The sequence below is a fragment of the Oncorhynchus keta genome, chromosome 6 (genome assembly GCF_023373465.1).
Source record: "Oncorhynchus keta strain PuntledgeMale-10-30-2019 chromosome 6, Oket_V2, whole genome shotgun sequence".
In the NCBI taxonomy this organism is placed as follows: domain Eukaryota; kingdom Metazoa; phylum Chordata; class Actinopteri; order Salmoniformes; family Salmonidae; genus Oncorhynchus; species Oncorhynchus keta.
Genome location: NC_068426.1, coordinates 11,058,917 through 11,131,005, shown reverse-complemented (window position 1 = coordinate 11,131,005; position 72,089 = coordinate 11,058,917). Strand labels below are relative to the sequence as shown.

Here is a 72,089-nt window from a genome sequence, read left to right as displayed (position 1 = left end):
GTTGGGGTACATCCACAGCATTCTGTTGTTGGGGTACATCCACAGCATTCTGTTGTTGGGGTACATCCACAGCATTCTGTTGTTGGGGTACATCCACAGCATTCTGTTGTTGGGGTACATCCACAGCATTCTGTTGTTGGGGTACATCCACAGCATTCTGTTGTTGGGGTACATCCACAGCATTCTGTTGTTGGGGTACATCCACAGCATTCTGTTGTTGGGGTACATCCACACCATTCTGTTGTTGGGGTACATCCACAGCATTCTGTTGTTGTGGTACATCCACAGCATTCTGTTGTTGGGGTACATCCACAGCATTCTGTTGTTGTGGGTACATCCACAGCATTCTGTTGTTGTGGTACATCCACAGCATTCTGTTGTTGGGGTACATCCACAGCATTCTGTTGTTGGGGTACATCCACAGCATTCTGTTGTTGGGGTACATCCACAGCATTCTGTTGTTGGGGTACATCCACAGCATTCTGTTGTTGGGGTACAACAACAGCATTCTGTTGTTGGGGTACATCCACAGCATTCTGTTGTTGGGGTACATCCACAGCATTCTGTTGTTGGGGTACATCCACAGCATTCTGTTGTTGGGGTACATCCACAGCATTCTGTTGTTGGGGTACATCCACAGCATTCTGTTGTTGGGGTACATCCACAGCATTCTGTTGTTGGGGTACATCCACAGCATTCTGTTGTTGGGGTACATCCACAGCATTCTGTTGTTGGGGTACATCCACAGCATTCTGTTGTTGGGGTACATCCACAGCATTCTGTTGTTGGGGTACATCCACAGCATTCTGTTGTTGGGGTACATCCACAGCATTCTGTTGTTGGGGTACATCCACACCATTCTGTTGTTGGGGTACATCCACAGCATTCTGTTGTTGGGGTACATCCACAGCATTCTGTTGTTGGGGTACATCCACACCAATCCAGCACAGAAAAGCTGCTTTTTAACATACTTCATAAAAACATTTTTGGAAGGAAAGCTATTTAACCCATATTGTAATTAATTATAGGTTATATTTCATATAAATATTGGACAGTTTGAAATACTGTATGACCAACACCCAGGAAACTCAGATACCACAAACTATTTACAAGCTGTGTGTTGTTCAGTGTATTGATTTCATGTTTTGGTGTATACTATTGCGTCTGCATGAATGAGAATAATATTGCTTCAGACAAGGCGGCAAAAGGGGACATAGGTTTGTGTTCAGTGCACACGCATCAGCTTGTGGTCTTGTTGCTATGGCAACACTTCCTGGCCATGTTTCAATCGGTGCAAAGCAAGTATGTTCAGATAAGAACACTACCGGAACCCTTCTTCAGTGATCTATCAATGTCTCTCAGAATCTTTCAATGAACTGAAGCAATAGGGCAATGTTCCTAGTATTGGAATACGCAATATATGTGCAGTAAATTGGATTTATCAGTGTGTTTATGATTTATGATGTTTTTTTCTGTCTGTCTGTCTGTCTGTCTGTCTGTCTGTCTGTCTGTCTGTCTGTCTGTCTGTCTGTCTGCCTGTCTGTCTGTCTCTCGCTCTCTTTGTCTGCCTGTCTCTGTCTATTTCTCTCTGTGTCTGTCTATCTCACAGTCTCAGCTCTAAGTCTGCTAAAGATCACAGGATTTATGCCCCCTCCCCCAAAATGGTACGTCATATATTAAATCATTGTGTTTCTGATTGTTGTTTCCCTAATCCAAAGCAGATGTATTCACTGGTTTATGTTTGTGCTTACTGGGTCTGCCAGTATCTGATGGAGGTGAGCTGAAACATGGAGACATACAGAACAAGGCAAAAATTTGGACACACTCTTCCATGCCATTCCTAGGAGGGTTGCGTCACTTGAGTGGGTTGAGTCACTGATGTGATCTTCCTGTCTGGTTTGGCGCTCCCCCTTGGGTTGTGCTGTGGCGGAGATCTTTGTGGGCTATACTCGGCCTTGTCTCAGGATGGTAAGTTGGTGGTCGAAGGTATCCCTCTAGTGGTGTGGGGGCTGTGCTTTGGAAAAGTGGGTGGGGTTATATCCTGCCTGTTTGGCCCTGTCCCGGGGGTATCGTTGGATGAGGCCACAGTGTGTCCCGACCCCTCCTGTCTCAGCCTCCAGTATTTATGCTGCAGTAGTTTATGTGTCGGGGGGCTAGGGTCAGTCTGTTATATCTGGAGTATTTCTCCTGTCTTATCCGGTGTCCTGTGTGAATTTAAGTATGCTCTCTCTAATTCTCTCTCTCTCTCTCTTCTCTCTTTCTTTCTTTCTTTCTTTCTTTCTTTCTTTCTTTCTTTCTTTCTTTCTTTCTTTCTTTCTTTCTCTCTTTGTCTCTCTCGGAGGACCTGAGCCCTAGGATCATGCCTCAGGACTACCTGGCCTGATGACTCCTTGCTGTCCCCGGTCCACCTAGCTGTGCTGCTGCTCCAGTTTCAGCTGTTGTGCCCGCGGCTATGGAACCCTGACCTGTTCACCAGACGTACTACCTGTCCCAGACCTGCTGTTTTCAACTCTCTAGAGACAGCAGGAGCGGTAGAGATACTCTGAATGATCGGCTATGAAAAGCCAACTGACATTTTCTCCTGAGGTGCTGACCTGTGGCACCCTCGACAACCACTGTGATTATTATTATTTGACCCTGCTGATCATCTATGAACGTTTCAACATCTTGGCCATGTTCTGTTATAATCTCCACCCGGCACTGCCAGAAGAGGACTGGCCACCCCTCATAGCCTGGTTCCTCTCCAGGTTTCTTCCTAGGTTCTGGCCTTTCTAGGGAGTTTTTCCTAGCCACCGTACTTCTACACCTGCATGTCTTGCTGTTTGGGGTTTTAGGCTGGGTTTCTGTACAGCACTTTGAGATATTAGCTGATGTAAGAAGGGCTTTATAAATACATTTGATTTGATAGATTTGACACACCTACACTTACATTGTAGAATAATAGTGAAGACAACAAAACTATGAAATAACACATTTTTATGTTAGATAGCCCTAACCAAATAGGGCTATCTTCTGGATACCACCCCTACCTTGTCACAACACAACTGATTGGCTCAAACACATTAAGAAGGAAAGCATTTTCACAAATGTACTTTTAACAAGGCCTTTCTGTCTTTGAGGTTCAGGGGTTACCACAATGACTTCCTCCTCGAAAGCTGACAGCTGTATGTGAGAGAAAGTCACTTGAAGGAGTTTCTCAGGACTTTTTCTCTTGTTACATACATCTTTTAAATGTCCTATACATTTTCACAATTCTTCAATTTAGACAGTAATAACAATCAAATGTTCTCTATTCAAAACCACACATTTCAAAGTGAAGCATACATTGTAGTTTCTGTATTACATCCAATACAGCCCTGTTGTTAATGTCTCCAGAGTTGAATGGGGTGTCAGAGGTGCAAGGGGCCAGTGTTGGCCTGTGTTCCAGCAGTAACTCCAATCTCCCCACAGTGCCCAGTGAGGAAGTCAGTGGTGTGGGGAAGTTGACCAGCTGGGCTGTCAGCTTCGAGAGGCTCCTGCAGTGTCCTATACTTCACGGTGAGGGCTCAAGCTGACCGTATACAATCTTTCAAGCCTATGTCGTGATGATCTGTTGTATACAGAGTTTTTGTGCTAGTCTGTTTATTGGTCTCGTGTGTTTGTTTCAAGGAGGGCCCATTGTTTTGAAGCGATAAATGAAGTAATTTAGAACAATTACATTGTCAGCCCAACCGTTTAGTTTACACCACTTTAGATGACAAATTGTTATCTGAAGTGATGGCTCCTATTTTAAAGCATTTTACTGACTAGGACACAAAACAAAGCTCCGCTACAAGGGTTGATTGTCAAATTGCCCAAGAAATTAGAATGAGAACGAGGCCCACGCATGAGTCACTTAAATGGTACGAACCATGTGGGTGTCCGATTTTCTCCTTTGGGCTGGAGGACTTATGGGAAAAGAGATGAGATTCACCAGTCTGGATTATGAGGCATGTGGAGAATAGAGGGATGTGCGTGTGCTTGACAGAAATATCAGTGTCAACAATATAAGTCAAATATAAAGTCATGCTAAGGACTAATAATAGTTCTCAGACAGCGTCAAATCAGGCTGATAATGTATTGTGGATGCTGGCTAGAAACTGGTGACAGAAATGGTTTTCTGTTTAGACCGACTTCCTGAAGTCGGAGGTCAGCGCTGAGAACATCTTATTTTGGAAGGCATGTGAGAAGATCCTAGCCAATTAGAAAGAGAAGGTACTTCACAGATGAAAAGGGATTTGGAAAGTTTGATAGTCTAAGAGGGTCTATGAGTCAGGGTCTGACCATGTTTCTGCCCTGTCCAGTTAAACCAGGAGTCTCGCTCCATCTACAACACCTACCTCTCAGGCAGTGCTTCCCATCCCATCAACATTGATGAGGAGCGGGACGTGAGAAACCCTCACCTTGACATGTATCACAAGACCCCAAAACAGGTACACCACCATGGACACATTATTATGTTATTTGATTATTTATTATTATAAAGTATATTAAAATACAATTCCATTTAGCAGATTATCTAAAGTGACTTACAGTGATGCGTGCATACAGTTTTTACATATGGGTGGCCCTGGGAAGAGAACCCACAATCCTGGTGTTGCAAGGGCCTTACTCTACCAACTGAGTCATTCAGGACAATATAATCTACTGTACCAAGGCTCACTAGAAAATCATGAAATAGTCCTCTATTCCCCATACAGTAGCATGCCCATGTATTGCTGTGGGAAACACAGTCATACAAATAAGAAATGTAATGGAAAACTGAGTTTAGTAAAGATGGTTGTGCTGCCTGACTTGACGAGGCTTTTCCTCTGTCTCTCTCTCACTTCAGGTCTTCAAGCTGATGAAGTTTGACAGCTACACGCGCTTTGTTCGCTCCCAGCCCTACCAGAGCTGCATGTCTGCCAATGTGGAGGGCAGGCCTCTACCTGACCTGGGACCCTGCTCGAAGAGCACAGCAACCAGGAAAACTGCTGGGACTGACAGCGCCTCACTCAGTGACAGGCACAAGGCTGACCAGAAACCACAAAAGGTACTGTACAGTATTGTGAAGCTTGGCTATAATGTTTGTGCATAAACCAACTCATGCCTGAGTATTGTTCTTAGAAACCAAAGGTCAAACCAAGAAATGATCTTCCTTTGGATGTGGATGAGGGAGCAGAGAAGAAGATGAAAGCTCTACAGAACAAGTTGACCAGAGACAAACTTCAGGAAAAGAGGTGCTGGTGGGGAGGTACAATATAATACAATGGGGATAGCATTGGTTCAGAGTTTATGGTACAGTATATGACGTTTCTGGTACGGTGACCGACTGTACATTATTTGAAAAAAGGGTTATTCGGCCCTTCCCACAGGAGAACTCTTTTTGGTTCTAGGTAGAACCCTCCGTGGAAAGGGTTCTACATGGAATCCAAAAGTGTTTGACCTGGAACCCAAAATAGTTCTTCAAAGGGTTCTCCTATGGGGACAGCTGAAAAACCCCTTTAGCTTTCAAATAGCTCCTTTTTTTCTAAGGGTGTACCTGCAGCTGAATATAATGCACCCCATTCCCTTAGAAGAGCTTGCTGACCATGCTGCAGTCTTACAGAGCAGTGCCAGGCCGGGGTCTCTCCTCGATGCAGTAGAGGTAAGCACACCACACACCAAGCTCTAACTATATTGTAAAATATGTTCCGACAACATTTCCCTTTGAATTAACTTGTGACTTTTGCCCCCTTCCCCCACAGCAGTTGGAGAGAGAGCGTTGGCGTGCGGGCCAGGCTGAGAACTGCTGTGTGTTCCTACCTGACGGTACTGCCTCCCTGGCTCCAGCCCGTGCTGGACATTCCATCCACACCATGCTGACTGGGCTCTATGACAAGAAAGGCTTCCCCCTCTTGGATGTCATCATCTACCTGCAGGGCAAGGACAAGTTGAGCCTCAGTCAGAGTTGGCTCCTACATGCAGGGCAAGGACAAGTTGAGCCTCAGTCAGAGTTGGCTCCTACATGCAGGGCAAGGACAAGTTGAGCCTCAGTCAGAGTTGGCTCCTACATGCAGGGCAAGGACAAGTTGAGCCTCAGTCAGAGTTGGCTCCTACATGCAGGGCAAGGACAAGTTGAGCCTCAGTCAGAGTTGGCTCCTACATGCAGGGCAAGGACAAGTTGAGCCTCAGTCAGAGTTGCCTCCTACATGCAGGGCAAGGACAAGTTGAGCCTCAGTCAGAGTTGGCTCCTACATGCAGGGCAGAGGCCAACTGTGTAATAAGCATGTACCTCCCAAGCAGATTTTTAAAAAATTGATTTAACCTTTATTTACCAGGCAAGTCAGTTAAGAACAAATTCTTATTTACAATGACGGCCTAAGAATCAGAATCACGTTTATTGCCCTACAAGAGGAAGATCTTGGCATAGCTCACACATGACATACACATGACATACACATGAACGTTACATGGAATTGTTCATAATAGCTCCTGGAATGAAACGATTGGTTTAACCCAAAATGGTGTCTGTCTGTCACTTAGCAACATCTTAGGTGGAAAAGAGTTTCTATTGTTGATGTACCTTTCCTGTTTGTTCTCTTTCTGTTCTCTGGTCCCTCCACAGAAACACCTCTCTCTGGACCAGGACAGCTCAGTTCTGAAGGAACAGCAGGTTTTTCTGGAGCTCAGCGTGTCTTTTGCATGGGTGACCACATCCTGATATTCCATGACTTTTATTTATCCTTGAAAAGAAAAAGGCTCCATTCTTGCTCAACATTAAAGAACGTGTCACTATTAAAAGCTGGACATTTTGGGCCTTCATCAATGGCCTTCATCAATTAGAAAAATGACACAGAGGGAGTATATAGCTCATAAGGCATGTCATTAGGGAAGACCATTTTATTATCCTGTAATTAAATAAATAATACAGCCAGACAGCCAGTATTTCTCAGGGTGGAGATGGTGTCCACAGGGAAGACAGTGGGTGTTGTGATGACATGACGTCCAATGGAACTCTACAGGAAGCAATGACCCCGGTGCTCCAGAAGCAACGTCTGCTACCACAGCACGTCATAGTCACCATGCTAAGTCATTCTGGGGGACTGTGACGTTGTATAACCTGTTTACCCTCTGATGCTTTCTCTCCATGCTCCATTTGATTTCAGAGTAGGAGCATAGAGTCACTGAGCATGAGCAAGGCCTTAACCTCACTGGACAAGAAAAAGCTAACCACTGGACCGAGTAAAAGGCTAGTATGCAGCAAAGTTGTGTTTTTTTGTGTGTATTTATGTTTAGGAGAGAGACTTAGACAGTGAGATTGCTTGTGCTCAAAAGTAACACTAACGCTGAATCAACCAAGCTTATGCATTTATTTCCCAAATGAGTTTGTGCAATATTTTGCAATACACTTTTTCCTATTATGCCAAAACACGATGATTTCCCATGACAATATTCTGTGAGGCTTGATCCTTTACGGTGCTCAATCAGCTAGTGTTTTGTTGTGGTAATCGGTTCTTCGTTGTAATTAGCTGTGAGTCTTTATGGGTGAATCTGTAAGAGCTTTGCTCAATGTTTGCACATTATTCTTTAAAAAATTATTCAAGCTTTGTCAAGTTGGTTGTTGATCATTGCTAGACTGCCATAGATTTTCAAGCTGATTTAAGCCAAAACTGTAAATATACCACTCAAGAACATTCAATGTCATCTCAGTAAGCAACTGCAGTATATATTTGGCTTTTTGATTTAGGTTATGTCCTGCTGAAAGGTGCATTTGTCTTCCAGTGTCTGTTGGAAAGCAGACTGAACCAGGTTTTCCTCTAGGATTTTGTCTGTGCTTAACTCTAATCCATTAATTTTTTTCATAAAAAACTCCCTCGCTTGTTATTCAGGACATAAAGTTAATTTCTTTCCCCATTTTATGCAGTTTTACTTGAGTACCTTCTTGCAAACAGGATGCAATTTGTGGAATATTTTTCTTCTGTTCAGGCTCCCTTCTTTTCACTCTTTCCTTTAGTTTGTGTTGTAAAGTAACTACAATGTTGTTGGTCCATCCTCAGTCTTCTCCTATCACAGCCATTAAACTCTGTAACTATTTTAAAGTAATCATTGACCTCTTGGTGAAATCCCTGAGTGGTTTCTTTCCTCTTCCGGAAACTTACAGTATTTAGGAAGGACTCATGTATCTTTGTAGTGACTGAGTGTATTGATACACCATGCAAAGTGTAATTTACTTCACCATGCTCAAAGGGATATTCAGTGTCTCTTTTTTTAATATATTTATTCACATCGACCAATCGGTGCCCTTCTTTGCGAGGCATTGGAAAACCTCCCTGGTGTTTGTGGTTGAATATGTGTGAAATATATGTGAAATTCACTACTTGACTGATGGACCTTACCGATAATGGTATGTGTGTGGTACAGAGATGAGGTAGTCTTTAAAAAAATAATGTTAAACACTATTATTGCACAGAGAGTCCAACGTATTATGTGACTTGTTAAGCTATTTTTTACTGCATGACTTATTTAGGCTTGCCATAACAATGGGCTTAAATACTTCTTGACTCAAGACATTTTAGCTTTAAATGTTTGATTAATTAGTAAGCATTTCTATAAACATACAGTACCAGTCAAAAGTTTGGACACACATACCCATTCAAGGGTTTTACTGATTTTTTTTACTATTTCTACATTGTTGAATAATAGTGAAGACATCAAAATTATGAAAGTAACCAAACAAGTGTTAAACAAATCAAAATATATTTTCTATTTGAGATTCTTCAAAGTAGCCACCCTTGATAGCAGCTTTGCACAAACTTTGTATTCTCTCAACCAGCTTTATGAGGTAGTCACCTGGAATGCATTTCAATTAACAGGTTCAAAGCTAATTTATGGAATTTATTTCCTTCTTAATGTGTTTGAGTCAATCAGTTGTGTTGTGACAAGGTAGGGGTTGTATACAGAAGATAGCCCTATTTGGTAAAAGAACAAGTCCATATCATGACAAGAACAGCTCAACTAATCAAGGAGAAATGACAGTCCATCATTACTTTAAGGCATGAAGGTCAGTCAATACGGAACATTTCAAGAAATTTGAGCGTTTCATCAAGTGCAGTGGCAAAAACCATAAATGATGAAACTGTCTCTCATGAGGATCGCCACAGGATAGGAAGACCCAGAGTTCAAACCAAATCAAACGTTATTTGTCACATGCACCAAATACAACAGACTTTCCGTGAAATGCTTACTTACAAGCCCTTAACCAACAGTGTGTCACGCCCTGGCCTTAGTTATCTTTGTTTTCTTTATTATGTTGGTTAGGTCAGGGTGTGACATTTGGGATTTATGTGTTTTGTTTGGTCTAGGGGTTTTGTATGTTTATGGGGTGTTTTCTAGTCTAGGTGTTTAGGTCTAGGTGTTTTCTAGTCTATGGTTGCCTAGATTGGTTCTCAATTAGAGGCAGGTGTTTACCGTTGTCTCTAATTGGGAACCATATTTAGGCAGCCATGTTCCTTAGGTATTTTGTGGGTGATTGTTTCCTGTGTCTGTTTGTGCGTCACCGGACTGTTTCGTTGTCAATTCACTTTGTTATTTTGTATTTGTGTTCATGTTCGGTTTTCCCTATTAAAACATGGACACCTACCACGCTGCATATTGGTCCGATCCTTGTTTCACCTCTTCAGAGGAAGAGGAGGAAATCTGCCGTGACACAGTGCAGTTCAAGAAGAGTTAAGGAAATATTTAGTAGACTAAAATAAAAAGTTATAATAAAAAAGTAACACAATAAGAATAACGATAATGAGGTTATATACAGGGGTACCGGTACCGAGTCAGTGTTCGGGGATACAGGTCAGTTGAGGTAATTTGTACATGTGGGTGGGGGTGAAGTGACGATGCATAGATAATAAACAGCGAGTAGCAGTAGCAGCAATGTACAGGCGGGGAGGGGGATTGTCCGGTGGCAATTTTATTAATTGTTCAGCAGTCTTATGGCTTGGGGGTAGAAGCTGTTAAGGAGCCTCTTGGTCTTAGACCTGGTGCTCCGGTACCGCCTGCCTTGGGGTAGCAGAGAAAACAGTCTATAACTTGGGTGACTGGAGTCTGACAATTTTATGGGCTTTCCTCTGACACCGACTATTATATAGGTCCTGGATGGCAGGAAGCTTGGCCCCAGTGATGTACTGGGCCATTCGCACTACCCTCTGTAGCGCCTTGCGATCAGATGCCGAGCAGTTGCCATACCAGGCAGTGATGCAACCGGTCAGGATGCTCTCGATGGTGCAGCTGTAGAACCTTTTGAGGATCTGGGGACCCATGCCAAATCTTTTCAGTCTCCTGAAGGGAAAAGGTTTTGTAGTGCTCTCTTTACGACTGTCTTGGTGTGTTTGGACCATGATAGTTCGTTGGTGATGTGGACACTAAGGAACTTGACACTATCGAACCGCTTCAGTCGATGTTAATGGGGGCCTGTTCAGCCCGCCTTTTCCTGTAGTCCAAGATCAGCTCCTTAGTCTTGCTCACATTGAGGGAGAGGTTGTTGTCCTGGTTATTACACTGCCAGTTGTCTGATCTCCTCCCTATAGGCTGTCTCATTGTTGTCAGTGATCAGGCCTACCACTGTTGTGTCATCAGCAAACTTAATGATGGTGTTGGAGTCGTGTTTGGACATGCAGTCGTGGGTGAACAGGGAGCACAGTGGGGGACTAAGTACACACCACTGAGGGGCCCCAGTGTTAAGGATCAGCGTGCATATGTGTTGTTGCCTACTCTTACCACCTGGGGGCAGCCCGTCAGGAAGTCCAGGATCCAGATGCAGAGGGAGGTGTTTAGTCGCAGAGTCCATAGCTTAGTGATGAGCTTCGTGGGCGCTATGGTGTTGAACGCTGGAGCTGTAGACAATGAACAGCATTCTCACATAGGTGTTCCTTTTTTCCAGGTGAGAAAGGGCAGTGTGGAGTGCGATTGAGTGGATCTGTTGGGGCGGTATGCAAATTGGAGTGGGTCTAGGGTGTCCGGGAGAATGCTGTTGATGTGAGCCATGACCAGCCTTTCAAAGCACTGCATGGCTACTGACGCGAGTCCCACAGGGCGGTAATCATTTAGGCAGGTTATCTTCGCTTCCTTGGGCATGGGGACAATGGTGGTCTACTTGAAACATGTAGGTATAGGAGTCTCGGTCAGGGAGAGGTTGAAAATGTCAGTGAAGACACTTGCCAGTTGGTATGCGCATCGTTTGAGTACACGTCCTGGTAATCCGTCTGACCCAGCTGTTGAGTCTGCCTATAAGAATGTGGTGATTGACATAGTCGAAAGCATTGGCCAGGTCGATGAATACGGCTGCACAGTAATGTCTCTTATCGATGGCAGTTATGATATCGTTTAGGACCTTGAGCGTGGCTGAGGTGCACCCATGACCAGCTCTGAAACCAGATTGCATAGCGTAGAAGGTACGGTGGGATTCGAAATCGTCGGTAATCTGTTTGTCAACTTGGCTTTCAAAGACCTTAGAAAGGCAGGGAAGGATAGATATAGGTCTGAAACATAAGATTTTACAGTTATTGTGACGTTTGTAGGGTGATCTTAATCGTAGGTCATCAATTTTATTATCCAATGATTGCACGTTAGCAAGAAGAACGGATGGCAGTGGGAGTTTACTCGCTCGCCTACGGATCTTCAGAAGGATGCCTGATCTGCGGACCATTTTCCTGCGTCTTTTCTTCACACAAAAGGTGGGGTTCTGGGCCTGTTCCAGTGAAAGCAGGATATCCTTCTCATTGGACTCGTTAAAGGAAAAAAAAAATTCCAGTCCGCGGTGAGTAATCGCTGTTCTGATGTCTAGAATTATTTTTGGTCATAAGCGACGGTAGCAGCAACATTATGTACACAATAAGTTACACAAAATGCAAAAAAAATAACAAAATAGCACAATTGGTTGGGAGAACGTAAAACGTCTGTCACGGTCGTCATATGGAGGAGACCAAGGCGCCGCGTTGTAAGCGTACATACTTCTTTATTAACGAACATTGAACAAAACTAACAAAAAAAACAACAAAAAAACGAGAAGCAAATATGAGTAGTGCAGACTGGCAACTAAACATAGAATAAGAACCCACAAAATACCCAAGGACTATGGCTACCTAAATATGGTCCCCAATCAGAGACAACGATAAACAGCTGCCTCTGATTGAAAACCATTCTAGGCAACCATAGACATATAAACACCTAGACTTACAAAAGCTCCTAGGCAATACAAAAACTAAACAAACCACCCTCGTCACACCTTGACCTCACCAAAATAATAAAGAAAACAAAGATAACTAAGGTCAGGGCGTGACAACGTCAGCCATTTTTTGTTCCAGCCGCTGCATCTTTGTGAGACGCAGAGGATGTGAACAGATGATCATGTGTGGTTCCCACCATGAAGCATGGAGGAGGAGGTGTGATGGTGTGGCGGTGCTTTGCTGGTGACACTGTCAACGATTTATCTAGAATTCAAGGCACACTTAATTTGCATGGCTACCACAGCATTCTACAGCGATACGTCCTCCCATCTGGCTTGCGCTTATCATTTGTTTTTCAACGGGACAATGACCCAACACACCTCCAGGCTGTGTAAGGGCTATTTGACCAAGAAGGAGAGTGATGGAGTGCTGCATCAGATATCCTGGCCTCCACAATCACCCGACCTCAACCCAATTGAGATGGTATGGGATGAGTTGGACCGCAGAGTGAAGGAAAAGCAGCCAACAAGTGCTTAGCATATGTGGGAACTCCTTCAAGACTGTTAGAAAAGCATTCCAGGTGAAGCTGGTTGAGAGAATGCCAAGAGTGTGCAAAGCTGTCATCAAGGCAATAAGCTGGCTACTTTGACGAATCACATTTGTTTAACAGTTTTTTGGTTACTACATGATTTCATATGTGATATTTCATAGTTTTGATGTCTTCATTATTGTTTTCCAATGTAGAAAATAGTCCAAATAAAGAAAAAACAGTGAATGAGTAAGGTGTGTCCAAACTTTTGACTGGTACTGTAATTCCACTTTGACATTATGGGGTGTTGTGTGTTGATCAATGACACGACATCTCAATTGAATCAATTTTAAATTCAGGCAGTAACACAACAAGATGTGGAAACGGGAAAGGGGTATGAATACTTTCTGAAGGCACTGTAATAACCTAGCAAACACACTGTCACTAATTGTCATGTTTGGCTTGACACTGACAACAATGGAGCTGGCAAGAGCACAAACATATCCGGAACCAAGCTAGTAATTACCATTTTACCATGTGATTTCAATGTAAACACCAGATAAATAGCCAACTTTAAAATGTAATTCTCTTATAAGTGAAATATATTTTCTCAGAAGTAAAATACATCTTCTGATGAAGATTCTACATCTAGTACTGTAGATGTCATTGTACTTGTTTCATGTACACTCTCGTGTATACTCTCTTTATCTTCTGCTTATGTGCATCAGTGAGCAAAACAGTGTTTCCTCCTGAGCAAATGTCTCGTCACATTTATGTTGTTGTGGACTGTGCAACCCCTCCCCAGTGGAGCTCTTCCATCACTTTGCATCTACTGAACTGACTGTATCACAACCATTACTGACCAAGGAATTCATTTATAATGTATAACAAATAGAGAATAATGCTTTTGACAACTTCTCTTTTAGTTTTAAAGAGCAGGAACTTCTCTAGTTTGTTTATGTTGAAGGCCATCAACACATTTCACTGTGCTGTTCTTATATTTAGTCTAAACCTCTAAATTGTTCTGTATAGTTTCATTGTTGAGTTTGAGAATATTTGATCATAATATTCCCCCCAGGTACCAATCAGAGCAGCGGCACAAGGGTGAGTGGTACTGGAGCACTGCTCTGTCTGTCTGACTGTCTGTCTGCTTGGTCTGTCTGTCTGTCTGTCTGTCTGTCTGTCTGTCTGTCTGTCTGTCTGTCTGTCTGACTGTATGTCTGTCTGTCTGTCTGTCTGTCTGTCTACTCTGTCTGTCTGTCTACTCTGTCTGTCTGTCTGTCTGTCTGTCTGTCTATTCTGTCTGTCTACTCTGTCTGTCTGTTGGGCTGTCTGTCTGTCTCTGTCTGTCTGTCTGTCTGTCTGTCTGTCTGTCTGTCAGTCTAGTCAGTCAGTCTGTCTAGGGCTGTCAGTCTGTCTGTCTATTCTGTCTGTCTGTCTGTCTGTCTGTCTGTCTGTCTGTCTGTCTGTCTGTCTGTCTGTCTGTCTACTTGGGCTGTCTGTCTCTGTCTGTCTGTTCTGTCTGTCTGTCTGTCTACTTCTGTCTGGCTGTCTGTCTGTCTGTCTGTCTATTCTGTCTGACTGTCTGGTCTGCTATGGTCTGACTGTCTGTCTGCTTGGTCTGACTGTCTGACTGTATGTCTGTCTGCTTGGTCTGCTTGGTCTGACTGTCTGACTGTATGTCTGTCTGCTTGGTCTGACTGTCTGACTGTATGTCTGTCTGCTTGGTCTGCTTGGTCTGACTGTCTGACTGTATGTCTGTCTGCTTGGTCTGCCTGTCTGATTGTATGCCTGTCTGCTTGGTCTGACTGTGTGTTGTTTAGATGAGAAGATCAGCTGTTGTAGAGGTGGACACTAGCTCCCTCTGTAGTGTTGGTATAGTCCCCACCAATGCCAGGCTGAGAAACCCTGCTGTTAGAAAAACATATAACATGGATGGTAAGGTAGTGGTTTGGGAACCTACTGGACATTAGTGTTATGATCAGCTGGTATCTAGCAATTAGTTTATGGCATGAGTGTAACCTTATTTTATTTTATTGTTGTACCTTTATTAAACCAGGTTAGTCTTGTTGAGATACTATTACATCTGTCTAAAGAAAGGTTCAAACTTGTTGGGGATAGGAGGCAGTATTTTCACTTTGGATGAATTGCTTGCCCATAGTGAACTGCATCCTACTCTGTCCTAGATTGCTAATATATGCATATTATTATTACTATTGGATAGAAAACACTGAAGTTTCTAAAACTGTTTGAATTATGTCTGTGAGTATAACAGAACTCATAGGGCAGGCAATCTTCCAAACAGGAAGTGAAATTCTGAATGTGGGTCAAATTTGACGTCATCGCCCCTTCCCTTCCAAATAAGATATGGACATGTTAGCACTTCCTACGCCTTTCACTAGATGTCCTCATTCAGTAGAATGTAGAATGGAGCCTCTGGTGTGAACTTTGACCGAATGGGAGGGGAAATAGTCACTGTCTTGGCAGAATGCAATTTCCCTGTTGCGCATTTGTCTGTTGATGTCACCATCGTTCCATTTGGCTGCAGATGAAAACATATGCTCCGGTTGGAATGTTATTGGATATATATGAAAATAACATCCTGAAGATTGATTCTCTACTTAGTTTGACCAGTTTATTCGACCTGGAATATATATTTTTGAAGTTTTCATCCGAGTTCTCCTTGACCAGTGTCAGCTTTTGGGCACGTGAGCTGAAAGTGCAAGCAAATGCAGCTAATTGGACACTAGTATTGGACATTATGGAACAAAACAATGATTTATTGTGGAACTAGGACTCCTTGCACTGCATTCTGATGAAAGATCATCAAAGATAAGGGAATATTTATGATGGAATTTCATATTTCTGTTGACTCCAACATCGCGGAGAAATATATTTATATATTTATATTTATTTATCTGAGCGCTGTCTCAGATTATTGCATGGTAGGCTTTCTTCGTAACGTTTAAAAAAAAATCTGACACAGCGGTTGCATTAAGAACCAGTGTATCTTTAATTATATGTAGAACATGTATCTTTCATCAAAGTTTATGATGAGTATTTCTGTTATCTGGCGATGCCCTTCCAGACTTTCCTATAATCCCTCCGGATATTTTGGAGGCATTTCTAAACATGGTGTCAATGTAAACCGAGATTTGTGGATATAAATATGCATATTTCGAACAAAACATAAATGTATTGTGTAACATGTCATATGAGTGTCACCTGATGAAGATTATCAAAAGGTTAGTGATTCATTTTATCTCTAATTCAGCTTTTGTGACTTTTGATTTGGTGGTGGTCTAACGTAAATATATGTAGTGTTTTTTGCTGTAAAACATTTTCAAAACCGGACATGATGGGTAGATGAACAAGATGTCTATCTTTCATTTGCTGTATTGGACTTGTTAATGTGTGAAAGTGAAATATTTCTATATATTTTCAGCTGAATGGGAGGGGGGAGAGTTCCCCTCGGGAACGCCTTGCCATAACAGATATTAATAAAATAATCTATAACATGTTAACAAGAATTGTCTGTTGTCTGTATTTCTGATGGAGCTTCTATCCAGAGCCCTGTGCTGCCCTGCGGACAACCAGAGAGGGCTTCTGAAGAAGGAGAAGCTCAGCTCAGCTGCTCAGTTCCTACAGCTCCCCTTGGAGGAAGCGCACATGAGGAGGACCAGGAGGTGGAACATTGGAGGAGAGCAGGAAGAAGGATACTGGCGGAACTACAGGGTCAGGATTGATTTAGGCTCACTGAGACAGAGCTGGAGCTGGAGACAGCCAGATTTCCGACCCTGACCCTGGCAGGGAGACTGTGGTGTGAGGGAGGGTGGGATACATGCTGTCGGTAAACGGGTTTTGAATTAGCCTGTGTACCAGTCTGTTTAGCAATGACACAGACTACAAGGAATGGAATGTTCGCTAAACAGGCTGGTACTCAGGCTAGTGGAATGTTAGCTAAACAGGCTGGTACCCAGGCTAGTGGAATGTTAGCTAACCAGGCTGGTACTAGTGGAATGTTAGCTAAACAGGCTGGTACTCAGGCTAGTGGAATGTTAGCTAAACAGGCTGGTATCCAGGCTAGTGGAATGTTAGCTAAACAGGCTGATACCCAGGCTAGTGGAATGTTAGCTAAACAGGCTGGTACTCAGGCTAGTGGAATGTTAGCTAAACAGGCTGGTACTCAGGCTAGTGGAATGTTAGCTAAACAGGCTGGTACTCAGGCTAGTGGAATGTTAGCTAAACAGGCTGGTATCCAGGCTAGTTATGAATTTATTCAGCTGATTTACGGTGCAGTGCCTTCTACTGCCCCATGATATTTACCGGATGTATACTAATATACTTAAATGCAAAATATGAACAGTTAAATGTGTTTTGTGCTGCTGTTTATTTTGTGGGGGAAAATAAATGCATGTATTGATAACCTACAGTGTAAAGTGTAAATACAATTATATTGTGATTGGAATGTTTGCCACAACAATGTAATCTCTGACAATGTAATCTCTGACAGTGTAATCTCTGACAGTGTAATCTCTGACAGTGTAATCTCTGACAATGTAATCTCTGACAGTGTAATCTCTGACAGTGTAATCTCTGACAGTGTAATCTCTGGAATGAATTACTCTCTCTCTGGGTGAAGAGATACTGTGGAGTATTACATGGATGATGATTGCCTCCCTATTTGGTAGCCTTTTATCTTCAGTCTCCTTTGTTGGGTTGTTAGTATTCACTCCATACGCCTTCAAATAAAAAAGGAGGATGACCATAATGCTTTCGTGATAAGGAGAAGAGAGAGAACAGAAAGGGAGGGAAAGACCTCAGTGGTGAGTGTGGGGGTGTGGGAGTGTGGGGGGTGGGTGGAGATAATGGAGGATTAATGACGTAGTTTCTAGCCTTTTGAGCTTGAGCTGGAACTGCTGTTCACCCAATTGAATACCCCCCTATCTCTGTGCCTCTGCCGCTCTCTCTCAATTCAATTCAAGGGCTTTATTGGCATGGGAAACATATGTTAACACTGCCAAAGCAAGTGAAGTAGATAATAAACAAAGGTGAAATAAACAATAAAAATGAACAGTAAATGTTACTCTCTCTCTCTCTCTCTCTCTCTCTCTCTCTCTCTCTCTCTCAATTCAATTAAATGGCGTTATTGGCATGGAAAGCATATGTTAACATTGCCACAGCAAGTGATGTAGATAATAAACAAAAGTGAAATAAACAATGACAATTATTTCTTTCTCTCTCTCTCTCTCTCTCTCTCTCTCTCTCTCTCTCTCTCTCTCTCTCTCTCTCTCTCTCATACAAACACACTCAAACACATACCTTGACGTGATTGGTCCACACCGCACACCGGATGCTCACAGAGAAGAATATTTGGATCTGTGCTACTCTTCATACAGTACTGGACGTGTCATTTACTGAGAAATAAAGAGGTGAGGACTGATAACTTGGAGTAATAGGTTCTACGTAGAGGGCAGAAAGAGGAACGAGTGAGACAGAGGTGAGGAGAGAAAGAGAAGAACTCTTAGCCACCCCACTTAACCATCCTCAGGCGTGTCTCTTAGCAGTTCTGCGTCTCATTGTAGAAGAGAGTACAAGTAGGCTACAGATTCTCAAAGAAACCACTGTCTCTGTACTATTTTGCACATCCCACTCTAACTCTTCCATTTCCCAGGGCTGGACTTCACACAGAACAGCAAGGTAAGCTTCCTTTGCTTTGTTGCAGTTTTGTAACGCTTGAGGAGGTCAGCTATTGACAGTATCTCTACATTTGTCATTGTATTTTTAACAGCTTACAGCAGCCCACAACACTTGATAGTGGAGTTGTTTTACACTATGACTGTTGTCAGGTGATGCCTCATAGCCTAAGACACTATGACTGTTGTCAGGTGACGCGTCATAGTCTAAGACATTATGACTGTTGTCAGGGGATGTGCCGTAGTCTAAGACACTATGACTGTTGTCAGGGGATGTGCCGTAGTCTAAGACACTATGATTGTTGTCAGGGGATGCGTCATAGTCTAAGGCACTAAACTGTCATAAGGTCATGAACCCCTCTAGGTTAGACATCGGCTTTGTGCCTAATGACACCCTATTCCCTATTACCAGAGCCCTATCTTCCCTGTAGTGCACTACATAGAGAATAGGGTGTAATTTGGGAAATAACCATTGCCATTCTATGTGACATCTCACTGGAAATGGTTTGTTCAGTTTTTTTGATAGACTCAACGGGTGGACCGTGAATTTCACAGCTTCCACTGGGAGTCATACAAACCACTATAGTGCAGAATATGCTGCACACAGAATATGCTGCACACACACACACACACACACACACACACACACACACACACACACACACACACACACACACACACACACACACACACACACACACACACACACACACACACACACACACACACACACACACACACACACACACACACACACACACACACACACACACACACACACACACACACGCACACACAGAGAGTCTACACCTCCTTCTTAGACACAGGCAGTAGTGCTGACATATAACACTGACAGAACAGTAAAGCGTTTGTCAACCATTTCTGTACAAGTTACTGGCGAGAGACATGGTCCTCTTTTTTAATAAATACAAATGAAATTAGTATACCTAGCTTCATGTTGAAATGATGGTGTCCTTTGTTTGGCAAATCAGATGTCATTGTAGCCTACATAAACCCAACCTCAGCCCTATTTTACTTTCACATACAGCTTGTGTAAGAAAAGTGAGTTACTTTCAACTTTTCAATGTTATATAGGAAGTCTACACAAATGAGTATGGAAGCTGACAACCACTGTCTAAATGTGTTGACATGACAGGTCAGTTAAATCAAACACAAGCTTGTTTCTAAAGCTAAGCAGGGTACATAGAGGTAGGCATCGGGATGGTGGACTCGTTCTCACTGAAGTGCGTTACCCCTCATATACCCAAAAGGACTCAATGTTCAGCCGGGAATTGTTGGACTGTGGCTTCACCTCTTATTTCAATATACCTCTTCATACAATGACGTTGATTCAAACATACCATTTTACTATCAACATTAAAACAAGGTCAAATAAAACATGTCTCATCAATATACAATTCCACATCATTTGAACCACCCAATATAGGAATATAGAATGGAATATTTTTAACATTTGTACGTGGAATTTTCAACACAATTTCAACATGTACAGTACAGTGCCTTCAGAATGTATTCACACCCCTTCACTTTTTCCACATTTTGTTGTGTTACGGTCTGAATTTAAAATAGATTCAATTGAGATTCTGTGTCACTGGCCAACACACAGTACCCCATAATGTCAAAGTTGAAATTTGTTTGTAGAAAATTGTAAAATAAAATCTGAAATGTCTTGAGTCAATAATGATTCAACCAATTTGTTATGGCAAATCTAAATAAGTTCAGGATTAAAAATGTGTAATAAATTGTATCATAAGTTGTATAAATAAATTGTATAATAAGTTGCATGGACTCATTCCATGTTCGATAATAGTGGTTAACATGATTTTTTAATAACTGCTTCATCTCTGTACCCCCTTACAATACAATTATCGGTAAGTTTCTCAATGGAGTAGTGAATTTCAAGCAGAGATTCCACCACAAAGACCAGGGAGGTTTTTCAATGCCTCGAAGGAGGGCACCGATTGGTAGATATGAAGAAAAACAAACAGACATTGAATATGAGCATGGTGATATGAAGAAAAACAAACAGACATTGAATATGAACATGGTGAAGTTATTAATTAGGCTTTTTGATGGTGTATCAATACTCCCAGTCACTAAAAAGATACAGGTTTCCTTCCTAACTCAGTTGCCCAGAGAGGAATGAAAACACTCAGGTGTTTCACTATGAAACCAATGGTGACTTTAAAACAGTTACAGAGTTTAATGGCTGTGATAGGAGAAGACTGAGGATGGATCAACAACATTGTAGTTACTTTTCAACACTAACCTAAATGACAGAGTGAAAAGAAAAAAGCCTGTACAGAATATATATATGTTTTTTTTAAAGGTACTGAAGTAATACTGCAAAATAATGTGGCAAAGAAATTCACTTTATGCCCAAATAAATCGTTGCAAATCCAACACAACACATCATTGAGTACCACTCTTCATATTTTCAAGTATAGTGCTGGCTGCATCATGTTATGGGTATGTTTGTCATCAGCAAGGACGAGGGAGTTTTTTTTAGCAGAATAGAGCTAAGCACGGGCAAAATCCTAAAGAGAAACCTGGTTTAGTCTGCTTTCAAACATCACTGGGAAACAAATTCACCTTTCAGCAATAACCTAAAAAAGACAACATTGAATGTTCCTGAGTGGCCGAGTTACAGCTTTGACTTAAATCGTCTTGAAAATCTATGGAAAGACTTGAAAATGGCTGTCTAGCAATGGTCAACAATCAACTTGACAGATCTTGAAGAATTTTAAAAAGAATCATGGGCAAATATTATACAATCCAGGTGTGCAAAGCTCTTAGAGACTTACCCAGAAAGACTCACAGCTGTAATCGCCGCCAAAGGTGCTTCTACAAAGTAATGACTCAGGCATGTGAATACTCATGTGAATGAGAAGTTTCTGCATTTCATTTTCAATAAATTTGCAAACATTTCTAAAAACATATTTGCACTTTGTCATTATAGGATATTGTGTGTAGATGAGTGAGAGAATTTTTTATTTTTTATTAATTAAGAATTTGAATTCAGGCTGTAACAACAAAATGTGGAATAAGTACATTGTTCTGATGATTATATGGAAATGACATTGATTTAGGAACCTCTTAGTCAGGTTAAGTCAGTGTATTTAAGTTAATGTTTTACCGTCATTTTAATGTTTACAGTGCTGGTTGAAATTAGATGAAAACGGTAGTGGTTGAGCCCACATCACAAAATTGACAAATTATGTTGAAACAATATTGATTGCACCAGTGTGCTCAGTGGGGAGTGAGTGAGTGACCAAGTGATTGATAAGTGATTGAATGAGTGAGTGAGTGAGTGACTATGTGAGTGAGGGATTGAGTGAGTGACTATGTGAGTGAGGGATTAAGTAAGTGAGTGAGTGAGTGAGTGGGTGAGTGACTGAATGAGTGACTGTCAGTCAGTCATGTGCAGCAGAAGACTTTCCCCAAGGGGGTATCTCTCAGACAGTTGGGCTCTTTCAGTTAGCCCACTAGGCTCCTGCCGACATGTTGTTGCCATGGTGATGCTTTCTGAACTGTCATTTTGTCTTTAGTTCCTGCATGTTATGGCAGTGTGTATTTTGGACAATACTTTTATTATATTATTTTCAGGGATGATAAGCAAGGCTGTATGATGTTATTTTTCTTAAAAAGTATGAGATAACATGTTTTCATCTTTGATGCCTTTCAGAGCTCTCCTCAAAGCTAGAATCAGAATACACACACACACACACACACACACACACACACACACACACACACACACACACACACACACACACACACACACACACACACACACACACACACACACACACACACACACACACACACACACACACACACACACACACACACATACACACACACACACACACACACACACACACACACACACACACACACACACACACACACACACACACACACACACACACACACACACACACACACACACACACACACACACACACACACACACACACACACACACACACACACACACACACAGAGAGAGAGAGAGAGAGAGAGAGAACCCATTAGCTTTTAGTGTCAGACCCATAGCCGGAGAGGTACATTATGTATGACTCACTGTTTGTCTTCTATTAAAAAGCAGCACTTTGCTTCTGGCTTCCTCTTCGACACATCATACATACAACCTGATGGGAGCGAGATGGGAAATGTCATTCAAACACATACACATGCACGTGAGGGGTTAGAGAGGTGTGTGACACAGAAGTGGATATTATATCATTTATATAATTTAGTCTGTACTACAAACTATCTGTAACTCTAGTTCCTATTCAAAGTCAATATACTCCTCCCTATATGAGACATTAATAGTACACTATGGGCTGTCACTGTGATGGGATAAGTTTCCTTGACTTTGCACCACTCATTTTGGTTTATACAAGGTCAGTCTGACAGTCTCAGCAATACACTTACGCCCATTAAAGCCTCCAAATTAGTAGGCTATTTCAGACCAAGTCTATTGCAATTGAGAAAGCTCCAAAACAAAACTAACAATGTATTATGTTCATTCCCTGCTTGGGACCACAGAGAGCCCCTGATCAGAGAGAAGCCTCAGTCTGCGCAGTCTCAGTCTGGTGTCCTGTTTCCTATTTATTTATTTTCCAGAAGAACAGTCATCGGTGGATAGAGATTGACGTTGAACTACAGACCGTAGAAAACCTGGGGCTAGCAGAGACTACTATGGAGTCAGCACAGAATAAAGTTAGTGTATCTTTAAAAAAAAATTTTTTGGGGGGGGGAGACTTAAGTATGTCAATTTGTGACATCATCCTGTCTGAACAATTTCCTTTTCCTGTTTCCCATGTAGGCTCAACCAACCTCTCCTCAAAAACATACAGTGAAGAACAGGTCTAAGTCAACAGATGAGATTCAACAAGCCAAAAAGGTGGACGACATTATACCGTCCGTCAGTTTGCTCATTTTGAGCTCAGGAGTGGCGCAGCAGTCTAAGGCACTGCATCTCAGTGCCCAGAGGCGTCACTACAGACCCTGGTTTGATCCTGGGCTGTATCACAACCAGCCGTGATAAAGTGTTCCATAGGGCAGCGAACAATTGGCCCAGTGGCCAGAGTAGGCAGTCATTGTAAATAAGAATTTAATCTTAACTGACTTGCCTAGTTAAATAAAGGTTTTTAAAAAATGTAAATGTCATGTGTATTCAAAAGCATCTTGATCCATCTCATTGTTTAACAGCTGGGAGTGCCCCTTGCTGGTGTGTTTAAACCACCTGAGCTGCTGGTCTTTCTTTCATTACAACACATCGCATGTTATGGCGGAGAGAGGAGGAGAGAGAGATGACTGCCAATTCCTTAAACTAGTGATGGAACTAGTGTTAATCAGATAGATAACTTTGGGCTGGTTTCCTTTTGTTGGTATGCTAACGATAGTCTTTCTCCAGGCTTTTCACACGACACAGAAATCATTGCCAGGGAAGCCGGAGACTGAGAATAAGGTGGATACAACGCACTTGATCTTTTTCCTCATCCGAGTCATAGACCACATGACCTTTCCATTGCCTGATCACATTCCCTGACGATACTGCTAAAATATTTTATTCTCCACATCTGCCAGGAGCCCCCAGAGAGTCCATCCTCATCAGAAGAACTGAAATGAAGGGGCAGACAGCACCAGGCAGAGAGTCAGAGTCATGGGCTACATCAATCATTCCTCTGGAAATCTATTCAGTTTTCTGCTGTTTGTATTCTCATAACGACAAAAAGGCTGTACATGTTTTGTAAATGTCTTATGAATGTGGTTGTTTACTAAATAAGAAAAAGTGTCAAATGCATTGTGAGGATATGATGTTCAAAGAATGACTAGAGACTTACTCTACAAAACACAGGCACTTAATAATAGAAAGCTGTAATTAAGTAAGCGAGTGGTGAAAACATATGTGCATGTGCCAGTTGGGATGTGTGTAAGTATGAGGTATAGTGGATTTGTTATGTACACTCTCCTAAAACATTTCGTTTTTTGGAACTTATGTCAGAATTAATGTCAGTATGCCACTTTGAAAATGTGAAGCAATTGAGCCTGTAAATAAACCTTGTGTATGTTCAACAAACAAGTTATTTGAATCCCAATACCACACAGGCAGACCCTCAGGGTTTGCAATTTCTCTGTTCTTAGTATCAAAATGTGTTTGTTTACAGGATAAAAGCAAGAGAACAATAACACAAGGCCAGAGCCGACAACACTCACAACACATACATGCTACATTCCACAGTTGTTCTGCACGGAACACTCTTCACGTCGGCATCATAGGATTCCGACGCGGAAGTCGCAGCCTCAAGCAGTATCATTGTAGCAGGCCATGTTTGGGGAGGGTAGAGAAAGCTTCATCATTAACGTACAGTAACGTACTGGAAACCATAGGTTTGCCCTCTCCCCGGCAGTAGTAGTGGTGCGGCTGAGCACAGTTTGTGGCACGTGTCCACTCCCGTGGCTGACTTCAATATCCTGAACAACGTCTGAGAGCTGCCTTTGTGCAGGGACAGCTTGTTAGCCCCAATGCCTGGTTTGGGGGCGTGGCTTAGGTCCCCGATTAACACTCATTCATTAACACTCATTCCCACGAGACAAAGACTAAAAGGAGCAGTATGTAAATCTTGGTGGAGCCCCCCAAAATATATATGTTTTATATATGCCAGCAAAGCCTCTACACAACACTAAACAATACATTAATTGCACTATAACGGTGAAAAACGGTGCCCACAAACTCTTAGGGCCCAACACCTTATCATTGTTATACCTGACTATCAGCAGAGCCTTGTCTGGCAGCGAAACAATTCATTCAGCCTCATTTGCTGCCTTTAAAAAAACATAGCTGATATTGCTGACTTGCTTAAACAAATGTGGTTTCTACTAACAATTGAGATGTACAAACTATGGCATAAGGGGACGACGAGAGGACAAGAGGAAATCCGTGATTTCAATTAAGACATTAATGAGCGAGCGGGGACGGACGTAGTCAATATAACAATTTGTTCAGCACTTTTGAAATTTACAGCAACAGAATTCAGAACACTTGTTACAGTGTACACCAAGTCAGAACCATATGATAAATAAAGGGGGCACATAAGCAGACAATGACAGCTCTTTACAATATTCAATGATGACATTTCTCTAAAACAGGCTATAGGCTGCATATGCACCACCTACAGCTAACAGCTTAATACACAACATACACTTAGTATTACTTCTAAGCTACAGTATACATATCTCCCTGGCATATTACATCATTTATACAGTAGCATAAATACATTTTTGGACTGACCTTGTTGCGCTGTATTCACTTGAACAGGAAGGTGGCGCGAGTTCCCAGTTGTCTTGAACGCACTGTAGTCAGATTTCCCAGTCCGAAAATTCCAGTTGTTTTGAGCGCAGGAGAAATCATGCTGGATTGGCAGCATGGCCAATGTTGAATGTTTATAATTTTAAGCTTGGAAAAGAGACCCTTATACCCAGACTTGGACCACACATCCTCTCTACTGAATAGCAGGCAAGTGATTTCTTTGCAATGCTTGCAGTTAGCCACTGATTCCTTCCAAACCACTCATTGTTGAATTTGCGAATTGCGACTTGTTGTGTAATGTTTATGTCCAATGGCCAATGAGCACAGATACATTTTATCTATAATTTCTCTTCCTTATTTATTATTATATTTATTCTCTTCATATGACAAGGATTGAAAAGGATTTGCCAGCAGATTGTTGACTTGATTCATGATGATGATTGCTAGCTTGCTAGCTAATATTTCGAAAGTATGATGTTGACATGATCAGAGCTACTATAGATATAACGTGATTTAACTTCATTTTATCTGTGGCCAATATCCTTGAGCCTTCTTGGGTGGGCACTTCTAATTTAACTCTATGGCAGCACCCAAGGGAATTCCATTTTTGAGATCTACCGTTAGATTTTGCGCTGACGTGGTGTCCCCATGAGTGACAGAACACTGAGCCAATCACGGCACAACTAGAGAACATTACCAACCCCTACTCGCCGGCTGCCCCACCACCACAGAAAGCATTGAGCTCGGCTGCATTATACTCAAGAAAGCAAAAAAGAGACCAAGTTGGTATGCAGCTTTATTAACTCAACGATGATGATTATTATAATTGTTTACATTGTTTGCAAACTGATATGTGACATGTATTAATGCCAAAATAACATGCAAAACCTGCCCTGATTGACGGGTCGCCACTGAAAAGGAGGTTAACCGATTCAAAGGAAGTCACACAAATAAGGAAATTAGAATTCAACCCAGCACATGATAGGATACATATGTAAAGCACTTCTGGTTAATACATTCAAATTCAAATTAAGATTCTACATCTCTATATGACTTGTGTATGTGTGCGCGTGTGTGTCCGAGTGTGTGCATGTGTGTGTGTGTGTGTGTGTGTGTGTGTGTGTGTGTGTGTGTGTGTGTGTGTGTGTGTGTGTGTGTGTGTGTGTGTGTGTGTGTGTGTGTGTGTGTGTGTGTGTGTGTGTGTGTGTGTATGTGTGTGTGTGTGTGTGTGCATGTGTGTGTGTGTGTATGTGTGTGTGTGTGTGTGTGTGTGTGTGTGTGTATGCGTGTGTATGCGTGTGTGTGTGTGTGTGTGTGTGTGTGTGTGTGTGTGTGTGTGTGTGTGTGTGTGTGTGTGTGTGTGTGTGTGTGTAATCAATGATATCTTTTACATGGCATATATCTCTGTGTGAATCATCATATTTATCTGTGGGACAGAAATCGGACGTTTCTGTCCAGGAAGCAGAGTCATCATTCACAGCCGGGGATATGACATCATTCACAGCCGGGGATATGACATCATTCACCAACAACCGTTTCTGTCCCGAGCGACCACACAAGTAGTGGGCAGCCAGCTCCACAGAGAGCAACGTTTGCCTGCTTCTCTAGGTCTCACCACAGGGTGTCACCCTCTGCATTCTGTTCCAACACTCAAAAAGACTTGAGTAATGCTGAAATAATGTTCCCCATCTCTTTCCTTATGAAAGTTGTAGCCTTTAGGCATTTTCCACATAATCAGTGAACTCTCTCTTCATATTGAGTATTATTTAACCACCTGGAACACATTCAATGTTTTGTGGTTAAACACGTGAGGTGCTACTTTTAGACTTTGCACCTCAGACTCAGGAGGAGACTAGGTCTTTCTCCTTAACACATGGTCAAACGAGGAGTATACTGTCATTGTTTGGTGGTAAAGTGTTGGGCATAAGACGGTAAGACAAGTCTATCTAATAGCTGTCACTAATCTAATCGATGTTTTCATGACCAAATTATTTTGTCTCTCTCTCTGTGGCCCCTGTTAACATTATCCATTGTTTGGGATGTGAGCTAGCATGTGCTATCTAGATATGCATTTTTAATCAAAGGGATTAGAGAGCTTTCGACTGGCATTGGAGATCTTTTTGCACCCACAGATGTAAAGACTTTGAATTATTGAAGTGGAAGACTACTGGCTTGATATTCAGCCTCCTCAGCAGCCCCAGAGACAGTGAAAACAGGATCTAAACCTTTCATCTACCACCAGGCTTTATGGTGCCGCTATGCTTTGCAGAAACAGCGTTTTGAGCTGTATTTTAAAAGCTGTAGATCCACAAAGTGCACACTACGATACAAAAATCTACACCCTTTAAATTAACAAATAAATAAATCAAGAATGAATGCAATATTGACAACTTTATACAAAATAATATTTATATCATTAAAGTCTTATTTCACCTGACCTCAGTCAACTGATCCAACTGGCTTATTGTCATATTCCTAAGGTTCTGTGGGGTCTATTCTTTAGAACAATTGCTTGCCGAAGCAGTAATTTGACTTTACTGTGGTCACTAATGTCATTTCTATATTACTTCAACTGGACATAGACTCCTCTACAATAGGATGTGTTCCATGACAGCATGACCCTCCGGGATTCATTATGTGCTCTGGTGAAGAGGAAATAGCTGGGACAACAGTCACACCTGGACGGAGACACTTCCCGACCCCCCACCTGGCCTGAATCCCCACTCATAAAAGCACATGTTAAGTGGAGGAGAGGATTGACACACTCAGGAATGGAATATGAAATATAGTGTGACTGATTTACCTGCAACACTCCAGGCATAATGTTGAAAAGTAAACCATTTAATTCAGAATGTTTTGTTTTCATGCATGGTTATCTATTAACCAACTAATAGTTCATCTCACTATGACAACAGCTTATCTGAGATGCCGGGAACTTGTTATTTTAACCTGCAGATATTGCTTCGTCAATGTCCCAGACTCAGGCAGAGAGAATGAGATCAGTTTTCATCAACGTCTCCAAGATCCCCCTGCTCTTCCTCTTCCTGTACATGTTCGTCTGCTCGTTGGATGTCCTGAGTTCTGCCTTCCAGTTAGCAGGAGGTATCCTTCCTCATGTTCATTCAGGTTCATCCATCCTAGTCCATTAATGTATGACTACTCTCCCCTCAATCTCTGACTACATGAGACACAACTTTATAGATTGGCATAAAAAAATCACAATCATTAGCCTTACCCCACAGCTGTAAATGTAAGTGGTGTGTTCCCCACTGGGTGGACAGGTAAGGTGGCTGGGGACATCTTCAATGACAACGCCATACTGTCCAACCCGGTGGCAGGGCTGGTGGTGGGCATCCTGGTGACGGTTCTGGTCCAGAGCTCCTCTACCTCCACCTCCATTGTCGTCAGCCTCGTCTCCTCGGGTCGTAAGTCACACACACACACACACACACACACACACACACACACACACACACACACACACACACACACACACACACACACACACACACACACACACACACACACACACACACACACACACACACACACACACACACACACACACACAAAACCTCTACTGTACTGCATTATACTACACAATAGGTCTGGATTACTGGAGGAGCAACTGCAATAGAAGATGGAAGGTATTTATTGACATGTTGCCTCAATAGAAGATGAAAGGTATTTATTGACATGTTGCCTCAATAGAAGATGAAAGGTATTTATTGACATGTTGCCTCAATACAAGATGGAAGGTATTTATTGACATGTTGCCTCAATACAAGATGGAAGGTATTTATTGACATGTTGCCTCAATACAAGATGAAAGGTATTTATTGACATGTTGCCTCAATACAAGATGAAAGGTATTTATTGACATGTTGCCTCAATACAAGATGAAAGGTATTTATTGACATGTTGCCTCAATACAAGATGGAAGGTATTTATTGACATGTTGCCTCAATACAAGATGAAAGGTATTTATTGACATGTTGCCTCAATACAAGATGGAAGGTATTTATTGACATGTTGCCTCAATACAAAGATGAAACCGGGCTATTTATTGACATGTTGCCTGGCTGTGCCGGGTATATAAGATGAAAGATGTTCAAATTTATTGACATGGTTGCAGAACTCAATACAAGATGAAAGGTCATTTATTGACATGTTGCCTCAATACAAGATGAAAGGTATTTATTGACATGTTTTTGCCTCAATACAAGATGAAAGGTTCAAATTTATTGACATGTTGAATCATATAAGGCAAGATGGAAGGTATTTATTGACATGTTGCCTCAATACAAGATGGAAGGTATTTATTGACATGTTGCCTCAATACAAGATGAAAGGTATTTATTGACATGTTGCCTCAATACAAGATGGAAGGTATTTATTGACATGTTGCCTCAATACAAGATGAAATAGTATTTCTATAAAAAAGATTGACTCTGTAATATAGATGAGTAGTGGTTTATTGTTTTACTCCTTGCTTGTGCAGTACTCAATGTGAGGTCTGCCATCCCAATCCTCATGGGATCCAATATTGGGACGTCCGTCACCAACACCATCGTGGCTCTGATGCAGGCTGGAGAGAGGGATGAGTTTGAACGGTAAGAAATGGCTGTGTATCCTCCTCTCCTGTAATTCCTAAGGATTTAAACAAACCCTATACCAAGTGTCGCCACAGTTTGGCATCATGCATGATTTATAATAACATGGCCTGTTCTTACAGTCATGTGCTGCATACATTCTGACTGTTTTAACTGGCTGGTCAGTGCTGGTGCTAACCCAGGCTACCACCCTGCTGAGAAGACTGTCTCAGGCTGCCATGCTCACCAACTGAGCTCTGGAGATAACCCCAAGGATGCTCAAGGTTTAAACAAACCACTATACCAAACTCATCATTCAGTTTGGCATCATGCTCATCATTTATACTAACCATGGCCTGACTCATTACATTCATTTGCTGAACCACTCACAAACTCATCATTCACTGGCTGTCAGTCATGGTGGTACTGAACCACTGGAGACAATCATTCAGGCCTGAACCAATCACTAGACTGTCTTCAGTTACTGAACCACTCACCACATCATCATTCTGGAGATAAGGCCACCAGAGAACTCATCATTCAGTTACTGAACCACTCACCAAACTCATCATTCAGGTACTGAACCACTCACCAGACTCATCATTCAGGTACTGAACCAACTCACCAGACTCATCATTCAGGTACTGAACCACTCACAAAACTCATCATTCAGGTACTGAACCACTCACCAAACTCATCATTCAGGCACTGAACCACTCACAAAACTCATCATTCAGGCACTGAACCACTCACCAAACTCATCATAAAAGGTACTGTCTGGGTTGGAAAAAAATGTGTGGGTCTGCACTATGTGGCTTTGGTCAAACATGAGTCACATGTCCAGGAATGTAGAAAGACTTATGAGCTTGTCTTTGGATCATTCATCCTTCCTTTGATCACCTCGCGATATCATGTTTTATTCCCGTTTATCCTTACAGTTGGACAAGTCTGTCATCACAGGCATCGCCATGGGAGATGAGGCCATGAGTAACAGGAGTCTGGTGAGGGTATGGTGTAAGAATCACATCCTAACGGTAAGACCAAATGCCACAGGCCTCTCTTGATATGCAAAATATCTGGAGTCACTGGTTTGGTGGTTTCAAAGACAGATGTTTCTCTCTCATCCCCCTGCAGTCCTCTGTGAACATTTCTGTTGGTGATTCCTTCAACTGTACGCCAGTACAACCCTGCTGGCAAAGCAATGCAACAACCTGGACAACACAGAACATGACTCTGCTTGTAAATATAGAAAAATGTAAATCAATGTAATTTTAATGATTGGAATTGAGCGAGTGTCAAAGTACTGTCACAGGGAAGTATGTGACAGTCATACTGCTTCTGCTACAGTCCTGGGGCTGCGGGCCCTAGTTGGACCCGTAGTGGGGCCTTAGTGACAGATCATCTTGACAGATAAAAAGAAAGACTGACCCAGTCCTCTGTTGATGTCCCTAGGCAGTCATCTGTTTGTGGAGTCGTGGTTGTCCGACCTGGCGGTAGGCCTCATTCTGCTCGCCTGCTCTCTTCTGCTCCTGTGCACCTGTTTGTTGCTGCTGGTCAAGCTGCTCAATTCCATGCTCCAAGGCCAGGTGGCGAAGGCCATCCAGAGGACCATCAACACAGGTGGGTGTAATATAAATGTGACTGGAAGATTGAGATCAGAAAACATAGTTCTGATTCATTTTTTCCCTCCCTGTTGTGTATGATTGCAACTAATATCTATTTGAGGTGATGTCCATAGGCTCTGCATAGCTTATTAGAGGTGGGGCCCATAGGCTCTGCATAGCTTATTAGAGGTGATGCCCATAGGCTCTGCATAGCTTATTAGAGGTGTGACCCATTATAGGCTCTGCATAGCTTATTAGAGGTGGGGCCCATAGGCTCTGCATAGCTTATTAGAGGTGGGACCCATAGGCTCTGCATAGCTTATTAGAGGTGGGGCCCATAGGCTCTGCATAGCTTATTAGAGGTGTGACCCATTATAGGCTCTGCATAGCTTATTAGAGGTGGGGCCCATAGGCTCTGCATAGCTTATTAGAGGTGGGACCCATAGGCTCTGCATAGCTTATTAGAGGTGGGGCCCATAGGCTCTGCATAGCTTATTAGAGGTGATGCCCATAGGCTCTGCATAGCTTATTAGAGGTGGGGCCCATTATAGGCTCTGCATAGCTTATTAGAGGTGGGGCCCATAGGCTCTGCATAGCTTATTAGAGGTGGGGCCCATAGGCTCTGCATAGCTTATTAGAGGTGGGGCCCATAGGCTCTGCATAGCTTATTAGAGGTGATGCCCATAGGCTCTGCATAGCTTATTAGAGGTGGGGCCCATTATAGGCTCTGCATAGCTTATTAGAGGTGGGGCCCATTATAGGCTCTGCATAGCTTATTAGAGGTGGGGCCCATAGGCTCTGCATAGCTTATTAGAGGTGGGGCCCATAGGCTCTGCATAGCTTATTAGAGGTGGGGCCCATAGGCTCTGCATAGCTTATTAGAGGTGGGGCCCATTATAGGCTCTGCATAGCTTATTAGAGGTGGGGCCCATTATAGGCTCTGCATAGCTTATTAGAGGTGGGGCCCATAGGCTCTGCATAGCTTATTAGAGGTGGGGCCCATAGGCTCTGCATAGCTTATTAGAGGTGGGGCCCATAGGCTCTGCATAGCTTATTAGAGGTGGGGCCCTCTGCATTATAGGCTCTGCATAGCTTATTAGAGGTGGGGCCCATTATAGGCTCTGCATAGCTTATTAGAGGTGGGGCCCATAGGCTCTGCATAGCTTATTAGAGGTGGGGCCCATTATAGGCTCTGCATAGCTTATTAGAGGTGATGGGGCCCATAGGCTCTGCATAGCTTATTAGAGGTGGGGCCCATTATAGGCTCTGCATAGCTTATTAGAGGTGGGGCCCATAGGCTCTGCATAGCTTATTAGAGGTGGGGCCCATAGGCTCTGCATAGCTTATTAGAGGTGGGGCCCATAGGCTCTGCATAGCTTATTAGAGGTGGGGCCCATAGGCTCTGCATAGCTTATTTGAGGTGATGCCCATAGGCTCTGCATAGCTTATTAGAGGTGATGGGCTCTGCATAGCTTATTATAGGCTCTGCATAGCTTATTAGAGGTGGGGCCCATAGGCTCTGCATAGCTTATTAGAGGTGGGGCCCATAGGCTCTGCATAGCTTATTAGAGGTGGGACCCATAGGCTCTGCATAGCTTATTAGAGGTGGGGCCCATTATAGGCTCTGCATAGCTTATTAGAGGTGGGGCCCATAGGCTCTGCATAGCTTATTAGAGGTGGGGCCCATTATAGGCTCTGCATAGCTTATTAGAGGTGGGGCCCATAGGCTCTCCATAGCTTATTAGAGGTGGGGCCCATAGGCTCTGCATAGCTTTTTAGAGGTGGGGCCCATAGGCTCTGCATAGCTTATTAGAGGTGGGGCCCATAGGCTCTGCATAGCTTATTAGAGGTGGGGCCCATAGGCTCTGCATAGCTTATTTGAGGTGGGGCCCATTATAGGCTCTGCATAGCTTATTTGAGGGGGTGTCCATAGGCTCTGCATAGCTTATTAGAGGTGATGCCCATAAGCTCTGCACAGCTTTTACATAAGCACTACGCAGCCATTTAGTAAGCATAGATACACTTCGGTTGTGTGAGGGAAACAAAGCTGTAATTAAACACAGAGGTAGATTACGCAGTCAGTAAAATATTTTATTTTTTTATTTTTTTATTTCACCTTTATTTAACCTGGTAGGCTAATGGAGAACAAGTTCTCATTTACAACTACGACCTGGCCAAGATAAAGCAAAGCAGTGCAACACAAACAACAACACAGAGTTACACATGGAGTAAACAAACGAAATAATTACAATATAGCAATTAAAACACTGGAGTGTTAGATGTGCAGAAGATGAGTGTGCAAGTAGAGATACTGGGGTGCAAAGGAGCAACATAAATAAAATAAATAACAGTATGGGGGATGAGGTAGTTGGATGGGTTATTTACAGATGACCTATGTACAGGTGCAGTGATCTGTGAGTTGCACTGACAACTGGTGCTTAAAGCTAGTGAGGGAGATATGAGGCTCCAGCTTCAGTGATTTTTGCTTTTGCAGTTCCTTCCAATCATTGACAGCAGAGAACTGGAAGGAATGGCGGCCAAAGTAGGAATTGGCTTTGGGAGTGACCAGTGAAATATACCTGTTGGAGCATGTGCTGTGGGGTGGGTGCTGCTATGGTGACCATTGAGCTGAGATAACGAGTGGCTTTACCTAGCAAAGACCAGTGGGGTTGGCGACGAATATGAAGCGAGGGCCAGCCAACGAGAGCATACAGGTCGCAGTGGTGGGTAGTATATGGGGCTTTGGTGACAAAATGGATGGCAGTGTGATAGACTGCATCCAATTTGCTGAGTAGAGTGTTGGAGACTATTTTGTAAATTACATCAGGATAGTCAGTTTTACGAGGGTATGTTTGGCAGCATAAAATAACAATCCCAACATCTGACATATTTCCCTTGAAAGCTCTTTACTGAAACTCCACATACTGTAAATAATATGAATCTCCCCTCTCTCCCCTCCTCCAGACTTCCCCTACCCGTTTGGCTGGCTGGCAGGTTACCTGGCCATCCTAGTGGGGGCTGGCATGACCTTTGTGGTTCAGAGCAGCTCAGTGTTCACCTCTGCCATCACTCCTCTCATAGGTGAGTGTTACGAATACTATTTATCCTTACCTACAAAGCCGATCATTGTTTTTATTTAGGTCATACAGTGCCTTTAGAAAGCATTCAGACCCTTTGACTTTTTCCACATGTTGTTATGTTACAGCCTTATTCTAAAATGGATTACATTTTTTTTTAAATCCTCAGCAAACTATACACAATATCCCATAATGACAAAGGCAAAACAAGTTTTACATTTCTTTTGCACATTAAATAAAAATAAAAAACCTTTGATATAAGACTCGAAATTGTCAGGTGCATCCTGTTTCCATTGATCATCCTTGAGATGTTTCTACAACTTGATTGGAGTACACCTGTGGTAAATTAAATTGGTTGGACATGATTTGGAAAGGCACACACCTGTCTATTTAAGGTCCCACAGTTGACAGTGTATGTCAGAGCAAAAACCAAAACATGAGTATCAGGTTTCAGGTAAGACCCAAATGCAGAATGTGTTGAAGTAACAAAGGTTATTGCAGCAACAGGGGCAAGCTCACGACAGGTCAAGGCAGGAAGGGGTCGATAATCCAGAGTAGAGGGCAACGGTACAGGACGGCATTCAGGCTTAGGGTCAGGGCAGGGCAGAGAGGTCAGGCAGGTGGGCTCAGAGTCAGGACAGGCAAGGGTCAAAACCAGGAGGGCAAGAAACAAAGAGACAGGGGAAATGCAGGAGCTGAGACAACACACAGGTTGACTTGACAAACAAGACAAACTGGCAACAGACAAAAAGAGAACACAGGTATACAGTTGAAATAGGAAGTTTACATGCACTTAGTTTGGAGATATTAGAACTCGTTTTTCAACCACTCCACACATTTCTTGTTTAACAAACTATAGTTTTTGCAAGTCGGTTAGGACATCTACTTTGTGCATGACACAAGTCATTTTTCAAACAATTGTTGACAGACAGAACATTTTGCTTATAATTCACTGTATCACAATTCCAGTGGGTCAGAAGTTTACATACACTATGTTGACTGTGCCTTTAAACAGCTTGGAAAATTCCAGAAAATTATGTCATGGCTTTAGAAGCTTCTGATAGGCTAATTGACATCATTTGAGTCAATTGGAGGTGTACCTGTGGATGTATTTCAAGGCCTACCTTCAAACTCAGTGCCTCTTTGCTTGACATCATGGGAAAGTCAAAAGAAATCCAGACAAATTAGCCAATACCTCAGATTTTTTTTTGTAGAGCCCAAGTCTGGTTCATCCCTGGGAGTAATTTCCAAACGCCTGAAGGTATCACGCTCATCTGTACAAACAATAGTACGCACGTATAAACACCATGGGAGCACGCAGCCGCCATACCGCTCAGTAAGGAGACGGTATGTCTCCTAGAGATGAACGTACTTTGGTGCGAACAGTGCAAATCAATCCCAGAACAACAGCAAAGGCCCTTGTGAAGATGCTGGAGGAAACAGGTACAAAGTATCTATATCCACAGTAAAATGAGTCCTATATCGACATAACCTGAAAGGCTGCTCAGCAAGGAAGAAGCCACTGCTCCAAAACCGCCATAAAAAGCCAGACTACGGTTTGCAACTGCACATGGGGACAAAGATCATACTTTTTGGAGAAATGTCCTTTGGTCTGATGAAACAAAAATAGAATTGTTTGGCCATAATGACCATCATTATGTTTGGAGGAAATAGGGGGAGGCTTGCAAGCTGAACAACTTCCCAACCGTGAAGCACGGGGGTGGCAGCATCATGTTGTGGGGGTGCTTTGCTGCAGGAGGGACTGATGCACTTCACAAAATAGATGGCGTCAAGAGGCAGGAAAATGACGTGGATATATTGAAACAACATCTCTAGACATCAGTCAGGAAGTTGAAGCTTGGTCGCAACCCCAAGCATACTTCCAAAGTTGTGGCAAAATGGCTTAAGGACAACAAAGTCAATGTATTGGAATGGCCATCACAAAGCCCTGACCTCAATCCTGTAGAAAATTTGTTGTCAGAACTGAAAAGCATGTGCGAGCAAGGAGGTCTACAAACTTGACTTAGTTACACCAGCTCTGTCTGGAGGAATGGGCCAAAATTCACCCAACTTATTGTGGGAAACTTGTGGAAGGCTACCTGAAACGTTTGACCCAAGTTAAACCATTTGAAGGCAATGCTACCAAATACTAATTGAGTATGTAGACTTATGACCCACTGGGAATGTGATGAAAGAAATAAAAGCTGTTATTCTGTCATTTCACCTTCTTAAAACATAGTGATGATCCTAACTGACCTAAGAGAGGGACATTTTACTGGGATTAAATGTCAGGAATTGTGAAAAACTGAGTTTAAATGTATTTTGCTAAGGTGCATGTCAACTTCCAACTTCAACTCTAAGTACCCAGGGGATAATAGGGAATATGGGCGACACCTGGAGGGTGGTGGATACAATTACAAGGACAGGTGAAACCGATCAGGTCGTGACAATGAGATTGAAGGAATTGTCCGTACAGCTCTGAGACAGGATTGTGTTGAGGCAAAGACCTGGGGAAGGGTGCCACAAATATTCTGCAGTGTTGAAGGTCCCCAAGAACACAGTGGCCTCAATCATTCTTAAATTGAAGAAGTTTGGAATCATCAAGACTCTGCCTAGAGCTGGCTGCAGGGCCAAACTGAGCAATCGGGGGAGTAGGGCCTTGGCCCGGGAGGTGAACAAGAACCCGATGGTCACTCTGACAGAGCTCCAGAGTTACTCTGTGGAGTTGGGACAACCATCTCTGCAGCACTCCACCAATCAGGCCCTTATGGTTGAGTGGCTAGACGGAAGCCACTCCTCACTAAAAGGCACATGACATCCCGCTTGGAATTTGCCAAAAGGCACCTATAGTCTCTCAGATTCTCTGGTCTGATGAAACCAAGATTGAACTCTTTGGCCTGATTGGCAAACGTCACATCTGGAGTAAACCTGGCACCATCCTTTCGGGAAAGCATTTGTGGTGGCAGCATCATGCTGTGGGGATGTATTCCAGCGGCAGGGACTGGGAGACTAGTCAGGATCGAGGGAAAGATGAACAGAGAAAAGTACAGAGATCCTTGATGAAAACCTGCTCCAGAGCGTTCAGGACCTCAGACTGGGGCGACCCTAACCACACAGCCAAGACAACACAGGAGTGCCCTCTGTGTTGAGTGGTCTCTGAAGGAGTTGGCTCTGAATGTCCTTGAGTGGCCCAGCCAGAGCCCGGACTTGAACTTGATCGAACATCTCTGGAGAGACCTGAAAATAGCTGTGCAGCAACGCTCCCAATCCAACCTGACCGGGCTCGAGAGGATCGGCAGAGAAGTATGAGAGAAACTCCCTCCAAATACAGGTGTGCCAAGCTTGTTGTGTCTTACCCAAGAAGACTTGAGGGTGTAATCGCTGCCAAAAAGTGCTTAAATAAAGTACAGAGTAAAGGATTCTGAGTACTTATGTAATGGGATCTGTTTTTCCTTTGTCATTATGGGGTATAGTGTGTAGATTGATGAGATTTAAAAAAAATCAAGTTAAGAATAAGGCTGTAACGTAACAAAATGTTCATAAAGTCAAGGGGTCTGAATTTTTTTAGCTCCCAAGCACGGCCCACCTGTAAAACTGTAATAAACTGCTACTTCTTTTCCAGGGTTAGAACTTATAAATAAGGCTGCACAGGATTTCTATTAATGTCACTCCGTGCAGCCAATGGCAATGTTTGCTGTAGGTATAACGCCGGGAGCCGCTTCTGGATTTGACAGCTCAACCGCACTTCCACCTCCGACATGTCAAAACAACAGCTAATCAGCTAAACAACAGGAATTGGCTAGAGCGAATCTGATTGAATCCTCCAGAATCAGCCCCCCGTCTATGTAATCTTATTAATTATAATCTAATATACAAAACTGATCCTAGATCAGCAATCCTACTCTGAGACACTTAGAATACGGGCCCTGTAATCTTCCAAGCTGAAGGTATTCTGTAGCCAGCTGACCTGAGCAGGAGATCAAATGACTCATTCCTCTGGTGGTGATAGTGATACATATGAGTTCATGAGGTGGTGGCACTAGTTTCTCTTTAAGCCTTGGTGAGGTATTACTTTTCTCATGAATTTCACTTTTTTTATGTGGGGCGGCAGCGTAGCAGCGTAGCCTAGTGGACGAGTAACCGGAAGGATGCGAGTTCAAACCCCCGAGCTGACAAGGTACAAATCTGTCGTTCTGCCCCTGAACAGGCAGTTAACCCACTGTTCCCAGGCTGTCATTGAAAATAAGAATGTGTTCTTAACTGACTTGCCTGGTTAAATAAAGGTACAATTAAAAAAAAAAAAAATAATAATAATTAAAACACTTACAGGAGAAACAATTATATAATGCAGGGCTTGTTTTTTTGTTCTATTTGTTGATGAAACACTTACAGGAGAAACAAGAGGTTATATTAATATGAATTAAGTTTGGTTTTGTTTGGGAATTATGTGTGGACTCTGATGATAGCTGCCAGGTGTATTATTTGCTAGAGTTTAGTGGAGGATCCAGTCTTTCATAGCTACTGCTATTCAAATGAAATGAAATTCCCAAATACAACGGCACTCTCTGGGGGATAGAAGCCCTACCAACAGTGTTCTGAGATCAAATAAACTAAAGTAAAAATTAAAAAAGTAACTGCACAGTGGCTGGACTCTCCCACGGAGCATGGGAGTGAGCTGTGGCTCCATGGAATCCTTTTTTGTTGGGCTGGTTAATCTTATGGCTGGAGTTTAGGATCTGCTGTGCAGGCACGGAGACAGTCTTTCTCACACAGAATAGTCTCTGACAATTTTATGGCCTTTCCTCTGACACCGCCTAGTATATAGGTCCTGGATGGCAGGAAGGTTGACCCTAGTGATGTACTGGGCCGTTCACACTACCCTTGGTCAGATGCCGAGCATTTGCCATACCAGGCAGTGATGCAACCGGTCAGGATGCTCTCGATGGTGCAGCTGTAGAACCTTTTGAGGATCTGGGGACCCATGCCAAGTCTTTTCAGTCTCCTGAGGGGTACAAGGTTTTGTCGTGCCCTCTTCACTACTGTCTTGGTGTTTTTGGACCATGATAGTTCGTTGATGATGTGGACACCAAGGAACTTAAGTCTCTACCCGCTCCACTATAGCCCCGTTGATGTTAATGGGGGCCTGTTCGGCCCACCTTTTTCTGTAGTCCACAATCAGCTCCTTTGTCTTGCTCACATTTAGGGAGAGGTTGTTGTCCTGGCACCCCACTGCCAGGTCTCTGACCTCCTCCCTATAGGCTGTCTCATCGTTGTCGGTGATCAGGTTGAGGAGCCTCTTGGTACATGTACATGTGGGTGGGGGACACTGTTGTGTCATCAGAAAATGTAATGATGGTGTTGGAGTCGTGTTTGGCCACGTAGTCATCGGTGAACAGGGAGTACAGGAGGGGACTAAGTACACACCCCTGAGGGGCCCCAGTGTTGAGGATCAACTTATCAGACGTGTTGTTGCTCCATCCAGCAGTTCCCTACCTGGAACTATGATAATCTCCTCACCAACCATGTGTTTCCTCTACTAAATAAAGCTTCAGTCTATGGAATTGCATCCCCATCACATGGCTCTGTGATGCCATTGTACTTTGTGCTCTCAGGTATTGGTGTTATCAGCATTGAACGTGCCTACCCTTTGACCCTGGGGTCAAACATTGGTACAACCACCACAGCTATCCTGGCAGCATTAGCAAGCCCAGGGGACAAGCTGGCCGCAGCTTTCCAGGTATCTCATCCTTTTACACTGGAACTTTACATGACTGTTTTTGTTATCCTTTCCAATCAATCAATCAATCAAATGTATTTATAAAGCCCTTTTAACATCAGCCAATGTCACAAAATGCTGTACATAAACCCAGCCTAAAAACCCAAACAGCAAGCAATGCAGATGTAGAAGCACGGGGGGCTTGTCTATTTACAGGGTCTGCTGTTCCATCATATCTCTCTCATTACATTACCCTGGTCTGTTCTACAGGTCGCCTTGTGTCATTTCTTCTTCAACATACTGGGCATTCTGCTGTGGTACCCTGTGCCCACCACCCGCCTGCCCATCCGAATGGCCAGGACTCTGGGGCAGCGCACGGCCAAATATCGCTGGTTCGCTGTACTCTACCTGCTTCTGTGCTTCCTGCTCCTGCCCTCGCTTGTCTTCGCCCTCTCCATGGCAGGCTGGCAGATAATGGCTGGGGTGGGCGTGCCCTTCGCTGCGACCCTCCTCTTGGTGTCTGTGGTGAACATGCTGCAGGTACACAGGCCAGGCTGTCTGCCAGTGAGGCTGCAGAGCTGGGACTTCCTGCCTGTCTGGATGCATTCCCTTCAACCCCTGGATACCCTACTCACCAAGGTGACCCTGTGCTGCACTAAAGGAGCCAGCGAGCCTGGTCTGATACAGTGCTCTATGGACCATGATGGTCCTCAGAAGAGGAGCCACATGGCTTTGGACAAGCTTGTTCTGTGTTACATAGACGAGGCCCCCACTGTGGTAATGTCCCAGGGGTCAGACGAAGCTCCCACAGTGGTAATGTCCCAGGGGGCAGACGAAGCCCCCACAGTGGTAATATCCCAGGGGGTGGACAGGGTCAGGAGCACACGTCTGTAGATCTTATGACACTGGATCAACAGGAAGACAGAGCAGAATATCTTGTGAAAGCAGCATTGTGGACTGCAAGAAATGAGCAGTGATGATCTAATGTTATGGAACAACGAGACTGAAGCAGAAAACTGTAGGAGCTTATGGTTGCATGAAAACATGACTCCACTCACAGTCAGTTCCTTTATGGATTGCGGAAATCATGCATGATGCCAGCAGCTACAAAACAATGTTTACTGTGGTTGAGTTATGTCATGTACTGTACTTCAAAGCCACGGAATCAATGAGAGTTTATTATTTACTCACAGTAACTCTATTTCCAGACAAATGTTTGGGCCTATCGCCTAAAGGACATATGTATTATATCATAATTTCCCACAATCAGGATAGCATTTCACTTTCTGTCAAAACATACACTTCTTCCTCTTTGCTATCAGTCAGGAGAGGTTAGTAAATGTCTGTCTCTCTGCTGAAAATGCAGGAAGTCTGATTGAACAGAATGACAAAAACCACTCAGCCAATTAAAAGGCCTTTAAAAAAAAGAATACAAGTTATGCATATGAATGGCTGCGTAATTGAAGCTATATAGGAGGGAATGGGCGCCTCCACATGCTAATTATAACGCAGCAGGGCTCTGAATGGTTGATTAAACATCCATTTGGTGGCATAATGCCAAGTGATTTCCCCAGTTTCAATACATTTTAGGCTTAACGTCTCCTCGCTACTCTTTAAACAATTGGTACTTTTAACCACATGCATATTCCAGAGAGTTAAAATTAGATGATTTGATCATTTTGTTCAAAATCACAATTATTGTAGTACATATAGGAGTTTCATATTTGGGATGAGATGGGAAGCAATTGTTATATATGCTAAATGTATCAAGTCAACTGTGTGTAACACAGATAGACATTCATCTGTCTTTCCTGTTTAAAAGACACAGCAGAGCAGGGCTTTTCACCGGCCCAGTTTCTCCAACCGAGCTGAGACAGACAAGACAGTTGCCAGTGTCATGAAACTAGAAGCTAGAATAGAATTGAGTAATAATTCAGAATATACCTCATCTAACAGTCGGCAGAAAGGGAGTTTGATATCATCCATAATAACCAAGGACGATAGATGAAGAACAGCCATGAGATGGCATGTTTTTATTGCATAAGAAGTTCTTGAGGCAGACCTATTTAAGTGTAGACTACTTTTCTTGTGACAGAGGCCTACAGATCCTTCCAGTGCAGAGCCCTACACTACAGCTTCCAGTACAGAGCCCTACACTACATCTTCCAGTACAGAGCCCTACACTACATCTTCCAGTACAGAGCCCTACACTACATCTTACAGTACAGAGCCCTACACTACATCTTACAGTACAGAGCCCTACACTACATCTTACAGTACAGAGCCCTACACTACATCTTACAGTACAGAGCCCTACACTACATCTTACAGTACAGAACCCTACACTACATCTTACAGTGCAGAGCCCTACACTACAGCTTCCAGTACAGAGCCCTACACTACATCTTCCAGTACAGAGCCCTACACTACAGCTTCCAGTACAGAGCCCTACACTACATCTTACAGTGCAGAGCCCTACACTACAGCTTCCAGTACAGAGCCCTACACTACAGCTTCCAGTACAGAGCCCTACACTACAGCTTCCAGTACAGAGCCCTACACTACAGCTTCCAGTACAGAGCCCTACACTACATCTTACAGTACAGAACCCTACACTACATCTTACAGTACAGAACCCTACACCACATCTTACAGTACAGAGCCCTACACTACAGCTTCCAGTACATAACCCTACACTACAGCTTCCAGTGCAGAGCCCTACACTACATCTTACAGTACAGAGCCCTACACTACATCTTACAGTATAGAGCCCTACACTACATCTTACAGTACAGAACCCTACACTACATCTTACAGTATAGAGCCCTACACTACATCTTACAGTACAGAACCCTACACTACATCTTACAGTATAGAGCCCTACACTACATCTTACAGTACAGAGCCCTACACTACAGTTTACGTGAGCAGTTGTGCAACGTATAATTTTTACATGAGTATGTAAAAGATGTACAAGATGTGATATTTAACCCAAATGTAATTTAAGTCTTAATTGCAGTCTTTCCTTGAATTCTGTGATTTTATTAAATCTGTGCCAAAATTGTGGTAGGAACGTAACATTAAATTAAATTAACGTCTTTGTTGATTATTTTTGCTTAATTGAATGCCAATGTCTGTCAGTCTGGTTCTGGTGTTGTCCTGGACGTCTGGGGAGCAGGGTCGCACATACAGGTGAGTTTTATCCACAAAGCCCCTGAATAGGAGTTCTGATCTAAGATCAGTTTTGCCTTTTAGATCATAAAGAATATGATTATATGGAAAGGTAGGGACCTGATCCTAGATCAGCACTCCTACTCCGATGCGCTTTTTATTATATTTATTCTTTATTTTACTTGGCAAGTCAGTTAAGAAAAAAATGTTATTGACAATGATGGCCTACCCTGGGCAAATCGTGCACCGCCCTATGGGACTCCAAATCACAGCTGGATGCAATACAGCCTGGATTTGAACCAGGGACTGTAGTGACACATCTTGCACATAGATACAGTGCCTTAGACCACTGCGCCACTCAGGGGTTTTGTGGATATATACAGGGAATATATTAAATGTGTTGTTGTACTTATTCACCATGTCAAATCAAACTTTATTTGTCACATGCGCCGAATTCAACAGGTAGACCTTACCGTGAAATGCTTACTTACAAGCCCTTAACCAAACTAAAGTAAATAACAATAACAAGGCTATATACAGGAGGTACCGGTACCGAGTCAATGTGCGGGGGTACAGGTTAGTCTAGGTAATTTGCACATGTACTGTAGGTAGGGGTAAAGTAAATATGCATAGATATGATTCACATCAGTATGCTGAGGGAGTACACACAGTACACACAATATATCCTCAAACTGTCACATCCCTTGAGGAGCTGGTAGTTGTATCATGCACCAATTGAAAAAGGCACGGTTGAGGGATTAGCATCTCAAGTTTTGGATTATAGCGAGTTGCAGATTAAGGAATCAAAACACTCCCGCCACTGCGGTGGCGTAGCAGTCGGACGTCTTGTCGTGTCCCTTGTATATATAGTTTTTTTAAACATATTTTTTTACATATTTTTCTTCGCATATCTTTTAAAACATTTTGCTAAACCTCAACTTCGAAATACCCTCCTGCAACCCGCCTCACCCAATGTAGCGCAGATCTGCTTTTTTTCTAAAGTACTTATATTTACTTCGGATCCGGAACCCCTCAACTGAAGCTGGCCAGCTAACTACCAGCAAACCATTGCTAGCGGTCATCAGCTAACTGGTCATCAGCTAACCTTTAGCTCGGAAAGCTCTCGCCAGTTCGAACAACGCGACTCTAACCAGAGCATAACGGACCTATTATTATTTTATTTTTTTATCCCCGGATTCCCACCGTAAACGGAACATTTTCAGCTGGATCTTCACAACTAGCTAACTAGCTAACCGCAACCCCGGATGATTACTCCTGACTAGCGTTTCCATCCACTTAGCTTGAAGCTAGCCCAACCAGAGCTCCTGTGCTACCACCGAAGCATACTCCTGGGCTACAATATCCGGACCCACGACCGGTCTATCGATGTCACCCCATGAAGAGGCATACAGAGACTCACCCCATCGCGACGTCCCCCAAAGACTAACTTTCTAGCCCTTGCTATCTGCTTGCTTGCTAATTCGGCCTGCTAACTGCTAGCTTGTTTAGCCCCGGTCCGCTAACTGCTACCTTGCTCAGCCCCGGCCTACTAACTGTTAGCTTGTTAGCACAGGCCTGCTAACTGTCTGAATCGCCACGTCCCCAGCCAGCCCAACCACTCACTGGACCCATATTTACTTCCAATCTCTTTTCGATTTTTTATTAAATTATACCTTCCGGTAAACTGCCTCACCCAATGTGATACGGAATCGCTATTATTTTTTAGTTTTAGAACACATTCAAGAACCTCCAGAAGCTAACCAGCTAACTAGCTGCAAGCTATTTAGTCATTGTTAGCCACTGCTAGCGGCTTTACCTTCTGCACAGCCAGCCAGTTTTTTTACCCAGCCAGTCCCATCCACCGCTGCCCCCTGGACACTGATCACTTGGCTACATAGCTGATGCATGCTGGAGTGTCCATTAATCACGGTACTCCATTCTGCTTGTTTATGTTTTATCTGTCGGCCCCAGCCGCACTCAGGCTCTGTGTGTAGTTAATCCGACCCTCCCTGCCAAGTCAACGCCATTTTACCTGCTGTTGTTGTGCTAGCTGATTAGCTGTTGTTGTCTCACCTACTGTTTAGCTAGCTCTCCCAATTCAACACCTGTGATTACTGTATGCCTCGCTGTATGTCTCTCTCAAATGTCAATATGCCTTGTATACTGTTGTTCAGGTTAGTTATCATTGTTTTAGTCTACAATGGAGCCCCTAGTTCCACTCTTCATAGCCCTGATACCTCCTTTGTCCCACCTCCCACACATGCGGTGACCTCACCCATTACAACCAGCATGTCCAGAGATACAATCTCTCTCATCATCACCCAGTGCCTGGGCTTACCTCCGCTGTACCCGCACCCCACCATACCCCTGTCTGAGCATTATGCCCTGAATATATTCTACCATGCCCAGAAATCTGCTCCTTTCACTCTCTGTCCCCAACGCTCTAGGCGACCAGTTTTGATAGCCTTTAACCGCACCCTCATACTACTCCTCCTCTGTTCCGCGGGTGATGTGGAGGTAAACCCAGGCCCTGCATGTCCCCAGGCACCCTCATTTGTTGACTTCTGTGATCGAAAAAGCCTTGGTTTCATGCATGTCAGCATCAGAAGCCTCCTCCCTAAGTTTGTTTTACTCACTGCTTTAGCACACTCTGCTAACCCTGATGTCCTTGCCGTGTCTGAATCCTGGCTCAGGAAGGCCACCAAAAATTCAGAGATTTCCATACCCAACTATAACATTTTCCGTCAAGATAGAACCGCCAAAGGGGGAGGAGTTGCAGTCTACTGCAGAGATAGCCTGCAAAGTAATGTCATACTTTCCAGGTCCATAGCCAAACAGTTCTACTAATTTAACAAACTACTAATTTTATAAATGACTCTCTCCAGAAATAAGTCTCTCACTGTTGCCGCCTGCTACCGACCCCCCTCAGCTCCCAGCTGTGCCCTGGACACCATTTGTGAATTGATCGCCCCCCAACTAGCTTCAGAGTTTGTTCTGTTAGGTGACCTAAACTGGGATATGCTTAACACCCCGGCAGTCCTACAATCTAAGCTAGATGCCCTCAATCTCACACAAATCATCAAGGAACCCACCAGGTACAACCCCAAATCTGTAAACAAGGGCACCCTCATAGATGTCATCCTGACCAACTGGCCCTCCAAATACACCTCCGCTGTCTTCAACCAGGATCTCAGCGATCACTGCCTCATTGCCTGTATCCGCTATGGAGCCACAGTCAAACGACCACCCCTCATCACTGTCAAACGCTCCCTAAAACACTTCTGTGAGAAGGCCTTTCTAATCGACCTGGCCCGGGTATCCTGGAAGGACATTGACCTCATCCCGTCAGATTAGGATGCCTGGTCATTCTTTAAAAGTAACTTCCTCACCATCTTAGATAAGCATGCTCTATTCAAAACATGCAGAACTAAGAACAGATATAGTCCTTGGTTCACTCCAGACCTGACTGCCCTCGACCAGCACAAAAACATTCTGTGGCGGACTGCAATAGCATCGAATAGTCCCCGCGATATGCAACTGTTCAGGGAAGTCAGGAACCAATACACGCAGTCAGTCAGGAAAGCTAAGGCCAGCTTCTTCAGGCAGAAGTTTGCATCCTGTAGCTCCAACTCCAAAATGTTTTGGGACACTGTAAAGTCCATGGGGAACAAGAGCACCTCCTCCCAGCTGCCCACTGCACTGAGGCTAGGTAACACGGTCACCACGATAAACCCATGATTATCGAAAACTTCAACAAGCATTTCTCAACGGCTGGCCATGCCTTCCACCTGGCTACTCCAACCTCGGCCAACAGCTCCGCCCCCCCTGCAACTTCTCGCCCAAGCCTCTCCAGGTTCTCCTTTACCCAAATCCAGATAGCAGATGTTCTGAAAGAGCTGCAAAACCTGGACCCGTACAAATCTGACAATCTGGACCCTCTATTTCTGAAACTATCCGCCGCCATTGTCGCAACCCCTATTACCAGCCTGTTCAACCTCTCTTTCATATCGTCTGAGATCCCCAAGGATTGGAAAGCTGCCGCAGTCATCCCCCTCTTCAAAGGGGGAGACACCCTGGACCCAAACTGTTACAGACCTATATCCATCCTGCCCTGCCTATCTAAGGTCTTCGAAAGCCAGGTCACTGACCATCTCGAATCCCACCGTACCTTCTCCGCTGTGCAATCTGGTTTCCGAGCCGGTCACGGGTGCACCTCAGCCACGCTCAAGGTACTAAACGATATCATAACCGCCATCGATAAAAGACAGTACTTTGCAGCCGTCTTCATCGACCTTGCCAAGGCTTTCGACTCTGTCAATCACCATATTCTTATCGGCAGACTCAGTAGCCTCGGTTTTTCGGACGACTGCCTTGCCTGGTTCACCAATTACTTTGCAGACAGAGTTCAGTGTGTCAAATCGGAGGGCATGCTGTCCGGTCCTCTGGCAGTCTCTATAGGGGTGTCACAGGGTTCAATTCTCGGGCCGACTCTTTTCTCTGTATATATCAATGATGTTGCTCTTGCTGCGGGCGATTCCCTGATCCACCTCTATGCAGACGACACCATTCTATATACTTCCGGCCCGGCCTTGGACACTGTGCTATCTAACCTCCAAACGAGCTTCAATGCCATACAACACTCCCTCCGTGGCCTCCAACTGCTCTTAAACGCTAGTAAAACCAAATGCATGCTTTTCAACCGTTCACTGCCTGCACCCGCACGCCTGACCAGCATCACCACCCTGGATGGTTCCGACCTTGAATATGTGGACATCTATAAGTACCTAGGTGTCTGGCTAGACTGTAAACTCTCCTTCCAGACTCATATCAAACATCTCCAATCGAAAATCAAATCAAGAGTCGGATTTCTATTCCGCAACATAGCCTCCTTCACTCACGCCGCCAAACTTACCCTAGTAAAACTGACTATCCTACCGATCCTCGACTTCGGTGATGTAATTTACAAAATTGCTTCCAACACTCTACTCAGCAAACTGGATGCAGTTTATCACAGTGCCATCCGTTTTGTCACTAAAGCACCTTATTCCACCCACCACTGCGACCTGTATGCTCTAGTCGGCTGGCCCTCGCTACATATTCGTCGCCAGACCCACTGGCTCCAGGTCATCTACAAGTCCAAGCTAGGTAAAGCTCCGCCTTATCTCAGTTCACTGGTCACGATGGCAACACCCACCCGTAACACGCGCTCCAGCAGGTGCATCTCACTGATCATCCCTAAAGCCAACACCTCATTTGGCCGCCTTTCGTTCCAGTTCTCTGCTGCCTGTGACTGGAACGAATTGCAAAAATCGCTGAAGTTGGAGACTTTTATCTTCCTCACCAACTTCAAACATCTGCTATCTGAGCAGCTAACCTATCGCTGCCGCTGTACATAGTCTATCGGTAAATAGCCCACCCATTTTTACCTACCTCATCCCCATACTGTTTTTATTTATTTTATTTTCTGCTCTTTTGCACACCAATATCTCTACCTGTACATGACCATCTGATCATTTATCACTCCAGTATTAATCTGCAAAATTGTAATTATTCGCCTACCTCCTCATGCCTTTTGCACACAATGTATATAGACTATTTTTTCTACTGTATTATTGACTTGTTAATTGTTTACTCCATGTGTAACTCTGTGTTGTCTGTTCACACTGCTATGCTTTATCTTGGCCAGGTCGCAGTTGCAAATGAGAACTTGTTCTCAACTAGCCTACCTGGTTAAATAAAGGTGAGAAAAAAAAAATCAGCATGGAACATTGATTGAATTTGCAAAAAGTCATCAACATCAAGGATTTTTTTACCAAACTTTTAACCTAAATCCAATGTCATTGTGAATTATTTTGTTGATTTCGCGTCAGTTGACAACTCAACCAAATATAAAATTGAAAATAGACTTAAACTGACGTTTGTGCCCAGTGGGATTATTCAATTTCCTCTTTACTTAGCCCTTTGCATTCAGTTTCCATTTCAGATGCTCTGACTGTACAATGCTATTTCAACAGAGACATACACTACCTTTTAGCCCTTTTTTGAACTTGGTCTTATCAGTAGGCTTGCTGTTTCTGAGCTTCCATGAGCTCCTCCCCTTCAATCTCCAGGGTGAAGTGTCTAGTACACTCCAACCACCTACACACAGCAACAACAAGCCCCTCCCTCAGCAACAGGCATTCCAGAATATAACTCTTTCTCACTATGGGGCTTTGAAGTACAATCCAGCCCCTGATAATGTATTGTTAGAGGCTTAATGCCCTCTTATGGAATAGATTTTAGTATACTTTGGAACAGCAGATTAACCTGATAGCATTTAAATGTGGGTTGGAAACCTTATATTTGTTGTTTTATATCTTATTACTGTGATTTATGACACACATACTGACAGTAATGTGAGAGCGTCGTTGTCTGTGAATATATTTCAAAATGTACATATCAGTAGACTTATCCAGAGCTACTTACAGGAGCAATTAGGGTTAAGTGCCTTGCTCAAAGGCACATCAACAGATTTTTCACCTCAGGGATTCAAACCAGCGACGTTTCAGTTACCAGCCCAACACTCTTAACTGCTAGGCTACCTGCCGCCCCGAATCAAATCAAACTTTATTTGTCACATGCGCCGAATACAACACGTGTAGACCTTACCGTGAAATGCTTACTTTACAAGCCCTTAATCAACAGTGCAGTTCAAGAAAGAGTTAAGAAAATATTTAGTAAAAAATAATAAAAAGTAATACAATAAAATAACAATAAAGAGGCTATATACAGGGGGTACCAGTACCTAGTCAGTGTGCAGGGGTACAGGTTAGTTGAGGTAATTTGTACATGTAGGTGGGTGTGAAATGACTATTCGTAGATAATAAAAAGCGAGTAGCAGCAGTGTAAAAAACAAATGGAAGGAGGGTGTCAATGTAAATAGTCCAGTGGTCATTTGATTAATTGTTCAGCAGTCTTATGGCATGGGGGTAGAATTTGATAAGGAGCCGCTTGCTGTGCAGTAGCAGAGAAAACAGTCCAGTCTATGACTTGGGTGACTGAAGTCTTTGACAATCTTTTGGGCTTTCCTCTGACACCGCCTAGCATATAGGTCCTGGATGACAGGAAGCTTGGCCCCAGTGATGTACTGGGCCGTACGCATTACTATCTGTAGCGCCTTACGTTCAGATGCCGAGCAGTTGCCATGCCAGGCTGTGATGCAACCAGTCAGGATGCTGTCGATGGTGCAGCTGTAGAATTTTTGAGGATATGAGGACCCATGCCAAGTCTTTTCAGTCTCCTGAGGGGGAAAGGTTTTGTCGTGCCCTCTTCACTACTGTCTTGGTGTTTTTGGACCATGATAGTTCGTTGATGATGTGGACACCAAGGAACTTGAGTCTCTACCCGCTCCACTACAGCCCCATTGATGTTAATGGGGGCCTGTTCGGCCCACCTTTTCCTGTAGTCCACAATCAGCTCCTTTGTCCTGCTTACATTGAGGGAGAGGTTGTTGTCCTGGCACCACACTGCCAGGTCTCTGACCTCCTCCTTATAGGCTGTCTCATCGTTGTTGTTGATTAGGCCTATCACTGTTGTGTTGTCAGAAAACTTAATGATGGTTTTGGAGTCGTGTTTGACCACGCAGTAACTGGAGTACACGAGGGGACTAAGCACACACCCCTGAGGGGCTCCAGTGTTGAAGATCAGTGTGGCAGACGTGGTGTTGCCTACCCTTTCCACCTGGGGGTGGCCTGTCAGGAAGTCCAGGATCCAGTTGCAGAGGGAGGTGTTTAGTCCCAGGGTCCTTAGCTTAGTGTTGAGCTTTGTGGGCACTATGGTGTTGAATGCTGTGCTGTAGTCAGTTAACAGCATTCTCACATAGGTTTTCCTTTTGTCCAGGTGGGAAAGGGAAGTATGGGGTGCGATTGAGGTACGATTGTCAGCTGTGGATCTGTTGGGGGTCTAGGGTATCCTGTAAGATGCTTTGATGTGAGTCATGTTTGCTGTGGTAAATAGGCGGTAAATAGGCGGCCACAAATAATATAGATGAGAACTCTCTTGGTAGATAGTGTGGTCTACAGCTTATCATAAGGTACTCTACCTCAGACGTGCACCAGTTGTTATAGACAAATAGACACACACCCCTGCACCTCGTGTTACCAGATGTCGCTTCTCTGTCCTGCCGGTGCATGGCAAATCCCACCAGCTCTTTACTAAATATTTCTAAAACTAAAAGCTTTGTATTTGGAACAAAACACTCACTAAACCCCAACCTTAACTAAATCTTGTGATAAATAATGTGGAAATTGAGGAAGTTGAGATGACTAAACTGCTTGGAGTAACCCTAGATTGTAAACTGTCATGGTCAAAACATATTGATGCAGTAGTAGCTAAGATGGGGAGATGTCTGTCTATAATAAAGTGATGCTCTGCCTTCTTAACAACACTATCAAGAAGGCAGGTCCTACAGGTCCTAGTTTTGTCGCACCTTGACTACTGTTCAGTCGTGTGTTCAGGTGCCACAAAAAAGGACTTAGGAAAATTGCAATTGGCTCAGAACAGGGCAGCACGGCTCAGAACAGGACAGCACGGCTCAGAACAGGACAGCACGGCTCAGAACAGGACAGCACGGCTCAGAACAGGGCAGCACGGCTCAGAACAGGACAGCACGGCTCAGAACAGGACAGCACGGCTCAGAACAGGACAGCACGGCTCAGAACAGGACAGCACGGCTCAGAACAGGGAAGCACGGCTCAGAACAGGACAGCACGGCTCAGAACAGGACAGCACGGCTCAGAACAGGACAGCACGGCTCAGAACAGGACAGCACGGCTCAGAACAGGACAGCACGGCTCAGAACAGGACAGCACGGCTCAGAACAGGACAGCACGGCTCAGAACAGGGAAGCACGGCACAGAACAGGGCAGCACGGCTCAGAACAGGACGGCACGGCTTAGAACAGGACAGCACGGCTGGCCCTTGGATGTGCATAGAGAGCTAATATCAATAATATGCATGTCAATCTTTCCTGGCTGAAAGTGGAGGAGAGATTTGACCTCATCGCTACTCTTATTTATGAGAGGTGTTGAATGCACCGAGCTGTCTTTTCATACGACTGGCACACAGCTCAGACACTCACACATACCCCACAAGACATGCCACAAGATGTCTCTTCACAGTCCCCAATTCCAGAACAGACTATGGGAGGCACACAGTACTACATAGGGCCATGACTACATGGAACTCTATTCCACATCAAGTAAGTCATGCCAGCAGTAAAATTAGACTTAAAAAACATCTAATGGAACAGCGGGCACTGTGAAGCAACACAAACATTGGCACAGACACATGCACACACACACACACCATAACATACGCACTGTACATACACATGGATTTAGTACTGTAGATATGTGGTTGGGTGGGGAGTATGGGCTTGAGAGCACTCAGTGTGTTGTGAAATCTGTGAATGTATTGTAATGTTTTTAAAATGGTATGAACTGCCTTAATTTTGCTGGACCCCAGGAAGAGTATCTGCTGCTTTGGCTAATGGGGATCCATAATAAACCCCAGGAAGAGTATCTGCTGCTTTGGCTAATGGGGATCCATAATAAACCCCAGGAAGAGTATCTGCTGCTTTGGCTAATGGGGATCCATAATAAACCCCAGGAAGAGTATCTGCTGCTTTGGCTAATGGGGATCCATAATAAACCCCAGGAAGAGTATCTGCTGCTTTGGCTAATGGGGATCCATAATAAACCCCAGGAAGAGTATCTGCTGCTTTGGCTAATGGGGATCCATAATAAACCCCAGGAAGAGTATCTGCTGCTTTGGCTAATGGGGATCCATAATAAACCCCAGGAAGAGTATCTGCTGCTTTGGCTCATGGGGATCCATAATAAATACAAATACGAACGCAAATATTATCTGTGTCGTCGTTCAGCCACGACTCGGTGAAACATAAAAATATTACAGTTTTAATGTCCCGTTGGTAGTATAATCTTTTATTTTATTTTCCAATGATAGCACGTTAGCCAATAGAACGCATGGCAGTGGGGGTTTACACAATTGTCTACGAATTTTCAGAAGGCTTCATGAAGGCTTTTTCTTCATGTAAATGAAGGGGATTTGGGCTCGTTCCCGAAAAAGCAGTATATCCTTCGTGTCAATTCGCTTCACCTATTTAGGAGTCCTCAATTGAAGTACTAACTGGTATAGAATACAATACCTATGAGGACGGTCGTCATACTCTCCCACACAACAATAGTCACTCCTTCATAGAACATATTACAAAATGCCCCCAGCGATTGAAAATTAAATTGACCTTAGAACTTTCAGTTTGACATGCAAATTATCTATTCTGTCTGTAGATAAAAATATAAAAATAAATAATGAATTCCTCTTTCACTGGTCATTAGCCATTGCGAGCTATGAATTATGGAAGTTTTGAATTATATTAGAGAAATGCTTAAATAGATTTTTTCTTTGTCTTGTAGTATGTTGTGTTCCCACAGAGAAACATATTTAAACATCATTATAAAATACTCTACCTAATTCAGACTGCTCCAGGTTTCAAATCAAATCAAATTTTATTGGTCACATACACATGGTTAGCAGATGTTAATGCTAGTGTAGAAAAATGTTTGTGCTTCTTGTTCCGACAGTGCAGTAATATCTAACAAGTAATCTAACAATTTCACAACAACTACCTAATACACACAAATCTAAAGGGGTGAATGAGAATATGTACATATAAATATATGGATGATGGCCGAGCGTCATAGGCAGGGTGCAATAGATGGTATAAACATACAGTATATACATATGGCATGAATAATGTAATGTAAGATATGTAAACATTATTAAAGTGGCATTATTTAAAGTGGCATTGTTTAAAGTGACTAGTGATACATTTGTTGAAATGGCCAGAGAGAGAATACAGTAGACGGCACGGGTCACAATGATTGATTGATGACCGTACGTCATGATGACGTGTACATGTCTGAATATGGGCCTCCGGCCCGTCCCCCCCTGTTCATGTGGTCACGTGTTAGAGGGTGTGTGTTATTTTATATCTCTATGGAATGCTTTGAAGTAGTCCTGTTGCTTGATGTCTAGGGGGGCTGGTTGAACTGGGGAGGGTGGGGGTTGAGTGTTTGAACTTTTGGGACCGTGTATGTCCCCCCACCCCCAGTTTTATCTCCCTTATGGTTGTTATCTATGAAGCAGGAATGTCCAGGGTTATGTATCTGGGGCCTAGGCTTTATAAATGTCCAGAACAAGCCATTTTTAAGACCTGAATATTAAACATCTAAAATATGTCTACAAGGGGAATTCTCGGAGTGCTCTGTAGCTCATGTCATGAATCCAATGCCAAAAGCCTGGAGGATATTTCGCTTGAGGCTCCAGAATGTTTTAAAGGATTTTTGTGTACAAGCGAGGGACATATTTCGTACATATTCAACGCGGAGGAATCTACGGTTAAGATATTCACAGACAGCGTGTCCCAACCCTTTTATCGTGCAGAACCCGAGCCTTTTTCTCCAGCGCTAAGGATGCGAGAATGGCTTAAAATAAGGCTAGCTTTGTGTCAAATGGAACGCGCCCTTCAATGGGGTATACCCCGGACTACCCCTACGTCATGATGATTACATACCCCCATAGCTGGTATAATATCAAAGATAAGGACCGGGAATTTTATTTCAAAAAGTTATCGGAACCTGCAAAATGTATTACGGTTAAAAAAGGGTTCTATAGAACCGTCGACAGGCTCGTCTCCGAGTTGAATGAACGTCTATCGCAGAACAGTATGGAAATATTCCTGATGTACAACCCTATACATAGAAGGGTACAAATCTCAGGAGATGCTTCCGGGGGATAAAGACCGGAGGTAATTTAGCATACATGTTGGGGATGGGGCCCAATAAATGGACGTATGTGAGAGATAAATTATTCCCATTCCCCGCGGATATACATGCAGGATTTTACAACATATTTGTGTATACCGACATCATATCCTATCAAAGGGTCGGAGACAGCTGTGTGCCACTCCTGAGAACGGTTCATATAGACGGAAAGGACGGCGACATAGTCACTGTCACCTACGACAAGCCACACTACGTACCTGTAAGCAAGAAATATATTGAAAACATTCTTGTTGAGCTTAAAACGGATGAGAACGAAAACATTGAATTTACTTACGGTAAAACGATTGTAAAACTCCACTTTAGACCCACCAAAACCTCTCTACATATATAATATTAGTATTATATATTTTATATACATAATACATCTAAATTAAAATTATGGAACACCGACATCTCGACCCTAACCGGTATGTCACATACTATGTGGATCAAGTGGGTAATGGGTTACCCGGCTATTATGGATTGCCCACCATGTATGGTTCGGGGATCGGAGGGATATTTCGTAACCTCTTTAGGATGTTTTCACCGTTTATGAAGAGAGGCTTCAGCATAGCCAAACCGCATTTAAAATCAGCAGCAAAAAATATAGTAAGTGAGCTTGTCGCCAATGCAATAACCAGAAGGGCATCACCAGATGTCGAGAGTCAAGAAGGCTCGGGGTTGATGATGTTGTCTCGAAGACCGAAAAAGAGACCTCCGGGTATAAGGCGAAGGCTTGCGCCTAAAAATACGGAGATTAATGGTTAAAAGAAACTCAGTTAGTCAAAGACGGGGTAAAGTGAGGAGGTCTGGACCAAAAACGGTAAAAAGAATACTCGGAAGTATTTTCTAAAAGAACAAGCACCATGGCTCTTTTACACCGCATGTCCTCTGAAGCTATAAAGACAGAGCTCGATCTTTTCACGGCCCCCTTAACCCAACATTCAGTAGAGGGGTCCAGTTATGTGGAGATAGCCCCACTCTCTGCCATTACAGACAACGGCCCCATAGAGTTTTTCATACCAGGCCACGGTGACAACTATCTGGACCTCAACAACACCTTGGTGCATTTGCGTCTAAAAGTGACCAAAAGAGATAGAAAGAGGTACTGATATTGCAAACGATGCCAAAGTGAGTCTCATTAATTACCCAGTGGCCACCATCTTCTCCCAAGTGGATGTGACTTTGGGGGAACGGCTAATAAGTCAAAGCAGTGCCACATACCCCTACCGTGCCATCATGGAATGCTTACTCAACTACTCTGAAGACACTCTCAAGACCCAATTCAGCGCAGGGCTTTTTAGCAAGGATACTGCAGGAGGCTCTATGGAATCGACAGACCCATCCACAGGTGCAAATAAAGGACTGGCCGCACGGGCTCGCTACTGTGCAGAATCTCGAGAGTTTCATCTGCTAGGCCCTATACACTCTGACATTTTCTTTCAAGAACGTTTACTCTTAAATGCGGTTGATTTAAGACTAAAATTAACCAGGGCCAAGGATGAGTTTTGCTTAATGTCTGCAACGGATGGGGACTTTAGCTTAAAAGTGTTGGGGGCCACGCTTTTTATTAAAAAAGTATCGGTATCTCCGGCAGTTCGTCTGGGTCACTCACAGGCTTTGCTGAAAGAAAATGCCCTTTACCCTCTCCAAAGAATTACCATGAAAACCTTTAGCATACCTGTGGGCAGCAGAATCTGCAGTCAAGAAAACCTATTTCTAGACCCTTTACCGTGATACGTGGTTATAGGTTTGATTGATCACGCCTTCAATACGGGCAGCTTAAATGAAAACCCATTTAATTTTCAACACTTCAATGCAGAGTATGTCGCTCTGTGTCAGGACGGAAGTCAGGTCCCTGCTAAGGCTTTCCAACCGCAATTTAATAACAACATATCTGTGCGAGAATTTTACAATCTATTCCTGGCTACCGGGAGGCATCTAAAAGATCTCTCTTTACCTGATTTTGCAGAGGGTTACACAATGTATGCTTTCAATTTATCCCCAGATGATGACACCTCAGGAAATCTTTCTGTGGTGTCCCAAGGTAACCTCAGGCTGGAAATGCGTTTCCGTACACCTTTAGCCTGTACCGTTAGCATGATTGTGTATGCCTGCTCTGATTAAATCTTGGAGGTGAATAGCCGAAGACAGGTTTTAGTAGATTATTATTAAGGATCGTTGAGCAAAGACATGAATACCCAAGAGTTGGAAGGGCTGATGAGCCGACTGATTGGAAAACAATTTTGCGGAGTGTTGGCTTGTGATTAATTACCTATGGAGAAATGGAAGGTGCGGCCTGCAATGTTTATTGTCAATACCCATCCTAAAAACATGCCGGGTGAACATTGGCTAGCTGTGACATTAGAAGAGGAAGGAGGAAGAAAAATCTCAACTTTTTTTGATTCCTATGGCTTTCCCCGGTTTTTCACATTTCCCCAAATCTATTAAAGAATTTCTGACCAAAAACAGCTCAAAGATATACTACAACATCAAACAGGTGCAAGATACCCTTTCAACGACATGCGGTCAACACTGTGTATTCTACCTATGCCAAAGAGCCCGGGGAGTTTCTTTTGAAGATGTTATGTCTCTTTATAAGGATGATTTAAGAAGTAATGATAAAGTTGTAGCTTGTTTTGTTAGAAAATATCAAAAGTGTTCAAATGTGTATCCTTTAAGAACGTGTAATCAAGGCGTATGCTCACGCCAAATGTTTCAAGAATGCCACAAATGTTAAATTGCTTATTTTTTCAAATAAAATTGATTGAATTTAATCATAGTCATTCAAAAGTCATTCAAAAGTCTAACCACCCAGAGAGATCGGGATTAAGGAAAGGTCCAGAGGCGTTCAGGGGGGTAAATGGGTTATCGTCATTCATTTCATAAGGATGCGAGGGTTTTGGGGCATCTTTAGGGGTGATGTATCTCGTAGAAGGTTTGCGTTTTAAAGAGTGAATCTGTTGCCGAATCTTATAGTTGGGTACACCCGAGAGGGGTATGTTGAGGATGGCCAGGGCCTTAAGAAACTGAAGCCACCCTGGAGGTCTTCGGTCATCAGCAACCTTGTGGGCAGATGTGGTACTTTTAAGCAAGTCAAGTATATGTGAACCCTTGACAACCGCACCCTGAAGGATAAACTCTCCTTTGTCGTTCCAAGTAGCTGCCCCATTTCAGTCTTTTAGCTTGTTCATAATGTAGCTAACATTTTTCCTGTTACGTGCCGGAACATGGGTTAACAAGTCATGCATAACTTTATCTTCAACAGGCATTTGATCTTCAGACGGTAAGCTCGCAGGTACAGGCATTACAGGGGCGTGGCTCTCGCGAGGCTCGTCATCTTTTAAAGGGTCCTGTAGGGAAATAGTTAAATGGCCTGTCTCTCTCTCCCCTTGTTTCACCAAGGACAAATACCTTTGCAAGAGGTTTGTGTATTTTTGGACCTTATCATAGGGGTTCAATCCTTTTTGATTCAAAATATCCTTCATGGCCGTATCCAAATCATTTTCCACTGTTTGTCTGATATTTTCGGGACCCTGCACGTGTTTTTTAAGTCTATCCAACTCTTGTTGTGGCACCAGATACATTTTATTGGCCATCACCCTATGTGTTCAACCACCACGTCGGGCTGCAATAAGGCTGGTGATGAAGGGCACGGCTATACTTAGTAAAGGTAGAATAAAACCACCCTTTTATTGGCAAAGAGCTTGATCGAGGTCTTTTGTCTCTTGAATTTTTTCAATTGTGTCAGGGTGAGTGGAATGCGTCCTTTGAGAAGATTCAAAGCAATCTCACATAGGGATAATATGAGATCTGAAGAACAGTGACCCAAGATGGCCTTCCGTTCATTAGATGTAGCCCCAACTAGGCTTCTCAAGAGGGGCAAGTTTCTTTTTAAACGCAGAGACATAGCGGCTACTTTTTTTTAGGAATGTACGCAGCCGGCCACTCCCACGGGAACAGACCGGTTCGTAGCCTCAGGTGTTCTGGAGTATTTGCTTTTAAATCCACGATTAAATAAGAAAATGGCGCTTGGGTAGCGTCCTCGTAGCTCTCCATAAAGTAGGATTTCCTTCCCGGGTACATCTGCTGAGCTAGAGTGTTAATTTGTAGTTTGTCTCTAGGATTTTTGAACAAAACCATGTAATTGGCATTCAAACTGATGGTGCGGCTATTTTTACCTTGGTGAAACACATTCTGCACCAAGTAAAGCACGGACAGGTTTCTATGATGAATATATTGGGCAAACGCTCGGGCAATTTCGGGATGTTCGCTACCTGCAAATAGCATATCGTCCAAAACCAACAGATTGTTTTTATGAGGAGGTAAAAGTTCATCATCAGACAGGGAATCAGGTATTCCTTCAACAAACTTGATATTTATTGTCTTCAACAATTCATCATACAGAGGTTGATAACAAGAATAACACCACACAACATTATCAGGTTTTTGAGATAACACATGTTCAGAATTCTCTAAAATACTTTTTACAAAAAAAGTTTTACCACTATTCGAAGGCCCTGCGATTAAGGCCGAAAATGGTAGTTGCAACCGGGGGTCAAAACCTTCTACAGCAGTCATTATATCTTAAGCTTTAAGACACCCTGTAGCTTGTAGCATAAGTCAGTAGCGAAAGGGGTAATGTGGTCCAGTCAGGCAAAAGCAGTCTCTTGTCATAGACAACCCTGAATCTTTTAGTAAGTGGGGCCTTCCTCAGATGGAAGCCCTTTATTATACCCAACAATCTTTTTGTAGGAGCTCCTAAATCTCAAAGTCACTGTTCCTGTCATTTAGGAACCCCCCCTCGAACAATCGTGTGATTGATTCCTAGTTTTTTTTACACGAGGGGTATTTTTTCATAGTTTTTGTGTCACGCCTGACACACTGCGGCCTGTAGCATAAGTCAGTAGCCATAGGGCAATGTGGTCCCGTCAGACAAATGCACTCTCTTGTCATAGACAACCCTGAATCTTTTAATGAGTGGGGCATTCCTCAGATGGAAGCCCTTTTTATCCCTAACAATCTTTTTGTAGGAGCTCAAAATCTCCAAGTCACTATTCCTGTCATTTAGGAACCCCTCAACCAAGCGTGTGATTGATTCCAAGTTTACACGCTGGGCATTTTCATAGTTTTGAGTCACTCCTTTGGCTTTCAATACGACGTGATTCTTTAGCGTTCTAAAAGCATAGCTTTTGGGACCACAGGATGACCATTCTGTGATATGGTTACCCTCTGCGAGTTCACTCATTAAGCCACCCAGATAGTTGCTGAGTGGGGGGCTCCAATCCCCTGGTTTGCTTACATAGACCACAGAGTCTGTGTCATGGTAAAGTACCCGCCTCTGAAGCTGCTCCATGAGCTAGTACAGTTCAAGTCGGCCATAGGCCGTGGTAAATGCTGCAAGAAACACATTTACATTACCCGGGGGTAGAACCCACTTCTTGTTACGTCGCCATTGCACCAAGGCAATGTCTTGACTCAAGAATGAAAAATGTGAAATTTCGTATTGGTCCGAAAAAACGAATTCCAAAAATTCTTCAGGGTCTTTAATAATGGACGTTGTTAGCATATTACACCTCTGCGCTAATTTGCCCCAAAGCGAATTTAAGTACTATTTCGACACATTTCGTTTGGTTTTGTTGACCTCTATTCTGTCATGGTCAAGAAGGATGCCTTCTCTGTCATGATAGTCTTGAATGTACCTGTCTTTACTCTCTTGATCTGTGATAGCAGGATAGCCTGAAGCCATTTGCTTACATCTCAAGAAGGTCTTGATGTACTCTTTAAAAAGAGTGTCTGATTTCTTTGAAAAGTTCCATACTTCAAAGATTTTGGCCACACGATACCCCATCTCTAAAGCCTTAGAGAATTCAGCTGTGACCCATACACCTGTCAGTGCTCTTTCTTGATCAGTGTGATCACATGGGGTTTGTTGTATGTTTTCACTGCAGGTGCGACAAAGGGGAAAGAAAAGTTTTCCTTGAGGGCCCCTGTAAGGCAACACAGGTATAAACAACCCCCTTGGAGGGTAGACTGTTGCTTTGATCAGACCAAAATAGTTTTGAGGTAAGTCAAAATCACAATGAATAATTTCAGGATGACCTATAGAATAGCATGAGGAACTCATTACATGCAGATAAAGGGATGTAAAATCTACATAGCCTATTGTCTCGTCGGGTTGCGCTACATACCTCAATGTCAAAGCATTGGTACGGCCGCCATACAAGGCCTGTCTTGGCTCCAGAGGTTCTGGGGTGTCAAAGCTGGAAAGGAATGCTTGAACATGAGGATCAGACTTTTTGAGGGCTGTCCATTCGTGCTCCCACAAAACAACCACTTTTAGACCGTAAGTAGCCTGTAAAGAATCAACTTTGTCTTGAAACTCTTGGTACATTTCCCCAAAAGTATTTTGGGTTAGGACACACATGTTCTGGGGCACAAAGCAAGATTTGCAACCATGGAAGAAACAACCGTTGTACTCATACACGGTCTCAACCCCGTCAATCTGGGTGTAGCCATCTACATGGTAAGAGCCAAATGCCTTCTCCCCTCGATTCAAAGCATGTTGAATAAAAATGTCTTTATCCTGGGCCATATACTCTAGCCATTGAATGGACCCACTAGAGTATGCCTTGAATTGGCGTCGGTAGTTGTCAGGCGAGGGGATAGCTATAGAGGCTGTAGGCAGATAGTGTGTACGGTATGTTTTCATGCATGCCGATGCAATAGTTGTACAACTCCAGGGGTCAATGCCTGCATCTTTGATTACCTCTTCTCTGAATCTGAGGCATCCTTCACGAAGTATAACCACATCATTGTCACAGTATGATTCCATCTCTTTATGGAAATCAAAGGTGCCATGTCTTACTGTCTCATACCAAGTCATGAATCTCTCACGCTCTTTGGGGGACATTTGATCACACCCGTACATTTCTGGGCTGGGATATGATCCGATATAATGTAGATTCTCCTCAGATGTGAAGAAGTGGGGGAACCAGCCTTTCACAGAGTTTTCCAAACCCAAGGCCTCTGGCATTTGAGCCAATCTCATGGGTAAGAAGCTTAAACTGTCAATGTATCTCTGGTTGAAGGCTGAATCTACAAAACACAAGATTTTACTACCTTGAGCTATGACACTGGGGGCCACGCCTTGCTGTATCAAGGGGTTCAGAAGAAGGTAAGAGTCGTAGGTTCTAGCATTGTGCGCTATAAACGTAAAGTTTCGGTACTGTGGTTTTCTAAAATGTTTTAGAAAGAGTAGTGCACAATTGGATCCTTCTGCAGACCACTTTTCCCCCTTGAATGTCATAGTAGATACAAAAATAGGCAAATGATCCCCCGATTGCTGATTTGTCTCAAAATCATAGAACACATATTTCTCTGAATGTTCATCTTCAGCCAAGGGCTGAATATAACACTCGTGTGGCACTTCTTGAACCACTTCAGCATTTCTGCTTTTCAGCGGCCCTTTACAGATTGGACAATGTATGATTCCACAAATATGTGGTTTAGGGCTATCTATTTTAAGGCTGTAATTACAATGACATTTTGGGCATTTCTTGTTAATGGCACAAATGCTTACAGATTTACAGGCCTTAGGGTGCCATGTTTCAAAATTTGTGTTTATCGTCACAGTAGGTCGAACGACATGTGCGATGGCAATCCTCACATGGTGTCAAGTTTAGGGTTTGCATAGGGCACTCTGCATCCTGACATACCGAACAGTTATAACGGCACGAGTGCCCCCCCCTTTCGGGTGTAGCCGGTATGGCAGGATGGACAGACATAGGGTGCGCCTATGAACGGCGTGATGTTGGTAACGGCGTAGTAATGTTCGTTTTGCACATAAAAGTACAGAATCTGAAGGTGCGGTTGGGGGGTGTTTTGGAACTTCAAGAGAGCTGCATTAGCTCTACTGTGGTACAAAACCACAATCTTGATATTCAGAAAGTTTTCAAATTTGACAATGTCTGAGAATGCCACCCCTTCCTGTATCCCGAGACCCACCGCCGTTTGGATCTCTCTAGCCTATTGCAATGCCGTCAGATCAGTACATCCGGGGTTAAGTAAATGCGCTAGGCCTATTGCAAAACATAGCTTATTATCGGGATTGTGAACGTTTATGAGGTAGGCCCTTTTATTGCTTATGATTTCTGACTGCATTAGGCTATCAAGCTTCCTTCTCTGCCCACCACCCCCCTGCGGTTGACGTATTATTTGCACTACAAGCTCGAGGGTCTGATCGGCTATGATGGCTAAATTTGACTGAACAAGGCGTTCTACCAGCGCGGTAAATTGTTCAAGATCTGCTTCGCCATTGGGTAAAATAAGAGATACTGTGTTATGCAGGCTATCTCCACAAATGTTCAACTGTAAGACATCACGAGGTTTGCCATAATCTCTTGCCGTCTCTAACAGATATTTTAGAGTGTCCATTATCATCATGTAAAATACAGCATAGTCAAGATTCTGATTCACCCATAGGAAATTGAAAAACTGTCGAATCTCTGTATTGTTGAATTTATTCCTGTACACAACCCTGACACGTCTATCATGAACATCTGCCTCCAGATTTTTTAGACAATTGTCCAATTCCCCAAAAACATCTTGTGGCGTTTCAGACTCTACGGACCTGGGCGTTACTGGTTGTTCTATCGCTGTTGGGTTGGTCGGGGCCGAAATTGTCTGACTCTCGTTCATCCGATTAATTAAGGTTATGAGGGCTTCGGGAATCTGGGATAACATGTTTTCCTCAGGCGCCTTTGACTCGTTCATACGATTAATCATTTCTAAGAGTTCGGTGGGAATCTGGGTTAATATGCTTTCATCTAACGTTCCTGACTCGTTCATACGTTTAATAACTTCTAGGAGTTCGGCTGGAATCTGGGATAAGAGGCTTTCAACTGTCTCCCCTTGTTGCGGTAGTTCAGCCATTTTTGGATAATTAAGGGGGTTCGTTTTTTTGGGTCTTTCTGCAATGGTTGGTGTTACATGTATGATTTTAGCGTCTGTATTTGCGTTTTTTTAATGGGGTTGCTGTTTAACATGCGTGGAATTGTTCTATGCCAGAATAACATATCGTCTCTGTACTGTCTCTCAATTAAATCCCCCAGTCGTTTGTATAGCAAAACATTCCTCGATTTCAAAGCCCTGGAAAATAATGTGAAAACCCTTTCTTGTTCGGCTGCCGGTACAGAGGCCGTAGAATTGCCTGGGTCGATAAGGTTGGCCGCATCACAGAATAGCTGGTCGTCAACATCTGACATGTCATGTCATTAAAAACAGGTCTCATCGGGAATGCTCGGGGCGCCTGAATCCCCCAACTCTAGATGTATGTGGTCGTCTGTGCCGTTTTTCGCCGAGGCGGAGTCTGAATGAAAATAATACATACAAAATTACATTATTAGATATAAAAAATATATATGTTAGCTACATACAAATGTCAAATACCTTTCCGGTATAATAATATATATTAACAATACATAGTTAAAATACCTCGGCTTTTTTGGCGCTTGTTGTGACGAATCGCCGAAACCGGGGGTGTGTGACTTTTTCCCTCTAGCGTTCCAGATTCTGCTGGGCCTGTCTCCGGGCAGTTAGGCTATCAACAGATCTATAACTAATAAAAAGACTTATAACTAATAACAAAACTGTATAATGGTCTCATTCCGTGTCCCTGGAGCGCCGGCTCGTGAAGCAGCAAGTAGTTTTCGGGTGGGCTTGATTCAGAGCAATGTACTTGGGCCACCGCTGCTCTTTGCCTGTTGCGGTCTGGAATATTTCGGGCGGGGGTCGATGTTCCCTGGATTCGAGGTGAGTTTGAAAAATCGCTCGTACAGAACGGTAGAATTGCATCAAAGTCCTGCGTGTCAGATGTCCATAACGCATCCTTTATCATTCCTGGCTGTATGTCGGCTGTAAATACATAAAATAGTTTTTTTAAATAGTACACCCTATTTTTTTATTTTTATATATAAATATTCTTGGGTATGTGTTTAATTATAAGGACTTACAACGAAAAAAGGCCGCAGGTGATTGCCTGCCTGACTGCTCCTGTGAACCCCCCTCATGTTGTTCCAGATCCGGTAAATCACATAAAAGCTGCGTAAATGTCGGGGATCCTAGACACCATTAGACAATATTAACAGTTATACGCTATATCTACACTTTTTTAACCTATATTGTAACGGCGTTCTTCGTTTGTCAAAAGAGAGTCGGACCGAAATGCAGCGTGGTGGTTACTTATGTCTTTAATGAATGAATCGCGGTACATGAAATAACTGATACAAATACAAAACAACAAAATGGAACGTGAAACCTAATTACAGCATATCTGGTGGAACTACACAGAGACAGGAACAATCACCCATGAAATACACAGTGAACCCCGGCTACCTAAATACGGTTCCCAATCAGAGACAACGAGAATCACCTGACTCTGATTGAGAACCGCCTCAGGCAGCCAAACCTATGCTACACCCCTACTCAGCCGCAATCCCAATGACTACAAAAACCCCAATACGAAATACAACAAAAACCCATGTCACACCCTGGCCTGAACAAATAATTAAAGAAAACACAAAATACTAAGACCAAGGTGTGACATATATTGGCCTTTTGGCCTGAAATACCCAAATAACTAGGGGTTAATATTACAATAATATTCAAACAAATCTTAAAATATGTTTTTCATTTACTCACCTCCAGAAATATCCATTATGCGAGATTCACTTATTCAGAATATTATTATTATTATTTTTTTAATCTGTCCGTGCAGCTCAATATTCGGGCCTGTATGTTTGCGCTACAGCAATGCTAACAGCGTTAAAAATAGTTCTGTCCCTAACTATCTAAAAGTACGCAATGAGTTTTGAGAGATGTATGCTACACCCCACCCCTGTATGTCTGTTTTAGAGACCCCAAAAGGCTTTGAATTCAAAGTACCGTTCTGTCTGCATTGGGTTTGCTAGAATCCCTGTGTGTTGATTAGATATCAGTGTTTAACCCGGGCTGTAGGCCTATATCTTGACAGGCCATATGATGGATAATGTAAACCTTGGTTTCAAACGATTCTCTACAGATAGAGCTCTGGGACCCCGGGTTGAACCCACACCTTAGGGTTTATGTAACACACACATACACTCCTGTTGCTACGCCACAAGCCCACTCACACACACACACACACACCCTCTGATTCTATTTTACTTCGCGACAGAGCTGGAAGACATTGTTAAATAGGCTTTCCCATAGTTAAAGGGTGAGATACCGTTTTTTAAATTCCTTTTATTGAATTCCAAAATATTTCGTACAACTTTTAAGACATGTTTGAATTAAGTAACACATTTGAATAATATTTAAACATGCATCACACGTGTTTTATGTAAAAAAAAACAACCTTGGAGGCCGGTCTTTGTACATTATTACAAACTTTAATAAAATGTAATGTTCATAACATACCCATGTAGGAATAGACTATAAAATAATACATGTTTTTTCAGATCTTACAGTTGTCTGCGCCAGACCCTCGCGTGAGAGAAAAGAGCGCTACCCCTTAGTTAAATGGGGGCTATACATTTTCAAAATTAACACCTACATTTTAACACACTTTATAATTCAACATTTTTTTACTATTTCTTCCAGATATAGGGGTCCTGTTAGCCCTGAACATTATCCGTTTCCAATTCCCCATCGCAAAGTCTTTTCCGCGCTCCGTTGAAGCTCTGTCCACTTTCCTGCCAGGGAAAGATCCACCTTCGAACTTGTTGTTGTTCCGGGGTATGTCTCAACGATAACCTCGGCCATCGCCGTAATTGTTCACGATTTTCGAAAAGACTGTCCAGCTTATTCATCAGGGTTCGGAAAATGTGGTAATCGCGCCATTTAAAACTGAACATTATTTGAAAAAAATGTACATCCTTGCATGCTTTGGAGGATACATATGAACTGACCGTTTTCGTAGCATTTGCTCTATCAAATTGTTCACATGCTAAAATTGTCACTCTGGAGTCCGGGGTATAAGCCATTGAAGTGACTCTTAGAGCATCAGATCATTTCGTCCACAGACTTGTTCTTCCAACGCATATCCGGGCAGCCTTGAAGCACTCAGGGCGCGTTCCATTTGACACAAAGCTAGCCTTATTTTAAGCCATTCTCGCATCCTTAGCGCTGGAGAAAAAGGCTCGGGTTCTGCACGATAAAAGGGTTGGGACACGCTGTCTGAATATCTTAACCGTAGATTCCTCCGCGTTGAATATGTACGAAATATGTCCCTCGCTTGTACACAAAAATCCTTTAAAACATTCTGGAGCCTCAAGCAAAATATCCTCCAGGCTTTTGGCATTGGATTCATGACATGAGCTACAGAGCACTCCGAGAATTCCCCTTGTAGACATATTTTAGATGTTTAATATTCAGGTCTTAAAAATGGCTTGTTCTGGACATTTATAAAGCCTAGGCCCCAGATACATAACCCTGGACATTCCTGCTTCATAGATAACAACCATAAGGGAGATAAAACTGGGGGTGGGGGGACATACACGGTCCCAAAAGTTCAAACACTCAACCCCCACCCTCCCCAGTTCAACCAGCCCCCCTAGACATCAAGCAACAGGACTACTTCAAAGCATTCCATAGAGATATAAAATAACACACACCCTCTAACACGTGACCACATGAACAGGGGGACGGGGGAGGCCCATATTCAGACATGTACACGTCATCATGACGTACGGTCATCAATCAATCATTTTGACCTGTGCCGTCTACTGTATTCTCTCTGGCCAGTGATTGGGTCTCAACATAGGCAGAAGGACAAGTTCCCTCTGAGTTAGTGATTGTTGTTTAGCAGTCTGATGGCCTTGAGATAGAAGCTGTTTTTCAGTCTCTCGGTCCCAGCTTTGATGCACCTGTACTGACCTCGCCTTCTGGATGATAGAACAGGCATGAAAACCAGGGCTATGGTACATTAAGTCAAGTCGTCTCGTTTTAACTCCGGTCGTCTCGTTTTTCTAACTATTGGTCGCCAAAGAGAAAGTATGACAATGCATTTAGTCGAAAAAAAAAAAAAAACCTATTTATTAGCTAAATACATTGTTGCAGAATGTGTGCCTTCACCTTTACTCTGTTCCAGTCATATTGAGAAGGCTTGATGAATCCCACCTGGTTGAGACTCTGAGGGCTGCCAGGCCAGTCCACTCTATTCTGGCTGAATCAAAGGGTAGAGATGTGACTCTCTTGGACAAGTTCCTTTTTACTGTCAAAGGCCAGTCCTCAACAGCAAATTGGGATCTCCATTTGTTGTCAAGGCTTTTGGGCTTTGCATATAATTCGTGCCCAAGGGTTCAGTAACCGTGGCCAGTGGTGTTTAAATTGCTGGCTATATGTGATGTGTGTTAATGAACAGTCCTCCCGCTGGCCAATGGCTCCACCAGGGAGGCCAATCAGCCTTTATTAAACTGGCTGTACTGGATAGTGAGAGAAGAGTGAACCAAGCTCTGAGGGGAGGCCAGTCTTCTAAAGGTATGTCTTTCTGATAACCTATAACTGGGGACATACAGTGGGGGTGACTGAGATGAATCAATCAATCAAGTACAATTTACTCAGGGGAGTTGTCAAAGTCCTTTACAGATACTGGCTGTAAACCCCAAAGATGAACCAAGCTGTGAGGCAGAAGCACAGTCCTCCTAGAAAGACAGGACTGGAAGAAACCTACAGAGGAACCAAGCTCTGAGGGGAGGCCAGTCCTCTTCTGGCTGTACTGGGTAGAGATGAACCAAGCTCTGAGGGGAGGCCAGTCCTCTTCTGGCTGTACTGGGTAGAGATGAACCAAGCTCTGAGGGGAGGCCAGTCCTCTTCTGGCTGTACTGGGTAGAGATGAACCAAGCTCTGAGGGGAGGCCAGTCCTCTTCTGGCTGTACTGGGTAGAGATGAACCAAGCTCTGAGGGGAGGCCAGTCCTCTTCTGGCTGTACTGGGTAGAGATGAACCAAGCTCTGAGGGGAGGCCAGTCCTCTTCTGGCTGTACTGGGTAGAGATGAACCAAGCTCTGAGGGGAGGCCAGTCCTCTTCTGGCTGCCGGGTTGAAAAGGTATCTGCAGTCATCTATCCATTCTATTCCTTCTGGTTTTTTAACAGGCTTTCTAAAGCCCACATACCATGATTCTACTATTCAAGCGTACCTTTCCATCCCATGGAGCCAACAGCTTTTTGTATTGTGTTAAGGGAATTTAGCATTTCTAAGAATGAAAAGCTATTTTGTCTGAGAATTTGACAGTAAATGTCAAGGCACAATGGCTGTCCATTGTTTATGGCCGTTTATGGCTACAACGATAGAGCTTCTACACGGAACACACATACAGTTACCTATCATAACTCTCAACTGTTAGGTGGTGCCATTAATTGTAATGCAAAATAATACCGTGCCCATCATGGTATGAAGCTATTGTAACGGTTTCCTTTAGGTGAAGTAGAGCCAGACCAAAATGCGGCGTGGCTATTGCGATCCATGTTTAATGAAACAAATGTAAACACGAATCAAATACAAAAACGTAACACGAAAACCGCAACAGCCTAATACTGGTGCAAAGTAACACAGAGACAGTAACAAGGACAATCACCCACAAAACCCAACACCAAACAGGCTACCTAAATATGGTTCCCAATCAGAGACAATGACGAACACCTGCCTCTGATTAAGAACCATATCAGGCCAAACATAGAACTAGACAAACTAGACATGTAACATAGAATGCCCACTCAGCTCACACCCTGACCAACCAAAACATAGAAACATACAAAGCGAACTATGGTCAGGGTGTGACAGCTATGCCTTCGGTGGAGTCAGAGCAATGCTATGGAACCAAAAACCAGTAATTGCACACGAGGGGGAAACTTTCCCTGCCCTTGAATTGAAGTCTATAGACCCAGTCATAGACCCAGTCACATATTAATACTGTTGATTTCCCATAGAGACAGATCTCTGTGCAGTTCCTGTTGCACGTTTCAGAGCATGATTTTTTTAGCCTGCAAAGCCCCAGAATGTAAAATCTTTCAAAAAGATGATCCCATATGAATGAAGCGATGCTGATTTCAAGGTTTGATACAGTTTGCATGAAGCGTTCTCACTGCTGTGCCGTTCAGTTGACTGAAAGGCAGGCCAAAATAAAGCCATTGAGTTGCATTCAACATGTTGAGTGTCCATTTAGTGGCCAAAGCGACATATTCAAAGGTCACTAAATGGACACTCAAAACATGTCGAATGTGACTCAATGGCTTTATTTTCGCTTGCCTTTCGCCTGCCTTTATATATGTGTATATATGTGTGTATATATATATATATACACTGTATATTTTAATTAAAACCTCCAATTTGGAAGGTTCTCATTCTGTATGACCTTTTATTATGACTCTGTCGACATAATTAGATGATATTTCCATTTCTCTGCTTCTACAGTTGTAATTAACCTATAATAATCTCACGTATCTTGATACAGAACTGAACACTTTATTTAGCATGCTGTCCTCCATAATCCACTGTAATTACTGAGGTAACCTTTGTGGTTTGTGCTGTTTGTTCAAGCATCCTCGACTGTAATGAGATTCCTCCTACTCGTATTAGTGGCCCAGTGGATTTGTTTTTAGAAACCAACACTCAGAAGGCTAGTGCTCATAATTGTTCACTACACCCCCTATACTGTCTGTGTATATATATATATATATATATATATATATATATATATATATATTATATATATTTTTTTTTTCATTCCTTCACTGTTGTTACAGTCCTAAAAAATTGTGCATTGTCAGCAGTCTAGTTTTCAAGCTATTGGACTTTTAGAAGCAAAGTGCTCCCCGGACACATCATCATACTGTATGTGTTTAAATATTTGTTATGTTGTCACTCATTTGATAAACATACTTATCCACAAAGCACCAGATTGGACAGCCCTAAATGACAACATAATCATGAAGATTAGAGATTGGAGGAAAATATTCTAATATGGCAATCACGCCTGCATCCTCTGCTCCTTAACGCCAAAATATTTGTTTGATGGATTAGTGATGTTACCCACTTAAGTTACACGCTAAACAGATTTAGTTATTTTTCTTAACTTGCATAATTCATTAATTACACACAGGATGCTTTGCCTTTGGCTATTGCTGTTTGTGAATGGTGTATGGGGCAGCACAATCTCTAAACCATCCACCCATCCTCAAAACCATTAATCCTTCTCCAAACCATCCGTCCTACTCCAAACCATCCGTCCTCCTCCAAACCAT

The 72,089-nt window shown here is 43.2% G+C and overlaps 2 protein-coding genes and 1 long non-coding RNA gene across 4 annotated transcripts; all 3 read left to right on the top strand.

The window, feature by feature from the left end:
* Positions 1 to 3,365: 3,365 nt before the first annotated feature.
* On the top strand, positions 3,366 to 6,173 carry LOC118385736 (regulator of G-protein signaling 14-like). The gene is made up of 6 exons (XM_052521753.1): positions 3,366 to 3,497; positions 4,323 to 4,451; positions 4,850 to 5,050; positions 5,125 to 5,251; positions 5,574 to 5,644; positions 5,745 to 6,173. The coding sequence occupies exons 1-6, from the start codon at positions 3,366 to 3,368 to the stop codon at positions 6,024 to 6,026; spliced, it is 942 nt and encodes a 313-aa protein (XP_052377713.1). The 3' UTR covers positions 6,027 to 6,173.
* An 11,877-nt stretch (positions 6,174 to 18,050) lies between these two features.
* Positions 18,051 to 24,537, top strand: LOC118385618 (uncharacterized). 2 transcript variants are annotated; one of them, XR_008139607.1, is made up of 6 exons: positions 18,051 to 18,158; positions 18,401 to 18,426; positions 23,076 to 23,171; positions 23,278 to 23,355; positions 23,869 to 23,922; positions 24,042 to 24,537. It is a non-coding gene; the product is annotated as an uncharacterized LOC118385618 (long non-coding RNA). The 2 variants fall into 2 exon arrangements; XR_004826057.2 differs by having other exon boundaries at positions 18,068 to 18,426.
* Positions 24,538 to 27,634: 3,097 nt separating this feature from the next.
* LOC118384934 (sodium-dependent phosphate transport protein 2A) lies at positions 27,635 to 43,851 on the top strand. The gene is made up of 11 exons (XM_052521752.1): positions 27,635 to 28,866; positions 29,046 to 29,189; positions 30,266 to 30,377; positions 30,543 to 30,640; positions 30,877 to 30,932; positions 31,295 to 31,390; positions 31,491 to 31,611; positions 31,809 to 31,976; positions 34,925 to 35,041; positions 40,650 to 40,774; positions 41,024 to 43,851. The coding sequence occupies exons 1-11, from the start codon at positions 28,734 to 28,736 to the stop codon at positions 41,645 to 41,647; spliced, it is 1,794 nt and encodes a 597-aa protein (XP_052377712.1). The 5' UTR covers positions 27,635 to 28,733; the 3' UTR covers positions 41,648 to 43,851.
* The last annotated feature ends 28,238 nt before the right edge of the window (positions 43,852 to 72,089 follow it).

Coding starts and splice junctions, on each gene's coding strand:
- LOC118385736 (XM_052521753.1), top strand. CDS start 3,366: ATGTCTCCAGAGTTGAATGGGGTGTCAGAGGTGCAAGGGGCCAGTGTT. Junction 5,051..5,124: donor CTGACCAGAAACCACAAAAG/GTACTGTACAGT, acceptor TATTGTTCTTAG/AAACCAAAGGTCAAACCAAG. Junction 5,645..5,744: donor CTCTCCTCGATGCAGTAGAG/GTAAGCACACCA, acceptor CTTCCCCCACAG/CAGTTGGAGAGAGAGCGTTG.
- LOC118384934 (XM_052521752.1), top strand. CDS start 28,734: ATGTCCCAGACTCAGGCAGAGAGAATGAGATCAGTTTTCATCAACGTC. Junction 35,042..40,649: donor TGCCATCACTCCTCTCATAG/GTGAGTGTTACG, acceptor TTGTGCTCTCAG/GTATTGGTGTTATCAGCATT. Junction 40,775..41,023: donor AGCTGGCCGCAGCTTTCCAG/GTATCTCATCCT, acceptor TCTGTTCTACAG/GTCGCCTTGTGTCATTTCTT.